At 54.4% G+C, this 69,741-nt stretch overlaps 1 protein-coding gene and 1 long non-coding RNA gene across 6 annotated transcripts; one reads left to right on the forward strand and one right to left on the reverse strand.

Annotated features, from left to right (window-relative positions):
• The first annotated feature begins 10,836 nt into the window (after positions 1-10,836).
• Positions 10,837-58,228, forward strand: CRHR2 (corticotropin releasing hormone receptor 2). Of its 5 annotated transcripts, none has more exons than XM_072783597.1 (13): positions 10,837-10,945; positions 19,693-19,786; positions 26,813-26,938; positions 40,905-40,990; positions 42,856-42,965; positions 43,332-43,449; positions 45,234-45,387; positions 45,893-45,953; positions 47,488-47,560; positions 54,225-54,310; positions 54,492-54,627; positions 55,259-55,300; positions 56,603-58,228. In XM_072783597.1, the coding sequence occupies exons 1-13, from the start codon at positions 10,859-10,861 to the stop codon at positions 56,741-56,743; spliced, it is 1,314 nt and encodes a 437-aa protein (XP_072639698.1). In that variant the 5' UTR covers positions 10,837-10,858; the 3' UTR covers positions 56,744-58,228. The 5 variants fall into 5 exon arrangements, with proteins under 5 accessions (XP_072639698.1, XP_072639699.1, XP_072639702.1 ...); XM_072783598.1 differs by having other exon boundaries at positions 42,859-42,965; XM_072783601.1 differs by lacking the exon at positions 54,492-54,627.
• Positions 28,581-34,743, reverse strand: LOC140608738 (uncharacterized). Its single transcript, XR_012010714.1, has 3 exons — positions 34,019-34,743; positions 32,881-32,973; positions 28,581-30,426 (listed from the first exon to the last, which is right to left on the reverse strand). It is a non-coding gene; the product is annotated as an uncharacterized lncRNA (long non-coding RNA).
• Positions 58,229-69,741: the final 11,513 nt, after the last annotated feature.

A 69,741-nucleotide genomic window follows, 5' to 3' on the forward strand; every position in this document is an offset into this window, starting at 1 on the left:
CTAAAAGGGCTGGCCTCCTCTCTGATGCCTGCCAAGATTCTGCAAAAGCCTGGCTGGAGTTTGATTTCTGTGCTTTGTCCCAATCTGATCCAGAAGCAGATCTCCCAACACACCCTGCTGGCTTGTATGTGGGGGATCCCCAGGTCCCCAGGCTCCAGGCCTTGAATTAATCCAGAGGCCTCACTCTCTCTGCAGTCTTCAGCCTCCAAGTCTCCAACTGAAACTGCGGACTGTGAGGCTGTGAAGTGAGGTGGGGGCAGCTCAGGCCCGGGGGTCAGGATGTCTGTGGTCTCCTCCATGGTACCCTTGCTCCAAGGCCCACACTAACCCACCCAGATAGAGGGCTGAAGGAAACCCCTTCCCATCCCCCGGAGTAATCCATAACCTACCTCCCCCTGCTAAAGGCCAATTCCTACATTTTCAATTTTTTTTCTTACTATTAATAGTAGTATATATCCTTGCAAAATTTTGGAAAATACTATAGTACAAAGAAAAAGGTAAGAAATCATTGATATTTCCATTATCCTGAGTTATCTATGTCTGTCAACATAGTTCTATCCTCTCGTAATAGACATATCAGATGCATGAGTTTCAGGAATACCCAAGAAACAGAGGCAGACACCCCATCTCTTCACCCAACTGGTAGCACTGAGTGTTTGCAAGTGGTCTAGGGGACTCTTAGGAAAACTCAAAGCCAAGCCTACCAAATTCTGGGTTCAGACACCCAGGCCTGTGACATAAACAGGTACTGGGTTGCATCACGGTTAATGTTAGGTGTCAGCCTGGCTAGGCTCTGGTGCCCAGTTGCTTGGTCAAATACCATCGAGATGTTGCTGTGAAGGTATGTTTCAGATGTGACTAACATTTATTTATTTATTTTAAGATTTTATGTATTTATTCATGTGAGACACACAAAGAGAGGCAGGGACATAGGCAGAAGGAGAAGCAGGCTCCCTGTAGGGAGCCCGATGCAGGACTCGATCCCAGGACCCAAGGATCATGACCTGAGCCAAAGGCAAATGCTCAACCACTAAGCCACCCAGGCGCCCCAATTGTGACTAACATTTAAATCAGTAGATCTTAGGGCAGCCCGGGTGGCTTAGTGGTTTAGTGCCGCCTTCAGCCCAGGGCCTGATCCTGGAGACCTGGGATCGAGTCCCATGTCAGGCTCCCTGCATGGAGCCTGCTTCTCCCTCTGCCCGTGTCTCTGCCTCTCTCTCTCTGTCTATCATGAATAAATGAATGAAATCTTAAAAAAAAAATAAAATAAATAAAAAATAATAAAAAAAAGAAAGAAAGAAAGAAAGAAAGAAAGAAAGAAAGAAAGAAAGAAAGAAAGAAAGAAAGAAAGAAAGAAAGAAAGAAAGAAAGAAAGAAACTGCCGGAGGTGCCTGGATGGCTCAGTTGGTTAACCACCCAACTCATGATCTCAGCTCAGGTCTTGATATCAGGGTCATGAGTTCTGTGTCAGGGCTCCATGCTCAGCATGTTGCCAACTTAAAAAAATAATAATAATAATAACTGCCATATGGAAACCCTGCCCGAGTTTCCAGCCTCCCCGGCCTGCCCTGCAGGTTACAGACTCCAGATTACAGCGTCAACGCTTACGTGAATGCCCATCCCACCAGTTTACCTCTGCATTTCAGACTTGCCAGCCTCCACAATTGTGTGAGCCAATTCCTTAAAACAAATCTCCCTATATGCATACGTATCCTCCTGGTTTTGTTCTTCTGGAGAACCCTGACTAACACACGCAAAAGGGAAATGGCAGAGCAGCTCTGAGACCCTTGAGGAAGTCATGGCAGGCCAGAGGCCAGAGAAGAGTGGCCTCAATGTGCCCCAGTGACTGTCACAGGGAGCACCTCCACCCCGCCTCTCTGGTGGCCTGTGGGCACATTTATCCATTACACCAGCTGTCCCAGGAGCACCCTGCTGGGGGATCCCAAACAGAAGAAAACCAGGGAGAGGAGACTGTTCTCCCTCCCTACTGGCCAGCCGATTGCAGAGACTTTCGTGGCCGGCACAGTCAGCAGTGTGCTGTCCCCAGCAGGGCCTCGGTCCCCAGGCAAGGGCGAGTGGGGCCAAGGCAGGGCAGCCCCCAAGTTAGAGGTGCAGATCCCAGTGCCGCCAGCACAGATCAGGGGCTCGGTGGAAGAGTCTCGAGGGAGCGTTTCCGTGCAGCAGGAGTGGCTGCACCCTGCCCCGTGGTGGGGGGCTCGGGGCAAATCCCTGCATGAGTCTGTACAAACCAGAGAGAAGACACAAGAGCCAGATCAAGAAGGCAGCAGAAACCGGGACTCTGACCAGAGGTGACCATGAGAACATGAGCTCCCCAGGATACACAACCGCCCGGGAGGTCACAGCACCTCCCCTGGGATGCAGGATAGCGTGCTTGCACCAACTTAAGTTAAATCTCAAAGGACAGCTGTCATCACACAGAAAGAGATCTGCATGAGGACAGCAGAGGAGAAAGCAGCCCTCACGCAGTGCGGACCCGGCTTCCCTCCTCTCCACGGGCCAAGGCATGTTGGCCGGAAGGCGGCAGGGCACAGAGGGGGCCCGGTGTCCCCAGTCACGCCTTTTTTGGAGTTTCGATGAATTAAATGGTCTCCCTGTTTCAGGCTCATTTCTGGTCTTCAACACTGTTGACGATTTCTGTCTATCTTGGGAAGGTGGGAGAGAGGGTGACTCAGGAGGCTCTAGTTTGGGCTGTCACAACCCCCCGATCTGTACCTTGCAGGGCCTTGTCTTGTTTCGGGAACAGCTGAGGACCGTGGACAAGGGATTGGGGTGGAAGGAAGTGGATTCTCTCCCGTGTTACTGACGGGCTGGCTGGGCTGAGGGAGCCAAGCAGGGCTGCCACCCGCCACCAGGCCGGGGAAGTTATCACAGCGTCTGCCCGAGAGGCCAGCATGGAGAGGGGCCAAGCAGAGACCAGGGACCCCGACAAGGAGGCCACACCCTTGGGAATCTGAACTCCTCTGGCTTCCTCCATGACCTGGGGGTAATGTAAGGCAGCCCAGCCACACAGAAGATCCTTATCCCCACTCGACAGATGAGAAGCCTGAGACCCAGAAGAGGAAGCTTTTCTCCAAGGGTGACAGCTGGCAAGTCGTGCAGCAGGACTGGAACCTTCACCCCCAGTCCAGGCGTGGGGCCAAATGCACAAGGCAGAGGGCGAGTTTTCCAGACCACGTCTTGCTACCACACTCCCATAACCCGTCCCACTGGCTACCAGGAGAAGAGTCTCGTTCTCTGGTTTCCTCTGGTTTGCTCCTTGGCCCTCCTGTGGCCCCAGGGAACTCCATTAGCTAAGGCCACCTCCTTGCCTTGCCAGTCTGGCACCACCAGCCTTGGCCTTGTCCCCACATCCGGTCATATTCCCAGGTTCAGTCGGATGCTCCCGAGCCACCCAGCCACTGGCCCTGATCTTTGACCAGCAAAAAGCTGACTCCAGGCCCTGCCTGCCTCACCAACCACTCACCTTTGCTATCTTATCTCTTGGGCTCCTGCCCTCTGGGAAACCCACAGTTCGCCTCAAAACACAGGCAGCCTGATCCAGAAGAGAAAGGGACATGTGTCATTGCCTCATGTCCCTCTACAGGCAGAGTGGCACAGGGGAGTGGGCCAGCGTAGCAGCGGCTGAGGAGAAGCCTTCCAAGAGGTGGCCCTCCTGAAAGCGCAGGGCACCAGGCCTCACTGGGCCTTGGTCTCTCGTCTGTAAAGTAGGAATATGAACCATGTGAGGGACTGTGAAGGTCCCTGCCAGCTCCCACGCTGTCTGGGGAGCAGAATCAGAACCAGAACTCAGGCCACCAACACTTCATATCTGCAGAGCCTCCTGGCTGGCCTCCTGCCCCTCTCCTGTCTCAGCCAAGCCATTCCCCACCCAGTTCTTTCCACGATGTCAATGTGACCATGTCCCCTCCACGATGGACTCCTCCAGCGGCTGCCTTACCCGGCCTGCATGCCTCCCGCGGGGGCTCTGTCCACGGCTCAGTGTCATGTGGGGGTAGTCCTCGCTGCCACCTGTGATGGACTCCACCCCCACAAGCTTCTGCACGCCCCTGAGCCCCTCTCATTCTCTGGGAGGCCCTCCCTCCACCTTGACCACCCCTTCCACTGGCCTCCAAAGCTTCACCCTCCCCCCGAGCTGAGCTCTGCTCATCTCCACGCCCCTGGTGGCTGAACTGGCCCTGATGATCCTTGCCTGTTCACTGGTCTGTGGTTCCCCCATGCTGTGACACCCACTGTGTCTTCTCTCCATGCACCCCACACTTGATAGGTGCTCACTAAATGTCTGTTGACCTCATACCGAGGACAATCTTCTGTCTTCCAGCCTAACAGCAGTCTCATAGGAGTCCAGGAAATGCAGACCTGGGTAGAAACATCCAGATTCTCCCCGCTGTGTCAGGGGCTTCTCAAGTCCCTCTGTCCCTGACACTCTAAGGCTCCTGCCCTGAGACCCCCACGGTCATCCCCATTTACCTGTCCACTTTACAAACATTTGTTCAGGATCGACTGCATTTTGGGCACCTGTCGTAATGCCTTGCACAGAGCCTTGCCCACAGTGGGCCCACACTGTCTGCTGACTTTGAACCAGGAGAAACAATGACAATAATGAGCTCTCCCATTTCTAGGGAGTGGTAGTTCCCACCCAGTCCTCACAATGGTACAGCTCTCCATGGCAGGTGTTATGATTTCAGTTTGCAGTGGACGAATTGAGGGGCAATGGTGAAGGGAGCAAGAGATGCATCACAGGACCCCCAGCAAACACTGGCGCGGAGGTGGGACCCAGGGGACAGCAGCAGCCCATCCTGCACTGCCCTCAGGATCCTCACTGTCCAAGCGTTTCTGCCCAGCCCAGCCATGGTGCCCGCTCCTGGGAGGAGCCTGCCCAGGGGACAGGGGACTGTGAAACCACAGACATGACAAGCAGGAGCCAGGCCCCTGGTGCCACTCGATACGGGAACCCGAACTATTCCGGAAAACGCTAGCCCTACAGCTGTTCTCCAGGCGCAGAGTTCAAGGCTCCTTCATGGGTAGGTAGAAACTGCCAGAGCCGACTTAATCCCTACTAATCAACATGATGACTTGTTTTTCTTTAGAGTCGAGTGACAACATAGCTGATTGTAGCTCATGCTTGGACCTGGCCTTCCCGAAGCAGGATTCAGGATTCAGGAGGAAAACAAGAGAGAGAGAGAGAGAGAGAGAGAGAGAGAGAGAGAAACCAAACTGATATCCCACAGAACCCACAGAAAAGAATAAAAATAAAAAATGAGCAAAATCGATGCCTGTTCTTTCACTGATGCTATAAAATTATATTCTGAAATTGCATTGCAAAAGCATACTCTGCAGTCTGAGGTTAAATTGGGGTGACCACAGCTCAAATAAAGAGCATGATAAGCCTGAGGGATAAGATGTCATCTGGCCCTAAGGTAGGGGTGAGGGGAGCACCCTGTCATCTGCTATGGCGCCTGGTCTGAGCAGACTCAGTCCCAGGCAAGAGAGGGTTCAGTGTAGGCAGGACAGAAGTCCAGCTAATGCCCGCTCCGAGGCACAGGCCCTGCCTTCCCCACAGGCCCCACTCTGGCCTGAGGTCCCATCTTGCCTCTTGCCTGGACTCCTGAACCCCTTGCTCTGCTCTCTCCTTAGCTCCAGGCTTGCTGTCCCCAAACCAAGACCACCTAGCTTCTCAAGCAAGCCTTCTAGAACACAGACCCAACCCTGTCCCTCCCCTGCTCAACCCAAGTCCCTCTAAGAAATGCCAGTCCTGGGTGACTCGACACTTTGGTGCCTGCCTTTGACCCAGAGCATGATCCTGGAGTCCCAGGATCGAGTCCCGCGTCAGGCTCCCTGCATGGAGCCTGCTTCTGCCTATGTCTCTGCCATTCTCTGTGTCTCTCATGAATAAATAAATAAGATCTTTAAAATAAAATAAAATAAAATAAAATAAAATAAAATAAAATAAAATAAAATAAAACGCCAATCCTCCAAAGTCACCCTTTCTTTTCATAGCTGCACACAATGACTTGACTGCCCCCAGCCCGTCAGGCTTACAGAAAGTCTGGACTCCCTTCAACAGCTGTGGTTCCCATATATTTCCCTGGTTACATTTTACTCTGAATTCTACTCCTGTTCAATGTCTGACCCTTTCTGTGTTGGTTGGAATTCCTACGGTAGTAAGTGACAGAGAGACCCCTGGAGCTAGCTCAAGCATCAGGGGAGAGCTGTCACAGAGTTCCCTCACTGGGGGCAGCAGCGAAGCAGGCTTCAGGCTGCACTAGCACCAGAGCCTGGAAGGCACCAGGACCTCTTCTCCCTCTCTCTTCCCTGCTCCCTGTGTCTGGAAGCTCATCCTCTCACTTGGCATCTCTTGGCGTCTCTCGCAGTTTCCAAGAGGAACAGCCTCTCTTTGATGCAAACTTTTAAAGTCCCAGGGAAGGACAGTGATTGAGTCTGTTCAGATCATCTGTCCATTCCTGTACTAACCAACTGGGGTCAACTGGGAGGCCGCTCATTTAACTAGCCTGGTCAACGGCACTGGGCCAATCCACAGGGGCCCACTGCTGGTCAAATCACGCTTTTGGAGTAGAGCATGCACTCTCAGGGCAGACAAGAGTGCCCCCCCAAATTGCAAAGGCAATTTTTGGAGGACAGAACAACCCTGGATGTTATAATGCTTGGTGGCCCTCTAAAGAACCACAGTACATAACCAGACATCTAGCATGGCCAGAATATTAAAATTTCATAGTGGGGAAGGAAATTAAGGAAAAAGCCTAAAAAGGCTCCTTTCAGGGGGGGAGGGGGGCTGATGATGAAAAAAAATTGAGCAAGACTGTAGTAGAGGATGACACACATCTGAGAAGGATGAGACCATTCTGGGCAAAACAAAGAAATGTCCAGTCGCGCATCCAACTTCCTGCGGCTGCTGACCTCTCTCCAACCCTTTACCCTCACACAGCGCAGCATCCCCTCCTCATGCCCAAGCCACATGACACACACTGGTGTGCACAGTGCCCTTCTTCTGAAGATGGGGAATCGGGGGGCTCATCACAGCCCCGGTTACTAATGTTTGCTGACCATTCACACCTCGGGGAGGCCCTTCCTGCCCATCGCCCTTGGACAGACGTGGTCAGCCCCACAGTCTTTGTCCCCTCTTTTCTCTCTGAGTCCCTAGGAGAATCCCTAGCCCAGATCCTTCTCCGTCTTGGATGCCAAGCTAAATCGAAGAATTTCCACTGTTTGACTTTACAGAGCAAACCACCCACCTTCCTTCCAGACTACCTGCATTCATCTTTCATAATCAAAAAGAGCCTTGAAGGCATTTCAAAAATAAAAAGGCTCCTCTACCCTGGAGCCTGCCCCGAAGAATACAAAGCTCCCAAAAGACCGTCTTGTATTAGCTTGCCCAGATCTCCATTGTGGGCAGGCTTTCTTCCACCAGCACAGCCTCCGGAAGCTTCTGGACAGCCCAGAGGCTCAAGGGTTTTGTTTGTTTTTAACCCATTACATTTAGAGAGGTCAAGTTCAGACGTCCATGACCTTCCAGGCTCCCTTCAGTACCCAGGGGTGTGATGACGATTCCTACGCAGGGAGGACTCATGGGAAGAACTCCCAGGAGAGACTGGGAAGAGATGGGACAAAGCAGGACAGAGAAGACAAGTCAGTCCCACAGCAGTGAGATGCCAGGTCGTGTCCCAGGCTCCCCAGCCCCCACAGAAGCTTCTAGGGTTATTTACACCTAGAGTTCATCTGCCTCCAGCCAAAGGAGCACCAGCCAGTCAATGACTAAGCATGCCTTTGAGGGTTGGTGGGTATAAACTCCTGGGTACCTGGGGATCCCCACTCCATACAAAACACGGTTCTAGTTTTCCCAAGAGCACTCCAAGTCGGAGCAGGGGATTGGTCTGGAAGCACAAGGAATGTCCTGCCAGGGAGGAATGCGGCTGAGCGCCTATGTGTCTGCTCTGCAGACCCTCCCGGAACCAGAGTGGATCTGGCTTCCTCGCAGCCTGTCCCCCATGCCCTGGCCCTGCACTGTGCCTACCCCACCAGGCCCCCAGCCCAGCCCGCCTGCACTGGGCCAGCTCCTTGCTTTTGCTCACCTCGACTCCTGCATCTGGAGTAAAGGTCTGCCCTTCTCTTTTGGTTTAAATCACTCAAAGAGCTTCCACAGCACTTTCCCCTAAAGATCCCTTTGTCACTCCCTGAGCTGCCCCACACCTTGTACCATCCTTCAGCTCCCATCACAGTTACTTCTGCCCAGACCTCACGGACTCCACATCCTTTCCCTCTCCTGGCACACTCCCCACACTCCCCAGGCTGCGAAGTTGGCCTTGAGGTCAGAGCCTCTGCTCTGCATTGACGGGACCGTTGTGAGGCTGGCCATGGAGATGCCCAGTGACGGGTGCTGAAGAGCACTGGTGGGCCCCATGCCAATCCATCAGCAATCTTTCTGAGTCTGCGCACCTTTCCAAGTCCCGCCAAGCAATCATCTGCCAAGAGCCCTCTCTAACCAAACCCATCCGACTATATCCAGCAAAGCTACATCCTATCGCAAGACTTGGAATGGGATTTCCACCCTGTCTCACCTTCAAGTGAATGGGGAGATCTGGTCAACTCTTCCTCAGTTTCTCCCAAAAAGATGCCCCACCACCCCTGGGGCTAGGCTCTGTTCAACAGAGGAGGGAGGAAGGAAGAAATAAACAGAGGAGGGGAGATGGGGGGATCCACAGGAAGGGATCCCTGCCTCCTCCCCAAGCTGGTGGAAGCCAGCCTCAACTGCCCCAGGAGCACTTAGAGACCAGTCCACATTGAAGAAGAGCCTAGGGCTGACTCTGGCCTGTGAGATTTCAGGGGAAAGTCAGACTCCAGGGCTGGCAGTCAGGTCAGGTTGCCCCAGGAAGTGGGTAGAGGGAAGGAGGGTCAGAAGTACTGAAAAGTACTGAAAAGGGTCCCAGGCAAACAGACCAGAGTGAACACAGAGTACCTAAGTTTCATGAACTCAGGCTGCGTTCTCCAGGGCCTGTTACTACCTTGTCTGCAACCTCCAGGAAAAGCTAAATGCCCCACTAATTACATTCCTCAAATGCTTTCCCCTCACATTCTAAGATGCTGGAATGGCTGCTTAAAGCTTTTAAATTCCCTACAGCAGGCCCACATTTAGAACAGTTCCAAGGACTGCTGCGGAAGCTTCCAGGCTTCACCTCTTAAGACCTGACCCAGCTCCAGGCAGGACCTGTTCCCACCCAAGGCCAATGCCCCTCAGCCCTGCCTGACATCAGGATCCTTGAGCAATTTGCCGAATCATACCAATGTCTGAGGTGTCCACTCCCACCCCTCAACCTATAATCAAAATCCCTGGGGGTGAGGGGACTGGCCACCATGCATTTGTTGTCATCGTTGTTTTTTTGTTTTTTGTTTTTTTTTTTTAATTTAGCATTTTATTTCACATTTACAGAAAAGGCAAAAGAATGATCACATATAGGGGCCCCTGGGTGGTTCAGTGGTTTAGCGCCGCCTTCAGCCCAGGGTGTGATCCTGGAGACCCGGGATCGAGTCCCACTCAGGTTCCCTGCATGGAACCTCCTTCTCCCTCTGCCTGTGTCTCTGCCTGTGTGTGTGTGTGTGTGTGTGTGTGTGTGTGTGTGTGTGTGTGTGTCTCATGAATAAATAAATAAAATCTTAAAAAAAAAAACGATCAGAAGTATACCACAGACCCATTGCCTACATTTACCAATAATTTACACATTGCTTTAATGCTCTGTGTGTATTTCTGAACTATTTGAACATAAGTCAGAAACAATTTGCCATTTATCCCTAGATGCTTACTTGCAGAAAGCAAGGATATTCTTTTACCCACCGTGGGGTTACCAAAATCAGGAAGTTCAACACTGATACAGCCCTATGATTTAATCCAGACTCCAGGCTCGAATTTCAATCATCCCACTAGTCCCTGGAGCCTGGCACAACTCCACAGATAATCAGAAGATGCCTTCAGGCCCCGACAGACCCACCTAAGCCACCCTGCGCTGTGGGCCCGCGCGCCAGCCCCGGGGGCCCCCTCCTCCCTTTCTCCATTCCTCACTTTCCAAGTTGGGGAGCTACAGACCGAGAAGAAGGAGAAGGAGAAGAAGGAGAAGGGGAAGGGGAAGGGGAAGGGGAAGGGGAAGGGGAAGGGGAAGGGGAAGGAGAATAAGAAGGAGTAGAAGGAGAAGGAGAAGGAGGAGAAGAAAGAGGAGGAGGAGAAGGGAAAGAAGAAGAAGAAGAAGAAGAAGAAGAAGAAGAAGAAGAAGAAGAAGAAGAAGAAGGAGAAGAAGAAGAAGGAGGAGGAGGAGGAGGAGGAGGAGGAGGAGGAGGAGGAGGAGGAGGAGGAGGAGGAGGAGGAGGAGAAGGAGGAGAAGGAGGAGAAGGAGAAGGAGAAGGAGAAGAAGGAGGAGGAGAAGGAGAAGAAGATGGAAAAGAAGGAGAAGAAGGAGGAGGAGAAGGAGGAGAAGGAGGAGGAGAAGAAGGAGGAGGAGAAGAAGGAGGAGGAGAAGAAAAGAAAGAAGAAAGAAGAAAGAAGGAAGAAGAAGGGGGGGGGCTGATAAAAGGCATTGACCCCAGGTGGGCAGGTGGACCCAGAGGCCGCCCCGCCGCCCCGCCGCCCCGCCGCCCCGCCGCCCGCGGCCCAGCACCTGCTATAAATAACCTGGAGGGGCGGGCTCGGGGCGGGGTCAGCCGCGGGCCGGGGCGCGGGGACAAGGGCCGGCGCGCCTCACCTGGGCTGCGGGGTGCGCACCGAGGGCCCCTGCGCGCCGTGGGGGGGAGGGGGGCGCCGGGGGCGCGGGGGGGGGCGCCTTCCCGGCCGCCGGGCATGGGGGGTCCCGGGGGTCCCGCGCGCCTCCTCCACGCCGCGCACCCGGTCCTCGGCTTGCTCTGCCTCCTTCCGCCGCTGCTCAGGGTAAGTGCGGGCGGTGGGGGTCGGTGTGGGGCGCCCCCCCCCAGCCGGGAGCTCGGGGAGGCGGGTCCCAGGGCTGGGTTAGGAGCTGGGTGAGCGACGTCTCGGGACTTGGTGGCCGTGTTGAGGTCGGGGATCCGCGTGTGGGATGGAGCTCCTGTCGGGATGAGGGAGGCAGGAGAGGGGACAGGAACCTGACACCAGCTAGGATGGGACCTGGAGCCCCTTAGGGCTGAGCGCAGCCTTGTGACCGAATCCCCAGCGAGCGTCTAGGACCTGCCCCTCCTCAGCTCCAGAAATTCCCTATCCCATGTCCGCTTGGTCCCCTCCCCCGTGGACCCCTCTCCATCTCCCCATCACGCCCTCCCTCGTCCCACCCCCAAAAGGGAACACCAGAGACAGACGTGCCCATCCCCATCATCTACCACCCTGCCGCTACCTTCCTCTCAGTGCCTTAAACCAGGCAATCCCAGTTCCAATCGAGCAATGGGACGGAGGAGGCCCAGGGAGGATCAGCCTAGCTCAGGGGTTCCAGAGACTGTGGGCAGGCCCCCACCCCCGCCCTATGGCTAGAGTCAAGATGTGCAGGTGGATACCTGGGTGGAGGATGGATGGAAACTATATAGAAAGAGTGAGGGTGAGGGTGGGAGGGAATGGTTCCCAGAAACAGGTGCAGGAGGAACCCACCTCTAACCCTCTCCCCATCTTCCAGAAGCTCAGAGAAGGAGGGACATCTGTTCCAGGTCACACTTCTCATGAAGTGTGACAATGTTAAAAGGGTTCAGAGAGGCAAGAGGGGCCAGAGGCTGCACAATTCAGGGGAGAAGAACCAGGCTAGAAGCCAGGCAACTTGGTCTTGTCCCGACGCTACCACACACCAGCCTCTGGGACCCTTTCCTGGGCCTCGACGTGCTCGTGTCAACGCAGACGGCTCATTTAACACTCATTCAACAGATAGACAGTGAGCATCCACTGAGTGTGGCAAAGTGGCTTTGCCGGCACACCTGACTCAAATCCCTGCTTTGCGGCTTGTCATGTGACCTCGGATATATTTTACTCACATTTTCTGATCCTCAGTTTTCTTGTCAGTAAAAGGCAGGTGACATCAGTGCTTGTTACCGGATAGAGCTGTCATGAGCAATGGCTGAGATGATGTAAGGAAAGCTCTCAGCACTGTGCCTGGCGCAGTCAACAGTCGTACCTTCAGCTATGCTTTCGTGCCAGGCACTATAGACAGAGCATGACGGCAGTGGGGGCGCTGCCCTCCCCAGGGTCCAGTCAGGTCGAAGAGGGGGCAGTCACTGCCCCCTATAGGCCCTGACACCTGCCACGACCCTTTAATGACATTGAAGGCTGTACTTGGGATGAGTAGAGGTTGTGGAGTGGGTTCACTACCACCTGCGGTCCCAAAAGCCCTGAGCTTTGAGCTTTCTTTGCTTCCTGTCACTCATTCTCAAGACACATGCCATCCAAGGGAGCCAGATGTTAGGCCGGGTTGCCCCCAACCGTCCCTTCGGGGGCCATGATGCCAACTGTATAAGCTGGTGAGCCAGCGAGGGCTTCTGGCGGCTGCCCCAGAGCCAGGCCGAGTTAGGGATGGGGTTGGCCTGAGAGAGGGTCCCTTGGCTTCCGGGGGTGTCAGAACCGGGAACCTCAGAGGCAGCAGTCTGCATCCCCTTAGAGCCCACCAGACCCTACCCCAGGAGAGCCCAGCCTGAGACTGAAGACTGATTGTAAGTAACCACCCGGAGAGGATCTGAACTGTGATCTCTCTGGCCCTGAAGTGCAGGCTTCCTTGTGGTAATGGCATTTATTTCTGGGTCCTCATCCAACTACTCGAGATTTCTGCTCCCCGTGAAAAGAGAACATGGGACCGGAGCAGGCGGTGGGGAGGGCAGGCACCGCAGGAAGGGCCTGGCTTCCAGCCCTCTTGCTGATTGAACTGGCATTTAAGGAGGACCGTTAAGCAGTAGGGACCTAAGGGGGAAAACACTGGCCCATGGCTCCTGCCCTATAGAGTTGATGGCCTAGGAGGAGGCCCTGCAGGAAGAAAATAATGGTGAAGCATTGAACATGCATTTACAAACTCTGGTCTCTGGAACTGAGAAAAGTATGTGCAGGTTCTGAAAAATTCTGCTGGGAGGTGGATAGGACAGGGGTAGGGACAGGGTGGCCCTGGAGGAGAGCCGCGGGGAGAGCAAACAGTGGGGGAAGGCCCAGGACAAGCCCCAACCCTGAGAAGAGATGGTGCCAAGCTTTGGGGGGTCTGGTGGACCCCAGGGGGATCAGATTTCTGTCCCGAAAGCACGGGGAGCTCTGGGAGCTTCCTGGATAGGGGAGAGGCCTGCCCTGATTTGCCATTATGGGATTCCAGCTAGTGATTTATGGGGAGGACACCCTGACCCGGCCTGCACTGCAAGAGCCCAGGGGAGCTGAGCTTTGACCTTGGTGCTCCCCATTGTCCTCCGAGGCCTTTGGGAAGTGGTTTTCAGGAGGCAGCATGGAATCATGAAGCCTGTCTCGTGCACTAGGCGCTGGGCTCAGGGTGGGAGATGAGCAGCTCTTCGCAAGAGGAAACACGTTGGGTGAGGCTAAGTAACATGGCCCCTGGATTCTACACCTCCCCAGTCTAACCCTGTGAGCTACTTACCTTCCCCTCTGTGAGGACCCCACAACTCTATCAGCCCCTCTTGGTGGAGTCCAGCCTCTGGGACCTTTAGGCAACAAAATACTGTCACCCCGCCTCCAGGGTCTCAGCACAGCCCCTCTGTGGCCTCTTGCTCCAGGTCCCGCCCTCCGGTGGGGCCATCTGTGGGAGAAGGCCCAGCAGCAGAGAAGTCCCCGGTTCCAGAAGCCTCCCTGCAGCAGGTCCCTCCCTGCTGCACAGCCCTCCCCAGACCAAGGCCAAGGTCCTGCACCCCTTCCCCACACACCCAGGGTCTGCAGCTCGTGGGCAGGGGGCTCCAGGGCCATGTGCCAGAAGCTAATACATCTAATGACTTTTCCTAAAAATTCAACTACTTTCTGAGTAGTTGGCTAAGCCAATCATCTAATTTAGTCTGTTTTTTGCCACTTTGTTGATGTTTATGTACTTTTTAGAAAACCATTTTGTCTGAGAACATTGCTAACTTGCTTTTGTATTCATGATAAGTCTTAAATTTACAGCACTTTACGAATTATAAAACTATTCTCTACCCTCTTAGCTGTTACTTTCTACTTTATTTGATTTTAGCCATTATTAGGAGTCCTCAGCCAGTTTGTCAAAAATCACTTTATTCAAAATTCTAATTTTTTTAGGATGTCATTTCAGATCCACCAGAGGGAAGGATAATTATTCAATAAGCTTATTTTCTTTATTCTATTTAGCATCTACGTGGGGTTTACCGCATGCTCAGCACTGTTGTACGCACTGATACGCATTGTGTATTTTAAGCTTCAGAATACCTCCAGAGGATAAGACCATCATTACACCCATTTTATGGATTGGGAAGCTGAGGCGAGGTCATTTGCCCAAGGTCACTCATCTGGTAGTGGCAGGGTCAGGATTTAAACCAAGCAGCCTGACTCCAGATTTTCTTCCCTTTATAAAAATTTGCTTGGGATACGCAGACAAATACCACGACAAATCAGAATGCAGTGACTTTTAGGTCAACTGGACATTAGATGAATCGATAATTAAGGAGGTAATTTTAGACCTAGTGACCTGTTCTAGGGCCTCTTGCTGGCAAGTCCCTCCCCGCTTTCCTGGGCCTCTCCCCTCCAGTGCTTCCCCCATCCTCAGACATCTGTGAGAGGGCCCAGGGCTTGGCACAGGCAAGGGGGAGGCACGGAGAAGAGAGAGCCACAGGCTGCCAAAGATGAGAAAGAGCACACGATAAGGAGGGGCCTAGAAGTTTCTCCAGGTGAGTTGTTGGCTGTTAGAAGTGGTTGGGAGAGTGGGTATCTTCGGAAGAGGCACCTGCTGGAGCCCTCAAGGATGGGAGGACCCAGGGGAAGCTGCTAGGGCCCTTGGGGTCCTCACTTGAAGTCCAGCACCTGAAAAGTTAGAATTGAGTATCTAGTCTAGAAACCAGTGGGGAGGAATCCTCCCCCTCCCAGAGGAGTCCTCTCTGACCTTGGGTAGAGAGGGAGGAGGCAGGAAGGGAGCTCACCCCATCCCCCTCTGGTGACCAGCGGCCTGGCCACAGGACCCGTGGTCCCGTAAATCCCCTAGGCTTAGACCAGGGGCTAAATTTAGACGGAGCTTTGCAGCCAGACCAAGAGGGAGCACTAGGGCTGGGCCGACACCCTGGCTCCAGGGAGGTGGCACCTTTGAGGCCTGCCTGGTCCTTGGGGCACAGTTTCTGCCTGGACAGGGCCCAAGGTGGAAGGGCAGCTGGCATCCTGCCCCTGGCCTGCAGCCTCCTCCTCCCACCAGGGCCTCTCCCCTGCCCTTTCTAACGTGAAGGCTTCCAATTCCCGGCACGCGGAAGCTGGAACCAGGAACCGGGCTGGCCTCACGGTGAAAATTGAGAAAGAAGGAATCTGACAAGCAGGAAGAGCCCAGAACCTGGGGATAGGGGTGCAGGACTGTGGCCTCATCCATCCATCCAGTCAGCCAACAAGCACTTATTGAGCACCTGCTGTGTGCCAGGCTCTGGACCAGGAACGGGGGACCCAGATGTGAACCAGACAGATGTGGATGGCCTAGAGTCTCCCTGGGTAGAGGTGAGGGGTGACGGGTGGCTCTCTGCCCCTAGGACATCCAAGAGTTGGGTGCGGAAGCATAAGGGGTCCCCTGCAGAAGAGAGATTAATGGGGAGAGGAGCCTCAGAATCAGTTGTAGAGCCCTGCCCAGCTGGCTGGGTCTGCCTCCCCTCCTGTGGCCCAGCTCTCTGCCTGCGGGCCCCACTGTCCTGGGGAGAGCAGCCTCTTACTACAGTGGCCTCCCGAGCCCCACAAACGCCCTGTTTGGGACTGACTGAGACGCGCAGCATCTGTGGACCACAGCCTTCACTTCCTCCCCCAGGACCAAGTCATCTGAGTCTCTGACCAAGCCACAACCTACCAGACTGTCTGTGCAGTCCTGCCTCCGCCCCTTAGCTGCTATGCAGCCTTGGCAGGTGACTTTGCCTCTCTGGGCCTCGGTTACCTCTTCTATAAAATGAGGTTATTTGCAGCCCCCCCAGAGGCTGTTGTGAGGCTTGAATGGAGCACTTAGAGCTGTGTCTAGCACATTGTAAGCGCTGACTGTGCATTAAAGGAGCCTCTCCCGGCCCCCCGCCCTCTGCCCTGTTAATGCCTCAGACCAGAGGCTGGCTGCCCCCTGAACAGGCCCTGAGTTTTCCTGCCTCCCAGCCTTTGTTTGCTCAGCTCCTGCCCCAGGAACCTCTTTCTGCTCTTCTTATCCTTCCCCCTACCTTGAACACAGCTTCCGTCCTTTTAGACTGAGCTCCAGCACCCAGCCCTCCATGGAGCACTCAGTCTCCTCACCCAGCATGCATCGGGCACTGCTGACCCGTGTGCCCCATAAGGGGGCTTCAGGCTGCATCCTAAGGTGCCCAGTGCTGGGAGGGGTGCCGAGGGCTAAGGGGGATCCGTGCTGGCTAGAGAGTTGGGGAAGGGGGAACATGGGGTTCTAGGAAGCTTTTCTGGAGGAGAAGGATTTGAGTTGGACCTTGGGGCTCCCCACAATGAGGCTTGAACCCCACCTCCATCTCTGAGTTCCCTATGGGACCCCTCCAAAAGTCCTTGACGGAGGTCACCATTTGACACATGCCTTCTACTTGCCAGGCTCCTGACCTACAGTAACTTGTTTCAGGTGCTCCAAGACCTTATGGGGTTTGTACTATCTGCATCTTAAACATGAGGGGAGCGAGGCTCAGAGAAGTTAAGTCACTTGGCCAAGGCCACAGAGCTAGTAAGCAGCATGCTATGGCCCCAAACATGGGGACGTTTACAGTCTACTGGCTCTGGGAGCTCGTGGTCTAGGCCTCGGGGTGTGACTGTTCAGGGCCCTGTCTCTGCTTTCCTTTGGCCCACTGTGTGCTTTCAGAGAGCCCAGCCTCTTCTTCCTCCTCCCTGCCCACCCAGCACCAGCAGCAGCAGCGGCAGCTCTGCCCCAGATAGGCACCTCCAGGCTGTGTTGTGGGTTTGAACAGAGTCAAGTCCACCCAACCAGCCCCTTGAAGAGAACGAACATCTTTACTGTGCCAGCTTCTTGGGCCAGTGGAGAAGTTACAGAAGATGGAGCCCAGATCTGGGCAAACCTCCTCTGATGGGCGCGCCCGAGCCGCCCAGGGCTGGCCAGGACACATCAAGGCTGAGCACAGCGATCCGCGCCCCAGTGCTCTGTTCAGCAAGGAGCCTCGGCCACAGCCTCAGCCCGGGGCGTCTGATGCAGGGACAGCCCCGGGATGCCTGAGTCCTGGCGGAGAATGACCCCCCTCCCTCTGTGGGTTCTCATCCTTGGACTGCCTGCCCAAGGATGAACTTGAGCCATGGGGCTGCCATGTGGCGGCTGGAGGCTTTGAGAGAGGGAGCTTGCATCTACCAGGCCAAGGGCCACCTGAACGGAAGGGGCCCGCCGGCCACACCATGTGCCTCTGGGTTGAGCATTGCCTCTGCTGTGCCCCCCTGATGATGCTGACTTGCTGGAACTTTTGTCCCCCTGGGGAGGGCAGTATTAGCTGCCTCTCAAACAAGAAGGGGCAAGAAGAGGGAAGGGAAGTGTGCGATGGGTCAGGCCTAGGGCCCACACTCCTCACACCCAGCTGAGGGTGGGCCTCGGAATTCTTCTTGGAAGTCCCTAAAGAGTGTCCTCTCCTCTTCCTAATGCCCAAGAAGCTGAAGCTGAGGAGCTCCCAGGAGCCCCCAGATAGGTGAACAGCAAGACCACGGCCCATAGTGTCTGTCTGTCATGCTGGCCAAGAGCCCAGAGCTCATGGGAGCCCTTTATTCACACACACACACACACACACACACACACACACACACACACACTATTCACACAGTCACACATGCCACACCTGCATAATACATATCCCCCTACACCTTACACACACACACAGGGCACACTATACCTATACTACTCAACCACACGTGCTACACAAGCACACACCTCACATACAACTTACACACACACCAAGCACCCACACGACACACGCCTCTCTCCCCAGCACCTCTCTCTGTACCCAGCCTCGTGGGAGGGAGAGCCAGCTGGTCCTAGGAACGGTGCCCCTGCTGCCCTAAGCCCTCCCAGGAGCCACAGGCAGCGTCTGCCCATCTGGCCAGGTGGGGTCAGTTACTAGGAGCTCCCGGCCAGCATGTGGAGGCTGAATGAGCAGCCTCCAGCCCCAGCACAGGAAATGGACCGAGCCAGATGCGGGGAAGGTGATGTTGGAGGCCTGTGGGGCTCTAGCCCTGGGGATCTTCTGGGGCAAACATTGACCCAGCTACCCTGGAGGGAACCTGTGATGGACAAGGGAGAGGGGAGGGGCTGCCCACTAGTGGGTGGTGCCTTCTAGAATCCTGGAATCAGGAATGTCAGGGTTGGGAGAGGCACAAGAGTCATTTGCATACGCACTTATACATGCACAAGCACACAAGTGCACTCAGACATGCGTACTGGCCACAGAGCAGGAAACATGGTGGCCTTGGGAGGAATGGGGGACAAGAGTTAGAATTCTGGAGTGCCGTGCCCTCATTCCATCTCACACCATGCATTCCCCAGCCTCTCTGCCTTTGCATACGCTATGCTCTCTACTTAGGATGTTCTTCCTGGCACCAGCCTCATCAGCTAGGCAAACTCCTACTCAATCTTCAAAGCCCACATCAGCATGTCCTCCTTCAAGATGCTACTCCTTTCCGCAGCAGCAAATTGTTGATGCTGTAACAACGTGGTCACCCATCCATCTTTCCCACTAGAAGATGATCCCTCAGGAACAAAACCACATTTGTTTTATTCCTCTATATCCAGCACCTGTTTTCATGGTTTTTCCAGGTTATGGCATCCTGGATGGTCTTTAATTTTTTAGATGGAATTGCCATGGCTGCCACAACCATGTCTGTTCCCCCGTGAGTGCCCACATTGGCACAATGATCCCTTCCTTTTTCCCTACTGATTCTTCTGCTTGGCCCCAAAGTGCCACCTCTTCCAGGAAGCCTACCCTGTCTTTCCAAGTCCAGGTGAGGTATCTCTCCCATGTGGAGACATCCTCTGTTGCAACTGCCCATTTACCTGTGTAACGGGGAAACAGAGTTACATTGTCTGTGCTCCTCCCCTCCCTTCCTTGCCTTCTGAGTTTAGGAGATCCCTCCCTTGCTGGGACCACCCCAAGGACACCCAATGGGTCTCCCAACCAGGGCCAGACACATAGTAGGCATTCTACAAATATCTGTTAGGGAAACAAACAGCTAGTGGACACCCACCTGACTTTGCCGACAGAAGGACAACCGAGCACATCTCATCCTGAGGAGGAGAGCTTTGGGGACCAGGGGATGGGCAGCACAGATTCCTGTCTTGGAGGTCAGACTGCACTGGACCACTCCTAAGGCCTGGTCAGGGTTCCAGGCTTGGCCAGGCTGCCATCCTGCTGCGTGGCCAGGCATTTCCCTCCTCAGTTTCTCCTTTCTATACAATAGAGGTAAGGGAGGTAAGGGAGGTAAGGGAGGTAAGGGATGAGTGATGGAACAGGGTTGGGGGAGCAGACAGGTGCTGTCAGTGGCTGGCCAGGGCCTGACCTCTGACCCTCATCCTTCCTATCTTCTAGGCTGCTGGGCCGAGCCAGGCGCAGATACATCAGCCCCAGTGGGCACTGCTGGAGCAGTACTGCCGTGTGGTCACCACCGTCACCAACCTCTCAGGTATGCAAGTCCACCGCCACCACCTGGTGGCTGGCCCTAGGAGATGAGGGTGGACCTCAGGGCCAGGAGGAAGGAGACAGCTCTCCTGGACCAGCCCAAGCTCTGGGGTTGTGGATAGTGACTGGCCTCCCATCCTGGCTCTCCTCTCTGTCGTTGGGCTGGCCCCTTCTCCATTTGGGGCACAGGCCCTTCACCAACGATGAAGTTCTTGCCTGGAAGTCCTCCTCCAGCCCTCAGCTCCCAGCTCCCTGCATCTAAAGGCAGCTGGCTGGGCTGGTGTTTTAGAGCCCAAGGAGGGGGTGCCCGGCCTGCTTAGAAACTTGAGCAAGCCAGAAGGTGTAGACAGCACTCTCTGGTTGCCGTGACTACAGGTGTCGCCTCCTGGTAAGGACCTGCAAGGCAGGGCGGGGGGGGGGGGGGGGGGGGGGGCGCGGGGGGGGTGCTGAATCCTGACCCTCGAGTCTTCCAGCAGCTGGCTCAGAGTCAGGGTCAGCCCCGCAGAGCTCAGAACAGCTGTAGGCGGTCCTGGGATCCCAAGAGGCCCCCAGGCCCCACCCAGGGTCCTGGCATTCTCGGTCGCACCCACAGGAGCAGCAGGGAAGGAGGAGGGACGGGTGGGGAGGGGAGCCCGGGGATCTGAGCTGCTGCCAAGGCCACAAGGAGGTAAGGGTGCTTCCAGCGGTGGGAACCAGCACCAAATGCAGCCTGACCCCGGCAAGTTGCCTGCCTTCCTGACAGTGGAGTGGTCTAGAGTTCAGGTGCTGGGGTCAGACAGACTCAAGCCCGGGTCTTACCTCCTCCACCTCGAAGCAGCATGGCCCTGATGGGTCACCTAGGCCTCCTGAGTTAGCTGGGGGGCTGCTGCAATGCACCACAGACTGGGTGGCTTACACCACAGAAATGTATTTTCTCACAGTCCTGGAGGCTACAAATACAAGATCAAGGAGTCAGCAGAGTTGGTTTCTTCTGAGGCCTCTCTCCTTGGCTTGTGGATGGCCGCCTGCCTTCTCCCCGTGTCTTCCCTCTGTGTCCTAGGCTCCTTTCTCTTTTCTTTTTTTAAGATTTTTATTTATTTATTCATGAGATAGAGAGAGAGAGAGAGGCAGAGACACAGGCAGAGGGAGAAGCAGGCTCCCTGCAGGGAGCCCGACGCGGGACTCGATCCTGGGTCTCCAGGATCAGGCCCTGGGCTGAAGACGGCACTAAACTGCTGAGCCCCCCGGGCTGCCCCCTAGGCTCCTTTCTTACATGGGCTGTGGTCACACTGGATGAGGGCTGGCACTCATGTCCTCATTTTAATTTCATTACCTATCTCAGGTAATTAGGTATAAGGTCACAGCCTGAGGTATTGAGGGTTAGGACAGATGGATTTAGGGGGACACAATTCAGGCCCAGGAGACCACCCAAGCCTCAGTTTCCTCCTCTGTCAGAAACTGGTCTCAGAGGCTTACTGTGGAGTTCAAATGAGAGATCATGGAAACACCCAGCATGGGCCATGTCACCCATGAGCCAGGAAATGGGAGCCCTCCCATTTCAAGAGGGTCCCAGCCTTTCCTTCACCAGAGTCCTCTGCTCTCAGAGGCAACACTGGTTTATCAGCAGACCCACCACCTTCTTCCTGCCTTGCCCTCCAGCGCATGGCACAGACCCTCGCCTTCCCCGTGACCCCTGGCAGGATGGCACCCCACCCTCCCCTCCTCAACTTCCCCAAATATAAGGCCTCCCCTGCTTAACTTATAATATCATTCATCTGTTTGCAAATGGGACACATTACATTGATATACTTTGGAAAAAAAATTTTTTTTAAATCGAAGAAGACAGTAAGTGTTCGCTATTCCACAACCTGGGAATTTTTATAATGTTTATATCCCCCAGGAGTTTACCGATCTATAGAGCCTCATGTTTTTGTTGTTGTTGTTGTTTTTTCACAAAACTGGGATGATCCTGTGTCCACAATTTTTTAACCTGCTTTTACCTCTTATAACTCAGGGTGAACACTTCTCCATGTCATTAAATATGCATCTGCCATATCACAGATGATGCTGCCTAGCAGTGGTCATGGGGACACATCATCCCTCATTCACCATGCCCTTAAATTGGGGTGCATAGGCAATTAGGATGCCCTTGGACCTGAGGAATAGTTTCTCAGATCCCCACACGAAACTGATCTCATTTTAGGTGTCCACTGATTAAGAAAATGCATAATGATTAATGTAAAAGTTCAGAAACAAGTAAAACCAAACAATCTGTTGTTTAGACATACATACATATGATAAAACTGAAAAACTCAGAGCACGGAATGATAAATATTTAAGAGAATGTTCCCCCTGGGGAAGGAGTATTTAGATAAATATGTAAGTGATTGGCAAGGATCTGGGTTTCGATGTGGTGATAGATTCCTTATATTTAGTACTACATCCGAACTTCTATAAATAAAAAACTAAAATAAAATGAAGTTAGGCCATGTTTGGGCTAATGATGACAGGTGGTCATAAATCAAAGGCTATGACCAGTTAAACTGTATGCCTCTGAGGTCCAGATAAAGGAGAATCACACATAATCACAGGGGACTTCAGGCAGGCTTTAAATGGATTATTTCTGTTTTTTTCATCACAGAGGCACCTAATGGGGCAGAGATGGTAATGCACATTATTTATTCAGTCCATAGGCAATATAAGGACCCAAATGGATTCCAGGATCCCTTGAAACAAAATAATTCCCCAATCCAACATGTGCATGCATGCATGCATGCACACATCTATACACACACACACACACACACACACACACACACACACACACACACACCAGGGCTGGTCAAATGGGAAGAGAGCCTTGGCCAGGAAGACAGAGCTGCTGCCAAGGCCTGGAGCCTTCTGATGGGTGCCGGGAACTAGCTAGTGAACATGACCAGCCCCGCCCTCAGAGAGCCATGGGCTGGTAGAGGAGACAGTAGAAAACCCAACAACCTTGGTGTGACATAGACCAGCCCCAAAAGATGGAGACCCCTAGGAGGGCCACCCAACTCAGACCAGACAAAGGAGGGGAAGGCCACGCTGAACGTTTGAAGGGCAAGAGGGAGTCAGCTAGGCTAACTGGAGTGAAGAGTGGCTAAGGGCTTTCCTAGCAGAGGGAACAGCACATGCAGAGCTGCAGAGGTATAGAATGGTTCCGGGGAATGATGAGTTGGTCCAAAGAGCATCTGAAGTTGGCAAGAGGGAGAGCATGAAGGACGGAGAATCTGGGAGAGTGTTCTTCGCAGTGCATAAGAGCTGAGCTCCATCCTGAGGGCAATGGGGAGTCACTCGTAGAGGAAGAATACAGTAATCTTAATTGCAGAAAAATCACTTCATCTGCCTAGTGGAACAGACAGGGAGCCGAGTGTGACTGGTGCAGAGGGGAAGGTGGCCCAGGGGGGTGGGAGGCGGAAGTTCCCTTTGTCCATCTGTAAATGAGAATGTGGGCTTGGAAGGTTGCTGAGGACCCTGCCTGGTTCCACGGTTGAACTTGAAAGTATCATCTTCCCTTGGTCATCCTCCACTGTGCCAAGGTAGAGGGGGATGCGTAGGGGAGGACTGTCGGGCTCGGGGGCACTGTCTCCAGCGCCACCAGGCAAACGTGGGGCACCCTCTGTCCTCTCCCAAGACTCCACACCCTCCGCAACCCCATTATAATTCCCAGTAAACCCCACAACCTTGACCCATAACTGCCTGTTCCTCGTGTCTTCAATCTGACCGAGCACAGCCCTGTAGAGAGGCAGAGACAGACTCTGTCCCCTTAAACCCTATTTTCCAGCTGACATGTGATGGACGGTGGGATGACTGAGAGAATGTGTGTGATGCTGCAAAGACACGTGACAGCAAGACTCAGTGTGTGTTTCCAGCACGCTCGGCGTGCCTATTCAGCTCTGCACGAAGGACCACCGTGTGTGTCCAAGCTCGCCTGAAACCATCCACTGCCACGGCAGCTGACGTGAGAGGTGGGCCAGGGGCACCTGCCTCACCCCATGCTGCTCCTGACCCATGGCTATCTTCCTCAGCACCTGTCACGCTTCCCCAGACCTACTTGCAGCCTGTCTCACTGGCCTGGGGGTACACAACTATCCCAATACCTTCCCCCCAGTGCCTGGCCTGCAAGCCTATCTCCGTCCCAGACACCTGCCATTCTCCACTGCTTCCTCAGTTAGCGTTCTTGCTGGCCCAGACTTTGTTTATTTGTAGTGGGATTTAATCTAATTGAGGACATTTTTAGCTCTCTACAATCTCATCCTCGGTTACCTATCTACGAACACTCAAGTGAGCTATAAAGTCAACTTGTTCCAAAGCTGCTCCTTCAGTCCCCTCTGTGTCACATCTAGAACAACAGACAGTTACGCTCATCATAATAGGATCCATGTAGAAATGGCCCTGCGTCCCAGAAACCCGGGCACCTTGGGTCTGTGGGTCTGTGTGCAGGCCCAGCCTTTGGTTCTGCCACTGGAATAGTCACTTCCCAGAGGAATCTTTTGGACATGCGCTCTCCCCGTTAGGAGCAATCCAAGTCTCCCAGGCCATCCTACTCTGCAGAAAGCTGCATGTGAGGCGAGAAGTCATCGGCCTCCGGTCATTGGGCCCTCGCCACCCCTGTGCAGTGGCTCTGATGATAAGCACATTAATAACTTAGCTTGGTTTCTCTCTTTTCCCCTGTACTGTGATCGGTGTGTGGAGGGCCCTCCTTTGAGCATGAATGAGACTATTTCCCAGTGAAGACATAGGCTGACCCTGCCAGTCACACTCTAGCCTATATGGGACCCTGCGGGGTAGGGCTCAGCCTGGACCGGGGGACAGGACTATGCAGAGGTCGGAAGCTGAGGCTGGGGCTCGACTTGTCCTCCCCTGCTCCTGGCACAGGCTATTATGAACACCAAGGGATCTTTGCCTCTGCTGCTGCCCAGAGCTGAGCCAAGGGCTCTAACTGTCCATTCAAGAGGCAGAGGACAGACCTGGCTGGGTGATCTGCACCTGGTACCTGCCAGTCAGCTAGCCCTGGAGAGAATCCAGGGCTCAACCCTAGGCTCAGTGCTCTCTGGCTCTCTGGCTCTGCCTTGGCAATGACAAAAGCATTCCTATGGAGGCTGGGGACACGGGAGCACACAAAGGCAGCCCAGCCCACCTCTTCCCCGCTGTCTGTTAGGGCATAGTGCTAGTACAGGGTGCTATCGGCCTTCTCTGGCAGCTTTGTTTCCGGTGGAGGCCAGCACAGGGGAGGACAAGACTAATTCCCCTGGGACCTCCAGCCCAGCTGGGTCCGGGCCCCAGCTCCCCCTGCCCTCTGAAGATAGGGACAGGCAGCACACACTCACACACACTCGTACATCTTCCTCAGTCTCTGCATCTCATAACTCAGAGCCAGAGACTCTCAAGGCTGGCAGGAGCCTCAGAGAACATTTCACCCTTGGCCCCCCAAAGAGGGCAAGAATTGGGGTAACATGCAGGGAGAGTAGCCATAGAGGCAAGAGCAGAACCCAGCCTGAGTTTGAGGTGAACCACACATACCCAGGCCCTGTCTCCTGAGCCGGGACCTCTCCCCCACCCTCCCTGACCCTCCCCCAACTCAGCTGGCGTGAGCAGCTGGCCCACCTTGGGCAATCCCACTGGAGCCAGTACAAATTATGGAGCCAGCAGTCCTGAGTGGGCCTGGGCAGATTCCTTCTGATGATGTGTAGGTCCGGGATCCCTGGGTGGCTCAGTGGTTTAGCGACTGCCTTTGGCCCAGGGCATGATCCTGGGGTCTCCGAATCGAGTCCCACATCGGGCTCCCTGCATGGAGCCTGCTTCTCCCTCTGCCTGTGTCTCTGCCTCTCTCTCTCTCTCTCTCTGTGTGTGTCTCTCTCATGAATAAATAAAAATCTTAAAGAAAAAAAAAAGATGTGTAGGTCCTACACACACACACACACACACACACACACACACACAGGCATGGAAAGCAGTTCAGGCGCCCAGGCCAAATCAAAAGGAACAGAAACAGGTTTTCACTTTACTCCCGCTCGAGCTCAGGGCAGTAAGACCAGGGTATTTGAAGTCCTCCAGATAATTCCAGCCAATTTCTCCCCTAGATCCCCCCCCCCTTATTAAATGACAGCCCTGTCCGCTCCCCAGTCACCCGAGAGGGAGACCTGGTGCTCTGCCTGCCTCGGGCTTCCACTCGGCCTCTCCAGCCCCTCACCGGGGCAGGTTGTGCTCGGGCCTCTCTCCCCCAGCCCCGCGGCCTGGTCCGCGCTCCCCGTCCAGGCCACGGGCTCTCACTAGACGCTCCACGGCCTCCCGCCGCCTCCAAGCCCCTCGGCTCCGATGCATTTCCGTCCCACAGGGCCACAGGGGCCTTTCTGGAGCAGGATCGGCACGCGGCCCCTCGGCCCCCAGCGCCCGGGCTCAGAGTGGAAGCTCGGCCCCGAGCCGCGGGCTGGGGCTCCGGGGTGGGGGGCGCTGCAGGGGCTCGTCGGCGCGCGCGGGGCGGGAGCGCAGTCGCGGCCCCTGGCGGCCCCGGGGACCTGCGAGCCTCGATCCTCGATCCTCCCTCGATCCTCGGACGAGCGGGCGCAGCGGACTGCGGGCGGGGCCGGGGTGGGGCCGGGGGGCCCCGGGGGCGCGGCGCGGGGGGGCGCGGGGGCGCGGGAGGCCGGGCCCCGCCCCCTGGCGCCGCCATTGGCCGCGGCCGAGAGCGGACCCGCGCTCCGCAGCTGCTCTCGGCGGGGTCCGCTGGGGCGCCCGGCGGTCGAGGCTGCGGGGCGGGCGGGCCGGGCGCGCACCCACGCTGGCTCCGGGTCGGCGCGCGGCTCCGGGGCGCGATGGACGCGGCGCTGCTGCACAGCCTGCTGGAGGCCAACTGCAGCCTGGCGCTGGCCGAGGAGCTGCTCCTGGACGGCTGGGGGCCGCCCGCAGAGCCCCAGGGTAGGCGCCCCGGCCCCGCCCGGCCCCGCCCGGCCCCGGCCCCGGCCCCGGCCCCGCCCGGCCCCGCTGAGCGCCTCTCCTCTGCGCCCCGCTCCAGGTCCCTACTCCTACTGCAACACGACCCTGGACCAGATCGGGACGTGCTGGCCCCGGAGCGCGGCGGGCGCGCTGGTGGAGAGGCCGTGTCCCGAGTACTTCAACGGCGTCAAGTACAACACGACCCGTGAGTGCCCCCCACCCCCACCCGCACCCCCACCCGCACCCCCGATCCTCGCGGCCCGACGCCCCCGGAAGAGCGGCTCAGCGAGCGGGACGGCTCGGGCCGGCGTCGGAGACCCCAGGGCGACCCCGGGGCGCAGGCGTCAAGGGCCGCTTCTCCGCGCGGGGCGCCCCCCGTGTCCCCGACCCCACTGCCGCTCCAGACCTCAGCCGGACGGGGACCGCCCCGAAGGGCAGAAGGGAGGGTTGCCTTCCCTTGAGGGCAAAGCGCTCTGCTCTACTCGGGGTGCCTGAAGTTCCACACCCCTTTGTTTAACCAATGCTACTCACGCCACGGTTGGGGGCGCATATGCTCCGTTCCCACCCCCCCACCCCCCCACCCCCCACCGTGAGTGCCGCCATCAGACTCTACCAGAGAGGAAGGAGGGCAGGAGCCAGGAAAGATGGGGTGAGCCCTTGTGTTGGGTGGGCGCATGCAGAGCGTGGAGGGTTCTGGGCCAGAGCGTGTGGGTGTCACCGCATCCCTACCTGGATGTCCCAGACTGGCCCTCGGGGCTGTGAGTCAGGGCTCCTGGGCAGCGTTACTCCCACTGTCCAGGTAATGCGTGGTGTCTGAATCAGGACCACCCCCCATCTCCCAGAGAGCTGCGCCCTCCTTCCTCCTGGCACATCACTGGCTGCCTTGACATTCTGGGGAAGGCGGTAGCAGGAGCTGCCGGAGTCACAGAGCATCCAGGTGGGGTAATTCAGTGGGGGTGGGGGTGGGGGAGAGTCTATGCCCCGTGGAAGGTCTGATGGGTGCTTATAAGTCTACAGGAGGCAGTATGCACTGGCCCACCTTGACCGGCCACTCACATCTCTAGCCCCACCCCACCAGCAGAGAGAGGTCCTCCCGAGACCCTCAGGCCGGTGGGGGCTGCTTATCTGAGGCCCCTCTTCCTGGAATCATCATAGCAACCTCTCTCGGCAGGTCTGTGTCTGAAGAGCAGCACAGCTCTCCCATCACGCGCGCGCGCGCACACACACACACACACACCTGTCCAAACTCTCAGAGCTGAGGCTTTCATTAAAAGTGATGGTTAGAGAGCAAAATAGCTGTGCCTGCATCTGATGCTAAGCAGCACTCCCTTGTCTGCATCAGTGGAGGACTCCTGTGAGCCCGGGGAAGAGCCCTGCTCTGAGGAGTCCAGCAGCAGAGGTGCTCCTATTGAAGTGGGTGGTAGAGGTAGGAGAGCGGCTGAGGAAGATTTCTGCATTATCTGAGGATGTGCTTAGATTAAAACAGATCTCTCTGGGAGGAAGTGAGGTCCCTGATCCAGGACGTGGAAAAGCAGAAGGAATGGTTTCCATGCTCCTTTCCAGGCCTGAGATTACAAAACTTCACTTTTAGGGTCCCGTGAGCTGGATCACAAGATTATAGGATCTCTGGTTCAGACTGGGCCTGGGGACAAAGGGCCAAGTGAGGTGATGAGGCATCTCAACCCCATAGCCGTGGACCTAAGGGAACTCTGCTCTGGTTCCTACCTCAGCCTCCTGTTCTCCCCACCAACCTGGAGCTCCCCGAAGGCAGGGCCTGGGTCTCTTCTTCAGAGCAGAGCACAGTGTTTCTTTAATCAGTTTATTAATCAGCTACTATGTGCCAGCCACCCCACTGTCATTGAGGCCCTCTGGCTCATGATTGCAAGAGACAAGAGAAGTACAGAGTGATGAATGCCCCGATGCAGGAGAGCAAGGGGGTTGTAGGCTGGGGGAAGGGGTCAGGCGAGACAGGGAAGACTTCCCAAAGGCGGTGCTGGAGCACATACCAAATCATGTCATATCAAGCGAGAGGCTGAGGTCAGGGCGCCACTGAGGTTGGCAAATATAGTGCCAATTAACTCCTGGTATCTAATGAGCAATTTTCTTCATTTAGACCAAAGTGCTGCCCACACTATAGCTGCTGGGGAACAGGAGCATGGGGTGCTGGGAGCACTGCCATTAGCCAGTGCGGCCAACTCAGGTGGGAAGAGCAGAGAAGCTAATGGCAGCGGAAATGTGGTGATTGTTCCCCCTGCCCTGCCTCCTCCTGGCCACTGCTTCCTCTCGCCCTGTTTGTCTTTTTGGTGGGAGCACGCAGAGAGGAAGACAGCTCCTCTGAGAAGCCTTGGGGAAAAGGAGCAAGGGTCTGGCTCCTCTTCCAGTTTTGCTCTGCTACAGCCAAACCCCCACTGAAGCCTCATTCTTTAGAGGGCCGCATTCCCGGGGCTAGATAGCCCAAGTCGTTAGGCCCGTGAACTTTCTTCCACTCAGCTGAGCACAGAGAATCTGCCACAAAGCTACCAAGCGTGGATCATAGTCCGGGTGCCAGCTGCCACGGAGAGAGCCTTGCACACGTGGTCCCACTCATCCCCACCTCCTGAGATATATACTGCTTTTATGCCCATATCACGGACAGGAAAACTGAGGCTCGGGAATCCACAGCCCTCACTCTTAATCACAGGGCAATACTGTCTCCAGAAGAGACTCTGCTTAGGGATAGTTTTTTTTAAAAAGATATTTTATATATTCATGAGAGACACACACACACTGAGGCAGAGACACAGGCAGAGGGAGAAGCAGGCTCCACGCAGGGAGCCCGACATAGGACTCCATCCCTGGTCCCCAGGATCACACCCTGGGCTGAAGGTGGCGCTAAACCGCTGAGCCACCGGGCTGCCCTTGGGGATAGTTTAAAGGGACAGAAGAAGGACTCGTGCCTCCACCCTGCAGGATGGAGGGCGGGGCTGAGCCCCCTGAGCTGGACTTCTGGGGACAGGTGGGATTTTAGGTGGGGACAGGTGAAAGTGTTAACAGGCATATGGGAGAAGATGGAATCGTGCTTTGTGGCTCGGGACTGGTGAATGTTGCAGGGCACGTAGGAGGAGAAAGAAACAGATGAGAGCACACGGGTGGATGTTGGTCAGATGGAGCAGGGCATTGCCGAGGACCTCGCCTCCGTGCGGGAGGGAGCCTGGGGCAGAGGGGTTCAGCTTTGGGGCGCAGGGCCTCTACAGACAGGAGGAGGGGTTAGGAGGCTACTGCTCCTGACCCAAGGCAAATGGAGATGGGGGGCGGGGGAGAGGGGGGGGGCCAAGGAGGGGACAGATGCAGGAGACCTTGGGTACATGGAATGCACAGGACTGGGATGGGATGGGGACACGGGAGGAGTCCGGGATGACACCTGGAAAATGCTGAGCATAGGTGGGGATATGTCGTCCCTAGGGAAATGAAAGGGACGTCTGAGGGCAGATGTCCATCCAGCACGCAGTTGGCTGCAAGGGGAAAGCCCCGGAGCGCCTCCTGCTAGGGGCAAGGCATTCTTCGGTGCCGTGCGTGGTCAGCTAGCTGCCGCAGGGGGCAGGTTTGGAGGCCTTCAGAGCCTTGATAAGTTCCATCCACCAATAGAGACTATTTCCAGATGCAGGACAGGCAAGGGAAGGGTTGGGACTTGTCCATGACCACACACGCTCGTCCCTGCAAAACCACGATCAATGTCAGTGTGTCCAAGTTCCCTCCAGGCTCTCCCCACCACCCACGCTTCTCTGGCCCAGGCTCCCTGTGTCTGTGCTGTCCTTTGACCTGCATTAACGCATTGATCAGCGCGCTGACCGTTTAATGGAGACGTGGTATTTGTCCTCCTATTGCACGTGGGGAAATGGAGGCACAGAGAAAAATTGACTTTCTGAAAGTCACACAGCTTGTGACAGAGTAGGGATTCTGACTCTCAGAAAGCAAGTGTGCTGGCTTCAACAGAGAAGGGGTTAGCTGCAAGGATATCAAGGAGTTGTGGAATCACTAAGAGGGCTGGAGAACTGGGTCTGGGGCCCCCAGCCAAGGGCTCAGGGCAGAGCTGGCCCAGTGAGGGGACCTCAGTCCCCCTGAGTCAGACCTGGCTAATGGATGGGCCACAGTCCTGCTGCCCACACCGCCCAGGGTGCCGGAGCTTTCTTGCAGTGGCTGCCAGGAGGCTTTCTGCCTGTCTCCACTTTAGGGACCGCCCCCCCCCCAGCTCACTCAGGCCCCTAGTGGGGGCAAGTGCATCTGACAGGGTGGGAAAATGTGGGGGGCTCTAGGTCACACACTCTGGGTGGGGACCTGGAAGCTGAGGACTTGGCAGTTCCGGGACAGGAGGGGGCATCTGCCTCCCCCCAGGTTTCTCTGAGCCCATAGAGGATGCAGGTGCAAATTCTGGGCCACTCCAAAACTATCATAATGAAAAAAAAAAAAAAAACTATCATAATGTCTGGAGCAAGTCTGATCCCCTTCCTGAGCCTCAGTCTCCCCGTCTGCAAGGAGAAGGGAAATGGATGAATCCAGAGTAGGCAATATACTCCATTTCCTCCCGCCTCCCACTCCCCTGTGCAGGCTCTGAGCCCATGTCTGCGTGTGCCTGTCTGTGCGTCCCCGTGTCTGTCTCTGTCTGTCTCTCTGTATGGCTCCCTCCTTGTCTTTGGATGTATTTTCTGTTTCCTTCTACGTGTCTGTCTCTGTCCAGCTTCTCTCTTGTTTTCTATCTGCGGCTCTCTCCCTCCTGCCCTCCCTCATTCCTCTTCTCCAGCTGTCTTCCTCCCTCCATTTCTCCCTTCCCCCTCTCCCTCCCCTCCCCTCCCTCCTCCCTCAATCCTTCCGTCTCTCCCTCCTCCCATCCCTCATTTGATCCCGCCTGCCCCAGCACCTCCTCCTGCCAGGCACCTCCTCCCACCCACTCCTGCAGCCCTCCTGGCTGCAAGGGGAAGTCCTGCTCCCTCCTGGACATGGCTCATTTTCCTCCTGCGGAATTACTAAGCCCAGCGCAGTTCAGCCTCAGTCTCTGGCTCTCAGGCTCCCCCCTCCCCATATCCTGTTGGCAACTACTGGGCTCATGTGTACTGAGGCATCTGCCGGGACCAGGGGAAAAAAAGACACCCCACCTGACCTAACCCCTTGGAGAGGTCTGGGGGTGCCTACTTCTCAGAACCCCACTTTAGAAACATGCTGAAGCACTGTCTGTGTTGGAAACACAAACTGAGGGGTCCCCAGCCAGAGGTATCTTCCCATGGGGTCTGTCTGTGCAGAAATCCCCTCTTCAGCACTGAGGGGACCTGGTAATAGGAAGGGCTGAGCCCTCCCTTCAGAGAACCCCAGGCTACTTCAAGACCAGACTCACCCAAACCAACAGTCAGGGATTGGAAAGAGGGGCTTGGTGGGCACTGGGACATTCCTGGAAAGCTTCCTGGGGGGAGGTGGGAGTGATTCTTGAAGGTCTTGAAGCGGTAGAGTCATATTTGTGTGGTATGAGGGCATGAGCCTCAGGGAGGGTTCCAAATAGAGCCTCCCCTCTGGGCTGAGGAAGTAGAAGCTGGGAATGTAGAAACTCAGGTCTACATTCTCAGTCCCCAGTGAGACCCGTTGGTATTCTGAGACCTTGCCCTGAGGCCCAGGGGCAAGGAGTTAATAACCCTGTGTCAGGGTGGTTTTGGTGCTGGGAGAGAGAGAAAGTGGGCCGTGCCTGGCCGTCACTCAGGGTTTGGCTACGAGGAGGAGGAGGGAAGAGAGAGTAGAGTGGATACTCCTCTGGCCATCTGCATGCTCCAGAGCTCCCCAGCTGCAGGGCTTTCTGTTGGAGTCCAGCCCTCCCCTCCCCTCTGCTCCCCTGCTGCTTAGGGGTGGAGGATGACTGGCCCAGAAAGGAAAAAATACTTGCCCAGGGTCCCTCAGAAAGCCAGAGCACAGAATGGCCTCTGCTGGCTGAGAGCTCTTGGCCCTTGCTCTAGGATTTCTCCGCCTCTGCAGGGATAGGCCTAGGCGGCCGAGAGGCATGATGGTCCACCTGCCTGAGGAGGACCCTTCATCTCAGAGAGGACCAGAGGTGCAACCACTCCTGATCCCCCTCCCTCTCTTACAGGAAACCTCCAGCTGCTTACTGGTCTGTTTCCTGCCCAGGCTTACCTCTTATTGGGTTGGTGAGAGGATTGCCCTCTTCTTACTGGAAACAAGCTCTTCAAACATGCGGAACACCTGAGCCGTCCCAGGGCTTCTGTTCTAGAGGGAAAGAGAGAAAGACACTTTTTTTTTTAAGATTTTATTTACTTAGTGCACTAATGGGCAGAAGGCAGAGGGAGAGAGAGAATCCCAAGCAAGCTCACGCCCAGAGTAGAGCCCAACGCAGGGCTCGATCTCACAACCCTGAGATCAATCATGACCTGAGCTGAAATCAAGAGTCGAATGCTTAACCACCTGAGCCACCCAGGTGCCGAGAGAGAGAGAGAGAGAGAGAGAGAGAGAGAGACAGAGACAGAGACAGAGAGACAAAGAGACTCTTGAAAAGAGCTCTCTGATAATTGCTCTTAAGTGAAATAGCACAGTCAAGATTATAAGACACATGGGAGTAGGTTGATTCCAAGAGGAGGGAAAGTAAGCTGGGAAGACTTCCCAGAGGAAGTGTTGTTGTATAGGGCCTTATAAAATTGGACCAGTGAGCGATCGCTGGGTGGCGCAGCGGTTTAGTGCCTGCCTTTGGCCCAGGGCGCGATCCTGGAGATCCGGGATCGAATCCCACGTCGGGCTCTCGGAGCGTGGAGCCTGCTTCTCCCTCTGCCTGTGTCTCTGCCTCTCTCTCTCTCTCGCTCTCTCACTGTGTGCCTATCATAAATAAATTTTTAAAAAAATTGGACCAGTGATGTGCCCACTGGAGGGTAGAGGGAGTGGAGGCATGAAGGCTTTGAATGCCAGTCCAGGGCATGGGCCGCAATTCTGCTGGTGTTAGCGCTCCCAGCCGCTTATCCATAGCCCCGTGGTGCAGGAACAGATATTCTGGTGCAACGCTGCTTGATTTTCAGGATGGGCCTTTGAAATCTAAATCCAGGCTGGCTGAGAACTCTAACCTTCCCCTCCCCCTCTTCTCCCTCCTAGCTCAGTATAGTTAGAGCTGCAGCACTCTTTCCTGCCCTCCCCACCCCCAAGCAACCACCTGCGGAGTCTGGAACCCCACAGCAAAGCCCCACCCCCAGTGACTCTCAGGGACCATCCCCAAAGGCCCATCGAAACCAGGTGCTCCAGAGTCTGGTGGGGAGCTCCTGTCACACACCTGCAGGGGTGCAGGTTGGGGTGAGGGAGAGCAAGAGGAGCCCTGGTCCCTGGATCTAAGTCCTGGCTGTGCCCTGAGTCACTGAGTGATGGGAGAGGTCCCCCTCATCCAAGTCCCAGTGCTCTCATCTGTGTGAGGGGGACAGAAAATATGGTGTCCCCATGAGGTGCTGTGAGGCCTCGTGAGGTTCCTGTGGACAGCTGGAGTGTTGTCAGCAGGGGGAGTAAAGAATAAGGCCCAGAATAAGGATGATGATGATGATGAGATGATGATGATGATGTCTTTGAGGGTCCTGGTCATGCCAAGGATGGTTGGCCTCTTTCTGGGCGGTGTGCCCTCTGTCATCTCTGAGCCACTGCAAGTCTGTGGCCCTTGGATGGTAGTGTGGGAGGGAGCAGTCTGTCTACACCCGGAGGGTCTGATCCCCAAAGGCCTCTGGAGCGAGGTAAAGAGAACATCTGCCAGCCAAAGATGTCTTCACCCCACATTACTTCACAGCAACTATGGTTGAAAGCCTGTTCTAATTCTGGCCAGGCCACTGACTGCTTATGTCACTGTTGGGCAGGCCTTTCTCTTCTTTGGGGCAGGTGGGGGGTGAGCTTGATGAGTCTCGTGGTCTCCCAACCCTGACGTTCCTCCACTCCACAGCAGTCTATGGCTCAGGGGTCCCCCATTTGTTCGCCTTCTCCTGTTTCCCTGTGCTGGCCACAGACCGGCGTCATGGCGACAAGCCCATTGAGCGTTGCTAGGGATGACTGGAAGGAGGAAGCCCCGCACAATAGAAGCTGGAGGTGGGGGGTGGTAGGCACCTCCTCCCACTTGCGCCAACCCTGGGGAGGGCCGTGATCTCACACTGTGAGTGGATTCCAGTCACACCTCTTCCTTGTTTCCTGGGCCCAGTATGGGCTAAATTAAACTGCTCTGTACCTCCTTGACTCAGTTTCCCCAGTGTCTACTGTAAGTATAGACATTTACCCCTGCCATGCCTCCTTGAGGATGATGGGAAGGCATCATGAGTGAAAAGTCCTTTGGAAATCAAGAACTGAGGGTTTTTGGAGGCCCCAGTGGACAGTTGGGGCCCCAAGAGCAGTGTCCACACAGCACTGAAGAAATGGTTAGGAGTTCCCTGTCTCTCATCCCAGATGTCATAAGCAGCTGGCTCTGGGAGGCCCTTCCCAACCTGATGTTTGTGTTGATGCTGGCAGATTTCCCATCTCTCAGCCCAGCATTCCTTCTAGGTCAAGGTGGTTCGAAGCTTGGAGGAGCATCACCAGCTGCCACCCCCACCACCAATGGGCTGGGATGGGACGAAGACAGGAAATGTTCCAGCTGGGCCCCGGAGCAGGCCAGCCCTAGTTAGCTGCAGCAGCATCTGAGCAATGCAGGAGTTTTAGCTCAGGGACAAGCACCTTGTTTGGGAAGCTCAGGGGAATGATGCTATTGGCACCATGACTGTGCCACGCTTCCCCAAGTGGTATCTTCACTGGAGGCAAAAAGCAATTCATCAGGCCCTACAGCATTCATGGCCTTGTCCAGGCAGGCGAGATTTTTTTTCCATAAAAGATAAGAAAGATGACCCAAGACGAAGGGCAAAGGTTTCCCAGCAAGGCCTCAAGCCAGACAGGAAGGACATGGCTGTATCTGGAGTAGCCCAGCTCCCAGGACAGGTTGGTGAGGGGACGGAGAGTGGGAGACCTGGCCCCTCAGGCATTTTCTGTCCTGGGGATCTGGACGTGAAGTGGCCAAGACACTGCGGAAGTGGCACAAGGTGTTGGGTCTTCTGGAACAGACTGTGGCCGGGTGACCCCCGACATGTCACAGTCCTTTTTGGGCCCCTGTGGACCAAATGAGGGAGAAGCTGCCTCGCCCTCTTAAATTCCCAAGAGGATGCCTGCTGATTCAGTTTCCAGCTTGCTTTCCTGGGAACAGTCAAGGCTTTCTTGCCTGGAATCTGTAGGATGCTTGCCCGCAGGTTTACTGTTTCATACTGACACCCCTACTTCATGTGGGGTTGTACTTACCGTGGCAGCCTCCCCGTGGCCTTTGTAGGAGACCCTGGGTGCCTCCTGCCTGTGTGACTGTTGTGCATTTGCTGTGCAGCTTGGCAGAGCCTGGGTGCCCCAGGTGGCAGACTGCCTTCTTGGCCCACTCTGTGCCTCTCTCCTCACTCAGAGTTCCCTAGTCGCGCAGCCAACAGCACCACCTTAGTCCGTCCTGAGCCCCTTGTCTGCTCCCCTCTGTGTAGCTCTCAGGGAAGGGCCAGAGGATAAGGCGACCTAAGCCTCCCACCCTCCCAAGGGTGGACTAGGAGCAGTGAGCAGTGGAACCCTCAGGGAACTGGAGCAGCCTTGGAAACATCCAGAGGAGCTGGGCCTTGAAAGAGGGTCACAAATTAGTGTGATCTTCTTGGGCTGGGTGCAGGGCCCTGGGCTGAATGCAGGGTGGGAAGGCGGTGTTTCAGGAGCTCTCCAAGGTGCCGGCAGGTGCACGCCCCGTGGGGAGCAGGGAGCCCTATCCTTCTGTCCGCAGTGCTGAAAGGTCCTGTCCCCCGCAGTGACCTCATTCCTTCAGTAAATATTGCTTCTGGTACCTTCCCACCTCCCTGCCAGCCAGCACCTCTTGCCCTAACTTCATGTCATTCCCCCCACCCCACCCCAGATATCCAGTGACCATTCTGCTGCCCCTCCACCAGTCCCACTCACTCCCCATGCCCGACCTGGGTCTTACACTCTCCCCCGTAACGTCCATCCAAAAATGGTCCCTCCTGGTCCCTGTCTCCCAAGCCTTGTCAGTTCGACTATCAGAGAAAGAAGTGCCAACCCAGGGAGCACTTGGAAGTGATATAGGGATGTTTGGAGTTGTCACATGGAAGATTGAAAAGTCCTACACAGCAGCTACTTGACCTACGTGAGATGCCGATCACATCTTTGCAAAAGGATGTACATTACTCTTACTGAGAGGAGAAACTGAGGCCAAGAGAGAAGAGACTTCGCTAAGGTCACTTAGCCAGCCAGCCAGCCAGAGACAAGATTACAGCCAGAATATCAGTCCCCATCTTCTCCCAACCAGGCTTCTGAACCACTTAGGTGACTGCCTGAACCAGGAACTCCTATCAAGAAGGGGCATCCGAAAGAGGGAAAGACCATTGTAATGCGGACTTTGGACAGGACAGGGCCACTTTGGGGGAAGAGACCTGGCATGCTGCTGGGAAGAGGGACCAGGATTCCTAGGCCACAGAGCCCTGGAAGAAAGGATCCTGCTTGCATCATCCTGCCATCGTCATCCAGACCCTAATGCCCCCAGCAGGCCACACCGCACACCGTAGGCATCGATCTTCGGCAGGGGCACTTGTGTTGCTGTGGTAACAGGCACTCCCTTCACTGCATCCAGCCCTGCGATTCTGGTCTAGCCACCTGCCCTCAGACTTTCCCAGATGGGGGGGACTCCTCTGTCTTACTCTCTCCTGTCCAAAGCTGTGCTTGAGGGCACAGTGTCCTCATTAGCCAGCTCCCCCGAAGAGCTGGGCACATCTGTCTTCCAGTCCTCTGGTACCTACAGTTCTATAGCCAGAAACTCATCTCCAGGCACGACTGGGCCCCCAGAGGGAAGCCCCTTCCACCACCCATCCCACATCTCAGACCCTGCTTTCCAAGGTTTTGGCACATCTGAGTTGGTTTGATGCAGCCCATGAGTACCTGATGGCTAATTCCTAGGGAGGATTCAGAGACTCCCATATGGTCTCTGCCTATCTGTCTGTCCCCAGGAAGCTTAAATTCAGTAGCAAAGGGAAAAAAAAGAAAAAAAAAAAAAAAGATCAGGCCCCAAAAGATGGAACCCATAGTGAGTTAAGGCAAATGCTCTAAAATTGATTTTTGGTTTTCAGACTATGGGTCATAGCACAATAGTGGATTGCGAGGTCGGTTTAGTGAGTCATGACCAGCATTTATATATAAAATAAATAGAATTCATTAGAATAGAATAGGAAGAAAAATAACATAGCTGTGGTCAAGATAAGATTTGCTTTGTGACACTGGCCTCATTAATGTAGGGCGTGTGTGGGGTGGAGGTAGGGGGGGTTTGGGGGGGGTGTACTGGATTGTGACACCAAATGGATGTGTTGGTGTGGTTCAAGGACAGTAGAATGTGAAGGCCCATGTTTCAAGAGATGGCAAGACCTAGAGGAGGCATTTAGAGGAAAAAAAGAAGAGATTGCTTAAATGCCTAGGGTGCTGGGGAAGCCTTCCGGAGATGGCACTTGAGTTATGAGCTGTGGTTTAGAAGATAGGTAAGAGTTTGTCAGGAGCCATGGGTGAGAGCGAGGAGGGTGCTTCAAGGGGTGGTTCAGCACAGAGCCAGCTCTGAGCCAGGCCTGCTAGGGTCAATATCAAGTGCCGTGTGGAGTGATGGCAGGAGGCGGCTGGATTCCAGAAAAAGAAAGCCAGGAGACAGAATTCATATAATTTGGCACCCCCGAGGGCATTGACCTGAGGGACTAGAAAGGTCTCAGATTTGCAGCTTCTCTGTCCTGACTCCCTCCCATCCCCAAGCCCACTCCATGGTTGGTAGCATCACGGGAGATCATGCTTGGGAAAGTATTCGTGTCCTTGGGTAGCCCCGCACTGATCAGTGAGACCAGACTCATACACCTGAACAACTTAGGTCAGGTTATGAGCAAGGGATGAAGTGTGAGGCTTAGGCTAGCAGGGCTCCGGGGTGGGCTGAGGGAGTCATGAGAGAGAAATCTGTGAGATGGGAGCAATCAAAGAGGCCTTCCTGAAGGAAGGGGCTTAGCAATGAACTTCAGGAAAGCTGGATAACATCTATGAACACGTCCCTAGAAGGTAAATGTCCTGCCCTTTGAACCAGTCGGGATCAGGGGTCCAACTGGACCCTAAACCCCTATCAGTGATCCATTGTTCATTTTATAAAAGGTCCAGCCCTCCCAAAGTCCCTTTACGTGGGTCCTTTCGACTCACCCTGCACTCTGTCGTTTATCTCAGTAAATCACTAACCCTAAGCATCAAATTCTCCTAGCACATAATCTTTCTGTAGTGACACTGAAATGCACTTAGGTGACCTTCTCCTTCTGAGGAAGGAGAACACCTGAGCGGATGTGGGTGCCGTGGTGAAGGGCAGGGAGCCGGTGTGCTCACGTCGGGGTCTGAATCGCTAGGGCTCCCACCAACCAGGGCCAGGGCGGCAGCAACACGCCGGTTGACAACCCGGGATTTGAAAAATCGAGGAGCTCGGAGCACCAAATTAAAAAACAATTAAGCTAATAGAATCTCCCCCCCTTGTTTCTGCTCCTCAGCAAGTGCTCCCTTAATCCCATTGCTTTGAACTCACTGTCAGCGCAACAGAAGTGGGTTGTTTTTTTTTTTTTTTTTTTTTTAAGTAACTTAATTATTTCAGAACACAACTGTTTCCAAAAGCAATCTAAGGCTCCCCCTCCAGCTCTGTGACTTTGTGCTCCGGGAGCTCTTTATTTTTATTAGCTTTGTATTATTATACATCTAACATCAACCAGAAGGAAAACCCACCAACAACCGCCCATTAGCCCAAAAGCCCAGTACCAATCACCCCCAAATCACGGATCTTTCAGAATTTGTAGTGAACTGGGGCAGGTCACCTAATGCGCTAATGGCACAAATCAGAGGCTGGCAAAGGCTCTGGAATTCTCAGGTGAGAAGGGTTCCTCCTGGCGAGAGCCTTGAGGGTGGGCCACCTGGAGGTGGTGGCCTAGGACCCTGGACTGACAGACAAGCTGGGATTTCAGGAAAGGTAAGCATGAGCCTTCTGTGACCCTCCTGCCTGCCCTGCCCAGGGGACCTGCGCTCCTGCATGTCCCACGTGGGTGCTCTGAAGCGTCTCGGCGCATACCCTGCTCCCATCAGACACCGAGAGACACCACACAGGCCCTCCCGGGCCGCCACAGCTCGAGGTTGGCACACACCCCGTTTCCCCGAGTGTCCCTCCTTCCTGTGTGCCACTGCTCAGGGGCCAGGGCTTACAACGCGCAGCCAGAAGCCAGACCTTCGGGATTTGCATCCTGCCTCTACTTCTTCTCACCTGTGTATCTTTTGACCAGTAGGTTAATCTCTTTGTGCCTCAGTTTCCCCTTCTGGAAAATGGGTGACTGTTAATCATGAGGTTGCTGGAGGGATGGAATGGACGAGCGTACCTAAAGGGTTTGAAAGTCTGGTCTGGTAAACACCCACTCTGAATGGTATAGCTGTTGTTAAAACAGAAGTGTTAATGCTGGTGGGGAAAAGTATGGATCGCATCGGTATAAAATGAGAGAAGAATGGAAATTATTCAGAGCGCCGAAGGCAGCAGATCTTCAGCCACAACCCAGGGCTCCAAGGCAGGTTCAGTTTCGAACAAAATTAAAGAAAGTACACAAATTGCTCATCAAAGATTGTATCCAAAATGGGTTTTATCATGCCTTTGAGCTACCATGTGCGGTAAGCCTTTTGCACTATTTTTTTTCTTTAAATATTTTATTTATTTATTCATGAGAGACAGAGAGAGAGAGAGAGAGAGGCAGAGGGAGAAGCAGGCTCCATGCAGGGAACCTGATGTGGGACTTGATCCCTGGTCTCCAGGATCACACCTTGGGCTGAAGGTGGCGTAAACCGCTGAGCCACCCCCAGGCTGCCCCATAATTTTCAAGTAAATGTCTTTCACATGAACTTTTATTTTTTTTTTTTTTGTTTTTTTTCTTTCTTTTTTTTTTTTTTTTTCACATGAACTTTTAAATGTGTGTTGTGTTTCCTGGCCCAGAGAGGCTGAGAAGTATGAACCTTGTCCTGTGGGCACCAGGGAGCCAGAGAGTGATCTGGAGGAGGGGAGTGACCTGCCTCATGGTGCTTGGCCTCTTTTGTAGGGAATGCCTACCGGGAGTGCTTGGAGAATGGGACGTGGGCTTCACGGATCAACTACTCACAGTGTGAGCCCATTTTGGACGATAAGGTGAGTGGCCCCACCTGCCCCAGCTGTGGTCCTTGTACAGGTATCAGGCCTCAGGTCGAGCACAGAGGATCCCAAGAGTGACAGAACCAGGCCTCGTGCAACCCAACCACACCTTTTTGCACTGCTTCCCCTGCCTCCGTGTCCTGTCCTCTGCTCAGTGACACCACAGTAGAGAAGGGGGACTCACCTTTGGGAGAGCTCTGGCTAACAGAGGACACAGCCAAGATGGCATGTGACACAAGAAGGGGAAGACGGTATGACCGGTGTCCCAACATCGAACGGGCAGTGTGACTTCCTTCCTCCCCTGGGCCTCAGCTGCTCCATTGAGCTTTCTGATTCTATGAGTCCACATGGAAACAAGCACAGCCTCCAGAAGGGTGGGCCCCGTGGGCATCTGGGTCCTGCTCGGACCTCAGCAGCACCCTTGCTCTGGAACTGGGCCCCACGCTGCCTGCAGTGCCAGCCTCCTCCCCGCTTTTAAAAATTTATTAAAGATTTTATTTATTCATGAGAGATGCAGAGAGAGAGGCAGAGACCCAAGCAGAGGGAGAAGCAGGCTCCTCACAGGTCTCCCGATGTGGGACTCGATCCCGGGACTCCAGGATCACTCCCTGAGCTGAAGGCAGGCGCTCAACCACTGAGCCACCCAGGCATCCCCAGCCTCCTGCCCCTTGAAGCTACACTTCATTCCTGACCCAAACTGCCATAGCCCACCTCTACCCTCCTCCCCATTCACCCATTACAGCCCCCAGTGAGGCTGCGACTTTCCCCCAGAAAGTCCAAGTTCAGAGGAAAAACGTGTAGCTACCCTGAGAAGGCGATGCTACAAAATGTGAGCCAGAGGGGGTCTGCAGTGGGGCCACAGCAGTGGCCAGTGGGATGGGCCATAAAGAAGGAGGCTCCCGCCAGACCGCTGCCCTCCCGTCTCCACCGACAGCCTCTCTGAGCAGTGGCAATCCGCAGTGGGCATGGGGTCGGGGGCAGCGTCGCGGAGATCACGAAAAGGAGACCAGCTTTTGTGTGGCGTTAATCTTGTTCTTAACTTCTCTACAGACATTGTGCCCCCTCGTTGCTCCCCGGGCACCCAGGGACCTCCCAGAGCTTGCTGCGTCTGCAGCAGGAGGGCAGGTTGGCTCCGTAATACAGATGTCAAAACTGAGGCCCAGAGATCTAAATCCACTTACCCTCAGTCACTCAGCCAGCGAGGGTCTGAGCGGAGATTAAACACAGGTGTGACAACTCCCCGTCCAGAATTAAAATGACAGTAGAATCTAGATAGCCACACCTCTGGCATATCCCAGAATGCGGTGTGTCCAAACCTGCCCCCAAATGGCATGTCAGGAGGCCTGAGTGCAGCCATTTAAATCTATCAAGAGAGATGGGGTGAGCACTGGGTATTATGCTATATGTTGGCAAATTGAACTCCAATTTAAAAAATGTAAAAAACAATAATAAAATATTTAACAATTAAAAAAAAGCAATATATCAAGAGGGATCTCTGGCTGGCTCAGGGGTTGAGCGTCTGATTTTGGCTCAGGGTGTGATCCCAGGGTCCCGGGATCGAGTCCCACAACGGGCTCCCTGCATGGAGCCTGCTTCTCCCTCTGCCTGTGTCTCTGCGCCTCTCTCTCTCTCTCTCTCTCTCTCTCTCTCTGTCTCTCATGAATAAATAAATAAAATCTTAAAAAAAAATCTATTAAGAGCTACCCATGGCCAACAGGAGTGAGCTCTAGGAGCCAGAACTGGTAATGACACTTGAAGCCACTTCTGCCTCCAGGGTCAGGCCGCTTAGGGTGGCCACAGCCCCACCCTCCATGTGCCTCATGCCTCCATCTACTTGTCTGCCTGCTTGTCTGTCTGTCCAGCAGAGGAAGTATGACCTGCACTACCGCATCGCCCTCGTTGTCAACTACCTGGGTCACTGCGTTTCAGTGGCTGCCCTTGTGGCCGCCTTCCTGCTTTTCCTGACCCTGCGGTGAGTCCACCCCACCCCCTGCTGCTCTTCCCTGGCCCTCTCCCCACAGCACCCCCTTCACCCCTCCCACACGTTCTTGCCTCCACTTGGGGGGGCCCTGAAGCCAACGGACAGAGGGGTCTGAGGAGGTGCCAGGGCACTGACCACTGGCAAGCATGCAGGATGCAAAGGGGGAGCTGGCTCTGAGAGAGCGCCCCAATGGCCACCCTAGGGGGAATGTGGCTCCTGCTGCAGCCCTGCCTTCACCGGAGGCTGAGTCTGTACCTGGCCTCAGGGGACTGGGTCCCAGCTGTTTCCTGACCCCAGGCAGGGCCCGTCTCAGCTAACTCCCGATCCTGGCTGACCCCTGACCTGGGCCTCCCACAGGAGTATCCGCTGTCTGCGGAACGTGATTCACTGGAATCTGATCACCACCTTTATCCTGCGAAATGTCATGTGGTTCCTGCTGCAGCTCATCGACCATGAAGTGCATGAGAGCAATGAGGTCACTGGGCCGAGGCTTGGGGCTGGGGGGCTCCGGGCTCTGGGGGCACCCACCTCTCTTGCCCAGTCCTCAGGTGTGGACCCGTGCCTGAGCTCACCTTTACCCCAATCATTGTCCGTCTGGGAAGGGCTGGGGGGCAGGGTACTGCTGGGCCTGGGTCTTGGGAGCTGCACAAACCTCAAACCAGATTGGTTTAGCCTGTCCCTCTCTCCTGGATCTTCTGAATCCAGGACTTCCCAAAGACCCCTTAGAGAAGAAGAGGCTGGAATTAAGCTCTGGTGAGCTTTATCTCGATTCCAAGGAGAGACTTATAAGGATTATTTTCCCCATTATATAGACGTGGAAACTGAGGCTCGGGGAGGTTATGTGACACTATAATGATCCCTCCACATCTAAGCCAGCAAGACCTTGAGCAGACCATCCCGCGTGTTAGCTACCCACCCTGGATTTGTGTCAGCTGCTGTTGTAGTGTGTCCAGTCACTATAAACCCCGAGACTAATGAGGCCAAGCACAGAGTCCTGTGGCACACCACTAGAGACCTCTCAATACATTTTTCTTTGATGGACCTGAGCAGAGACCCAGCCTGGTTTGACCCTTAACCTGGCCCCACATTGAGCCCCGCTACAACATTAACTGAGTTCAATCCCATTTGGGGTGGGTGCCCTGCAGCCCAGTATTAGCTTGAACTGATAAAATTGTCGCTTAACTTGGAGAAAAGGCAGGGTTGGGAGGAGGGGATCTTTAGCTTTCCACCTCAGTAGGACTTTCTGAGAAGAGGAGACAGACAATCAGGTGGGGCCCAAGACCAGGGATGGGACCACAGGGGAAGCCCCAGAGGCAGAGACCAGCACAGCGCAGGAGCATCTGACAGCCAGGGCTGGATGGAGGGGAGCTGCGCTGCCCACGGGGCAGAGAACTCCCATCATAGGGCTCCCTTGACCATGTTCCCATATCCCAACTTCAGCTCTGAGGGTACCCTGGGGACGAAGCCTGGGGAGAGATGGGCAGGTCGGATCTGTTGCACAGAGTTCTGGCTTTAATGCAGCCCTGGCCAGGCTTTGCACTGCCCGCACCCCCATCTCCCCTCTGCAGGGTACTTGGGACGGCAGCCCTGCTCCAAGGACAGGGACAAAGACAACTGGCAACAACGCTGATTCTCTTGGTGCCTGCCTCAGCCAGCCTTCATCTCCCATAACCGCCCATAAGACGGCATTACTAGTTTCTCCGTGTCCCATTGAAGCTCAGAAGGGTATAGTGACTTGGCCCAGGGTTGGTGAGGCTCCATCCAGAGCCAGCAGTGATCATCCTAAGCCCAGAATCTTCCAAAACTAGAGAATTTGGAGAATCACCTCTCTGGCTGCAGCTCACCTTCGTAAACCCTGTGCTATTATTTATATAACACTTTTTTTTTAATGACCTGCTACTCTTTTTCTACATGAAATGTCATATTTCATCCCTAAATGGAAACCTGGCTATGGGTTGAAGGTGACTCAAAAAGTGGACAACGAAAACACAACAGTGTTTTTCGGTTCTAGCCTCTGCCTGCAGAAAGCTCAGAGCCAGATTCCCTCTTTATTAAAAAAGGAGATTAGAAAGGGCTGGGACGAAGCCAAAGGAGGGACCAGTGCAGGCTGGCGCCTTACGTTCACCCCAGACAGTGAGAGAATTGGTGGTGGACGAGGCTTCCCGGAGGGAAGCGGGAGGGTATGTAACGCGTGTCCATGAAGCGACTCCTGGCCGTTGCCCGTGCCAGGCAGCCCCTGACCCCCACTGCCCCATGCAGGTCTGGTGCCGCTGCGTCACGGCCATCTTCAACTACTTCGTGGTGACCAACTTCTTCTGGATGTTCGTAGAGGGCTGCTACCTGCACACGGCCATTGTCATGACGTACTCCACTGAGCGCCTGCGCAAGTGGCTCTTCCTCTTCATCGGATGGTGTGAGGGTCCCTGGGGGCCGCGGGGCCTAGTGGGGAGGGGGCACTGCTGACAAGGTCACCTCCCTCCCATCTTGGATCCAAGGATAGGTGCACAGCCCTGCTTACCATCCCCAGGACAGTCTGAGGATGCAGCCGCTCCTTTCCATTGCTGGTGAGGAAGAAGCAAGTAGTCCCTGCAAAAGAACTTTTACAAGTAGCCCTCCTGTCCTTGCCTGGAAAGACCAATCCAAAGACCTTTGTCTCTGGCTTTGAAAGAGAAGCTGGCCAGCTCCGCTTCTCTATCAAACAATCTCAGGAAATCATGCTGTCCCCTCATCTGACCTACTCAGAGGGTATTTCCTAGGTCGCGGGGTGGAGGGGGGCGGGTAGGATCAGGTTGGGGCCATGGAGAGCCTGCAGTTGGGTGATTGGTCCCAGGCTCCTTGTGGTCCCCTCACCTATGTTCTATAAGAGGGCTCTCATCCGTCTGTCTGTCCACGAAAGCCTGTGTCTGTCCTCCTTTCAGGCATCCCCTGCCCCATCATCATTGCCTGGGCCATTGGCAAACTGTACTATGAAAATGAACAGTAAGTAGGACCGGCCGGCTATGGGGGTCAGAGGGATGTTGGGAAAGGTCAGCCAAGGGCTCCAGCCAAGCCATGGACCAGGAATTGAAGCCCTACCTGGACAGATTTACTTTCCCGTTGTCCCTATACTGGAAAAATATCCCTGGAACTCAGAGATCCTCGTGTGGTAGGTGTCAACTTTGTTGACCTGAGTTAGGAATCATGGTTCTTTTAAGTCCCTTTAAGTGCCTTTGGCCTTCTGTAAGGCCTTCTCCTAGGTTGGAGTGGCAGGTCAGGCAGCCCAAAATGGCTGGAGGCTTTCAGCCTAGAGCACCTCCAGGGCTGTGTCAACGAGCCTTTCATAGACCCCTGGGCCAGGGCAGCGGGCCCGTGTTTTATTCTGGCATCCCAGTCTCTGTCCCATCCTGGGACCCTCCCTGCACCAGAGATGTTGACATTAAGGCACACCCAGATGATAGCAATTCTGGCCATGGGGGCGAACCAAAGAGTAGCTGGGCAGTTGGGTGCCACTAGCTGAAGAAAGAGGGGACGAGAATATCAGTCTCTGGATACAAATCTCCAAGGGATCTCCAAGGCTGGAGAGAGAGTGGATGAGATTTGGGAGCAGGGACAGAACTGGGGTGGACTCTAAGAGTTTGGCATTGGGAAGACCTCCTAATGATAAAGACTACCCAAGAATAAGAAGGCTACTGTGAAAGGTAGTGAGCTTCCTGTCAAAGGGGGTGTTCAAGCAAAGACCAGAAACCCTAGCGCTGGGAGGTGCCAGGAGAGATTCCTGTCTAAGGCAGTGTGCACTGGATGACCTCTAAAGTTCTGGAGGACTCGGTCAGAATTTCGCAAAGTCTACGTGGCCCTTCCTGAGTTGTTGACAGAGCCAGACTGTCCTGGCCCCCACCCTTCCCCTGGTCTCTGAAGCTTCTATACCCACCAGCATCCCCAAGAGAATAACCAGCCTCTGGCAGCCTCAGGCTCCCTTCACTAGGTGAATGAGGCTCAGCTCAGAGAAAGGGTTCAGGGCTGGAGAAGGCTCCTGCTTCTACACCTGCTGCTTTGTGCAGCTGAGTGCCTGACAATGCAGGAACAGGTGGTACAGGGTGGTTGGGCCCTGGGCCAGCAAGGGGGGAGCCTGGCTCTCCCTTGATTCATGAGCCTCCTGCATGCCCAGTACCTGGGTGCAATAGTCTGGAATGGGGTAGGGGAGTGAGGAGGAAGGGGGAGGAGACCCAGGGCCTGCCGTGAGTCCATCTGGGGAGACCAGACCTCCATGTAGGGCAAAAGGCAGCCCACGGGGGAGTCAGGATGGAGTGGCAGGTCAGGCAGCCCAAAATGGCTGGAGGCTGCATTTCTGTGGGGACTCTGTGGGGGAGTCAGGATGGTCAGAGGGGCCTGGGCTGTCCACCCAGGCATTTGGGGAAGGCACAGCCCTAGAGATCAGGTCTGAGGGAGGGTCAAGCCGGAGAACCCTGGACCCAAGTCTCCTGGGGTGCCCAGACTGTGGCTCAGCAGGCCACTTACAGCCACCCCATCTTTGCAGGTGCTGGTTTGGCAAGGAGCCTGGCGACCTGGTGGACTACATTTACCAAGGCCCCATCATCCTCGTGCTCCTGGTAGGTCCTCAGTGGGGACTGGGATAGGACTAGGCAGCAGGAGGACAGAACAGGACCCACCCGGCAGAGATGCTGGGAAGAATGTGGCCCAGAGTGGTCCCCTTGCAACATTCTGGACACACCTTCCCCACTTCCTGGCACTACTGCCACCCGTCCCACTGTCCCTACTCTGCACCCCATGCCCTGGAGCAGCCCCCTCACCTCTGGCCTTTGGACCTTTCTCTGAGCAGAGAATGGGTCCGACAAGCAAATTTCTAGTGCCTCCCACATCTGATGTCCCCTTGCCAGGTGCTGAGACAGCCAGGCGAGGGCGCAGCTGATGGCAAGAGAAGGGTGTGTGGACTTCTGTCCGGCCCAGACCTACATCCCGCTTTGCCCCCAGTGACCCCCTCTGGGGCCTGGCCCACCGCCCCCAGCCTAGAGCAGGTGGTACCAGAATGAAGCGTAATGAGCAATTGTTCCTTGTCCAGCTCCCCGCCCTTTGCCAAATGTATTTGCGTTTAAGGTATAATTGCCATGGCGTCTTTAATCCACAACGAGCTTTAATTAAGGTAGAGTTTAAGTAGAGGCTGCATTCTGCAAAAATGAACCCATTATATATCATACATTTTAAAAAAGAGACATGCAAAAAAGCCCTGTAAGAAATTGGCATTTACGTAAGACTTATTTCAGGCTTGGTAATTTCAGGCTCCTGTATGCACCCGCTTCCTTAAAGGGCCACCCGCTCCTTGTGGTATACACAGGAGAGAGAGGGAGAGAGAGAGAGAGAGAGAGTGAGAGTGAGCGAGCACGCCATTCTCCTCTTGCACACAGCAGGTGCCTAATGGGGGTTCTGTGGTCTACCTTGGACACAATTACTGTTTATCTCTTTCATTTCCTGACTCCCCCTTTTAGTGCCTTTTTCTGGGATTCACTTGGTGTATATGGACTGGAGATGACCAGGGCGGGCTTTCTACCCACTGCCTGAAATTCCACATCAGAAACTCCCCCTCATTTCAGAGGCAGAAGCCTGTCCTTGTCAGCAGTCGGTGAAGGGCTGGGGGGTTCTGGGGTAGGGGGAGGTAGTGATCGTCCTTGGAATCCCAGCTGCAGTGAGTCACTCATCCCCACCCCCAGTGTGAACGGAAACCCCTTAAGACCCATCCCCTCCCAGCCAGCTGCTGAGAGCCCATCCTGCAGGGATAGGGCTTTTCATGAATCTGGGACCCGGCCAAGAAGGCCGGCCTGGGCGGGGCGGGGCGGGGCGCCCACCACCCCACAGTAGAAGGGAGGGAGCCGCTGGCTGCAAGGAAGTTGGGCAAAGTGAGGAAGTGAACAAGGGAGGCAGGAGCACTGGGTGTTATGCTATATGTTGGCAAATTGAACTCCAATAAAAAATAAATAAAAATAAATAAATTTAAAAATAAATTTAAAAAAAAAGAAAGGGAGGCAGGCATGGAGGGAGGGCTCCATGGGAGCCCCCACTCCCTGCCTGCTCCTCCCTGCCCCTTTCTCTGCTGCCACCCGTACCTCTCAGCCCAAGCGCCCTTTGCAGTCCCCTTTGGGCCCACACCCGGCTCTCCTACCTACCAGGCTTCCAGGTCCCCACCTGAGCCTGCCCAGAAGCTCCATCTTCAAAACTTCCAAATCTCACAGCATCAATGCCTCAAAATAGGAATTATGATCCCCATTTTACGGCTGAAGAAACTGAGAGAGATGAAACTACCTGCCCACGGTCACCGCTAATAGCTCGCTAGCGGAGCTGAGACGCAGGGGCAGGTCACCCACCACCGGCCTGTCCTCTCGGTCGGGCACCTACTCAGTACCCGCCACCCGGCCCCTCCCCGATGGTTCACAGCTGCATTTCTGCTGCTGGAAGACACGAACGAGCTTATTTCTGGGTTCCAGGAAGTGAATTGGCTGGCTCAGTTTGCAGGAGGCTGTTGTCACTGTGTTGTCATGGGAAAGGCATGTGGCACTTACTGGGTCCCGCTCTGGACCAGGCGTGGGGCTCTGTGCTCTCCACGAGTATTTAACCTGTGCTCACCTTCTGAGTCGGGCCCTTTGGTGTCCCTCGTGGACCAGCGAGGGAGCAGCTCAGGGAGGTTAATGAAGCGGCTTGCCCAAGGCCACACGAGTGCCAGTGGCCCAGCCGGAATTAGAGCCGTGTGACAAGAACTTGGTGCCAGGCGTTCATTGGCAAGGTGGTCCCCAGAAGCAGGGTGAGGGATGGGAGTGGAAGCCAGGGCCCCCGGGGAGGAAACCAAGGTGAGGTGATGAGCTGACTTCTGTGGGGACAACCCGGGAGAAGAGTCTCAGGGTGGCTCCCTGCTGGAGGCCTGGGAGCTGGGTGACTCATCCACACACTTGATGCCTCATCAGTGGAGGTGGCCCTGGGGACACGAAACCCGCAGAGTTCCAGGTCCCCGTGTTGTGAGGCTGAGCTAGCTCTCTGGCACCAGAGGAAGCCTGAGGCTGAAAAGTGTCCCTGGCGGCTGCGGAGGACCATCAGGGGCCCCTCGGCCCTGGCTGGGCTCCTGCAGGTCTGCTTGACTGAAGTCTGCTCTGCTCCGAGCTTTCTCCCAGCAATGTTCCAGCAGCTCCTGCTCCACATGCAGATTCCAGGGTCCCCACCTGCAACTGGGAATGTCTAGGGTGCGCCCACAATCTGCATTTGGACCAAGGGCCCCAAGTGCCTGGGTTGTGCACACTCCATTGGAAGAACCGTGATGTCAGGGCCCTGCCAGACAGGGATGTGTGTTGTCTGGGCTTTCTCTGTGGCCCCCCACCCCCGCCCCAGGGCCCTGCGCACAATAGGATTCGGGACCTGGGTGTGTGAGGCTTCACCTATCTAGAGCATGCCAACAGGAGGAGGAGGCCCAGGCACCCAGTGAGGACCAGCCCCCGGGGACCATGAACTGGTCTGGCTCCCAGGCTTCTGGAGTCACCCCCAAGTCCATCTGGTCAAGCCACTGGACTCCACAGAAGCCCGTGGGACAGACAGGCTGGCCATGTTTCCCTGAACTAGTGAATGTGCAGGACGGGAAGGTGCAGGAGGTGGGGAGCACTGAAAGGAGGGACCTGGGCTGGGTTGGCAGCACCCCAATAAACCTGTCCAGTACCCTGAACTGGAGGCAGCAGAGGGTGTTTCTGAGGCTGGGAACCATGTCTGAAGCCCAGGAGGCAGAAATAGCAGTCCCCTTTCCTTCTCCCTGCCTGCCTGCCTCTGCACAAGCCACAGTGAAGTTTGACGAGGGTCTCCCATGAGCACCATGACTTAGCAGGTTCCCTCACCCTCGCAAGGGTGAGGAGGACCCAGGGTGCTCGGGCGCTTGTGAGCTTGGTCTGTTTATTTTCTCTGCCTTCGTGGGAAGCGATGTGCCATGTGGCATCCTAGAATAAGCACTGGTTGCAGCCACCTGGGATTTATCCTGTGACCCTGGGGGACCTCCCTGCTTGGAGCCTTGGTTTCTCACCTATAACCCGAGGATGCCAGTCCCTGCCTCATGGGGTCACCTGGAGGACCGGTGGGCCCAGGACGTGTGCTGATAGCCCTGGAGCTCTGCCTCCGGCAGTTCCTCCTGGCACCTAGAGCCACAGGTTTGGATCCTGTGCTGATGGCCTTGCAATGCTCTCCTGAGCTCTGGTCACCCATCCCTGGCAGTATGGCCAATGCCTTCCCTCTGCTTCTTCCATCTGGCCCGGATTTCATGAAGTCCTGCAGGAGCAGCACAATGCCGGGGTTAGGAGAAGGACACTGAGGCCAGCTACCTCAGTTCAAATCCTGACACCAGTGCCTCCTACCTCTGTCGCATGGGCAAGTGACACAGCCCTGAACCCTAGTGTGGGAATCTGTAAAATGGGAATAATGGTCATTCCAACCGCATAAGGCTGCTGCTTGAGGAGTAGCCATGAGGTGGTTGGAACAAAACCTGGAGTGATGTGAGTCCAGGGCTGAGTTAGGCACCACAAAGCCTCTCATGTCTGTCCTGGTAGCAACCATAATGTCCAGATCCCCAGTCTGAGCTTGACACACACTGCCACCTGCCAGGCCAGGGCTCTGACCAAGCTGGGGTGCTCCTCCTCCACAGCCTTATTAGGAAAAAACGAGCTAGTGGGAACCCGAGCTGCCAGCATCAGAGCTCCAGGAAACATGGGGCAGGAGCATGGCTGGACTTCTCGGGAGAAGTTTGTCCAGGGGGTCTGGCCTTACCCTTTCACCCTGCACCCTCTCTCCTTGGCATTGCCAGAGCTCATGCTACTCGGGCTGCCCTGGGAACATTGCGGGCTGGGAGGGCCTGGAACTGCTATTCTAGAAGGAGGTAGATAGATATCACTGCTTGGGCTCATCTCAGCTCAAGGGCCATTTCTCTAGGCCTTTCTGGCTCTTCCCCCCAGACTACAAAATATCTGGGAGCAGGGACCTGACACATGGCAGGTCAGTTCACTGAATGGATGAACGGATGGCTGGCTGGCTGAAAGAACTAGGCTGGACAAGGCTAGGGTACAATAGCCAGTGCTTCCTGCAGAGCTGGGATTTGGGGTGGAGGATAGAGAGAGGTCCAAGAGCGGGGAGCTCAGTGTGGGCTGTGTGGCCCGAGGGTGCCCTCCCAGAAGGAGAGGGGAAGGCACCTATGGTAGGGTGAGGTGGAGAAGATGCTGTGAGGGGGCGGCTGAGGACCATGCTCATGAGGAAAGAGTGACTTCCAGGTGGCACAGACCCAGGCAGAGTCGGAGGGCGGGCAGCAATAGTGACTGCCTGCCTCACACGGGTAGAGGGGATAAGGCCTTGTCTCCCAGGTCCTCCGCACCAGCCCCTGTCCCTGCTCTTGCCTCAGCACATGGAACAGGACCCAGCAGCCAGGAGGTGCTCTGCAACTTATTGACAGAGTGGATGCCTGGGTGGTGGGTGGATGGGTGAGTAAATAAATCGATGAATGGATTGGGTTGTTTTTTTAAAATATTTTTAAAAAAAGGTTTTACTTATTTATTGATGAGAGACACAGAGAGAGAGAGAGGCAGAGGCACAGGCAGAGGGAGAAGCAGGCTCCACGCAGGGAGCCCGATGTGGGACTCGATCCCAGGACTCCAGGATCACGCCCTGGGCTGAAGACAGATGCTCAACCGTTGAGCCACCCAGGCGTCCCTGGATTGTTGAATAGATGTTTAGATGGATGGATGGTTGGTTGGATGGATGGATGGATGGATGGATGGATGGATGGATGATTGAATGAATTGGTTAGTGGCTTGATGGATGATGAATAAATAGATTTAGTGCAGGGAACGTGGCAGAAATGAGAATACATTTTGATTCCAACTGATTCTACTCTCACAGAAGTCAGAAAGAATCAGAAAAGGTCAAGTATTTTGTACCACTGGCACAAGAAAATTAGGATTGACCTATGTGTTATGGTGACCTTGTGATCCACGGGAATGTACCAGAAACCCAGGAACTAGAAATTGGATGAGCCTTAAGAAGAAGCAGGGTGCAGCAGGCCGCCCGCCGCCCGAAGGCTTCCCGCCCACCCCTTACCCCGGGTTGCCCAGGCTGTGGTTGAGGAGAAGTCTGGGCCCTCCAGGCCCCCAGAGCATCCTCCCGCAGAGGCCACAGGGCCATCTGCCCCATGATTAATGTCTGCCAGTGCCTGACCCCCCTTAGCGTGGGGTCCAGAACCTAGGAGGGCTTAAGAAGTGATGGATTCTTGGGACAGAGCCTCAGGAGGAATTTCTGTGTGTGTGTGTGTGTGTGTGTGTGTGTGTGTGCACATGTACTCGCATGTGTTCATATGCATGAGCCAGCAGACGCCCTCTGACCCACGGGCACTTCCTCGGCAGAGATTCCCAAGAAAGGAAATCTCACTTTCCTGTCCACTCACATTTGGTGATGGATGTAGAGAAACGCTGACGTGCCCGCCTCCCCAGATTCACGCTCACACACACACAAGCACAGGGAGCACCCCCCCCCCCGCCCCGAAGCATTTGGAGGGCAGCACACAGTCACACAGACAAGCCGACGCCGGCAGGCAGGACACTGGCAGGCCCTCCGTGACCGTACAGCAGGGAGCGACTCGGGGGGCCCCATGGGCGGGTCCCGGGAAGACACTGGGTGCATCGGCTCTGATACTGAGGAAAGGCTCAAAATGAAGATAAATGAGGCCCTTCCAGGAGCCTTGGAAGCAGCCCAGTGGCTCATCCATCTTCATTGGCTCAGACATGTCTACAAAGCATTTTCCTGGGTGCAAGGGAGGGATGGTGGGAGATTAGTCACTCCCTCTGGCCAGGCTCACTCCACCAGGGTGGAAGGGCCTCAGGCGACAGTGGGGACGGTGCAGCAGACAGGGCGAGGGGTGGTGTGGAGCCCCGGCCAGCTCCTGACGCAAGCCTGAGGGGGGCAGGGGGCGAAGTGGCCTTGGTGCCCTCGTTCACTGCCTCCTCGGAGGCTGCTATTCCCCACTTGGGTCTGGAGGTGGAGAAGCAGGCCCTGGAGCCCTCAGGTGACCGGGAAGCCAGCAGTGTCTGCCCTCCTGGTGAGGCAGAAGCAGAGGCCTTGGGACCCCAGGCAGGGGTGGAGGGGACAGGTAGGACAGATGTCTCATGGGACATGGGGTTACAGGGGGAAGTGGCCGATTTTCAGCCCATTGCCCACCTCATGGTCCTTCCTTTTCCGCTGCCTCCCTCCCTCCAGATCAATTTTGTATTTCTCTTCAACATCGTCAGGATCCTAATGACAAAATTGCGAGCATCCACCACCTCAGAGACAATCCAGTACAGGTGAGTGATGGGGCCTTAACCCCCAGAGGACAGAAATGAGAGAGGGTATGGGGCGGGCCCTCTACATCCTCCCAGTCCTCATCCAGGGAGCTCGCTCGGGGTCCCAGAAGAAACGTCCCCCCGAGTGAGGCCCTGCCTGCAGGTGGACTCAGACCAGTCTTGTCACCCTCTCACCCCCCAGGAAGGCGGTAAAGGCCACCCTGGTCCTCCTGCCGCTCCTGGGCATCACCTACATGCTCTTCTTCGTCAACCCTGGGGAGGATGACCTGTCGCAGATCGTGTTCATCTATTTCAACTCCTTCCTACAGTCCTTCCAGGTGGGGCGTGCGACCAGAGGGGGCTCCTTCCTGACCTGGAATGCTCAGGCGCCAGTGTCTCAGGCACAGAGACCTCACACGGGACCATGTACACATGGTTCACCCTGAGATACAAGCGCGTGCTCACACTGAACCTGAGCCCTGGGCCCTGGTACCCGCACCCCAAGGTTCAGGTGGGATCGCCCCCTGACTGAGTCTCCGTCACCCTAGCCCATGCCTGCTGGTGGCCAGCATCTGTTCTGAGAATTCCTCTTTTTTTTTTTTTTTTTTTTTTTGAGGATTTTATTTGAGAGAGAGGGAGAGAGAGAGTGAGCATAAGCAGGGGTAGGAGGAGAGGGAGAAGCAGACTCCCCACTGAGCAGGGAGCTTGACAAGGGGCTCTATCCCAGGATCCCGGCATCATGACCTGAGCCGAAGGCAGACGCTTCACTGACTGAGCCACCCAGGCGCCCCTATCCTGAGGATTTCTGACAGCCTGTCCCTCGAAGTGGGCCCTGGTACCCCCGCACCATGAGGGGTGGCCTCTCCCTCCCCAGCTCTGAGCCTCTGGGGTCCTGGTCCCACTTTCGCAGCAGTCCCTGCAGAGTGACTCCCCAAGCAGGTCACTGACTCCTCCCTCCTTCCTTTCTAGGGTTTCTTTGTGTCTGTCTTCTACTGCTTCTTCAATGGAGAGGTATGAGACCAGGCCCCAGGGCGGCCCTCGGTTTCCACTCCAGGGGAGCCGCCCAGCCTTTTGGGAGTACCTGGGTCCCTGGCCCTGCTCAGCTCTGCCCTGGACAGGGGAGGGGCAGGCCTGAGAAACCACCCACCCTCGGGAAACAGGAATCCTGCCTGTGGGTCTCACTCCAGTTTAGGTCACCTGTGCAGGCCGGGAACAATGTGCCAGCACTTCACAAATGCACTTGGAGAGCTGAGTGAGCAGGGGAGCCCGGGCTGCAGGGGCTCACAGGAGAGAGAAGCCAGAGCACAGGTGGTCACAGGGGAGAGCATTCCAGGAGCAAGTCAGGGATGAGCCGTGCGTCCAGGTCCTCGTGGACCTAGGGAGCAGGAAGGACACCAGCACATTCCCCCACCACAGAGAAGACCGCACACCTTGGGGCAGGTCCAGGGCACGAGGCACTGCCTGGTTAGCTCACCGAGCCCAGAATCTTAGTGTAACCAGCTTGGGAGAGACGCTCACACAGGCCGATGGTGGGTGAGGACACACAGTGGGTTATGGGGCAGAGAGTAGACACAGCCCCAGGTCCTGAAAGCTTCCAAACCCTCGAGAGGACCATCATCCTGAGGCGCTTCCTCCGCCTGTGCAGAGGGTGGCAGTGGGATGGATGTCTGCACACCTAGGTCTCTGTCAGTGAAAGCAGACCCCAGTGGGAAAGTCCAGCAGCGGAGACTGGCATGGGCTGGAGGGCAGGGAAAGGAAGAGCTGCTAAAGCAAACAGTGCCCTGGGGCATTTATTCTGCTCAGCCACGTGCCAGGCTAGCATGTGGGGAGGGCGATCCGTTTGCAGATGTCTTCAGTTGCGATACAGAGAGAATAGTATGGCACCAGCGACCAGCAGCGGTCAGGCTCTGACGGGAACGGAACTGTGCGCTCTCCGTCTAGCAGCGCGGACTGCGGCCAGGGAGGCAGGGCCTGGCAGCCGGGGCGGGGGGCTGGAGGAAGGGCTTTCGGGAGGGAGAGAGATGCCAAGTGTGCAGGAGGAGCACACAGTTCAGCACGTGCCCGGGAGAGCGAGAGGCAGATCTGCGAAGCTGGTGCTTCCGTCCCACCATAAAGAGGAGGTGCTGGAGGGATGAGGACGGAGGGCATGAGCTTCTGGGGAAGGACCTGCCTTGGGAACCAGCCAGTCCCTCTCTGGGCGGGAGGTGGAGGGCGGGAGGGCACCCCAGCCTCCCTTTGAGGGAGCAGGGGAGAAGGCTCCCAGTTCCCAGGACCGGCCCAGCAGGCCCAGCAGAGCCTCTGCCTCCCCTGCAGGTCCGCTCGGCCGTGAGGAAGAGGTGGCACCGCTGGCAGGACCATCACTCCCTCCGAGTGCCCGTGGCCCGGGCCATGTCCATCCCCACGTCGCCCACACGGATCAGCTTCCACAGCATCAAGCAGACGGCCGTCATGTGACCCCTCCGTCACCCTGCTCGCTCATCGCTCCACCATCAGGACAGCTTCCCGATCGTCATGGGGTGGGGGCACCTTTCCCTGGGTTCACCTTGCCACCTAGCGGCTCAGGCCCTGGTGGGGGCGGAAGGGAGGGGAGCGATCAGCTGGCCAGTCCTGCGGCTGGAAAGACGTGCGTGGCCGGCAGTGCAAGGGTCCCTCAGGAGCCAGGGACGGCTGGGCCCAGAGTGTCAGTGCAGAGGGAGCAGAGGGATGTCACAGGGACCGCCCCCAACAGAAGAGCAGGTCACAGGTCTTCAGTCATTTGCCCCACTGTAGGCCCATCCGCCGATGAGGAAACTGAGGCCCAGAGCCAGGAAGCACCTGCCCAAGTCACATAGCTGATTCGAGGCAGAGCTGGGGCTCCCCTGCCCGACAATTTGTGGGGACCTTCCCACCAACAGGGGTGACGATTGGCCCTGCTCCCTGCTCAGGGCTGCCTTCTGCAGTTGTTGGGGCGCGGGTCACAGCAGCTGGAAGTAAAGGAGGAGTTTGGCTTCATCCCAGGGGCTCTCATCTACACCCCACCCTGGACCAGGCCATCTCTCTGCCCCTCCCCAGCCATCCACCTGTCCCTGGGGTCCTGGGAAGGATGCTGCTTCCCATCCCGGGAGACCTCGGCCTCCTCCACAGACTCGGGGCCTCGGGGAGGGGCACGTGTGGAGGAAGACACGGCTAGGCCAACCGTACGCTCTCAAACCAAGCAGCTACATAAGTGCAAGGTGAGGTGAGGAGGAGAAGCATGGTGGTTGGGGGCAAGGAGGAGGAAACCAGTTAGGTCTTTGGGGACTCCCAACTCCCACCCCAGACTGGGCTTCATTTCGGCCTCCCCTTCAGAAACATCTCTGCTCTCTGTGAAATAAACCATGCCTCTGTGGAAACGGCCTCCCCTCAGGTCAAGGCGACCAGGCATTCGAGGGGCTGCGGTGGCCAAGGGTGGGCTGGATCCGTTCTCCTTTGCAGAGCCCATGGCCCTGGCCTAGGTCTGGTTCTCCTCTCTGACCCGTGTGTCTGCAGGCCCGTCCCTGATTCCCCCAAGACAGTATCTGCCCCTCCACCCCAGCCTAGAGGGCTCTAATTCAGCATAGAGGAGAGGAGAAGTGCAGCTCACCCAGCACGCCACAGCCCACCCCAAAGGCCAATGCTCCGAAATCCAGAGGCCGGTGTAGACAAGGCCCCAAGGTGTCTAGGACCGACAAGCAAGACATTTCCAGGAGAGGGTGGGAGTAGAGGAGAGGCAGACTGCATCAAGTCAGGGTTCAAAGGGCTTTTGCTGCAAGGAATACCCTCAAAATACTCCTTTTTATAATCATGTATCCCATGTTGCATATTTTTCAGTTGACACCTAATTTTTTTTTCTTTACATTTTAAAATTGGCGAGAGAGGTGATTCCCGGCTCTTGGTAAATATTTACGTTTTAAAATAAAACTGCCACAACACTTTAAAATACATCATTCAGAAACCAAACACATCAGTGATTTAATAGCCACCTTCTTTGGTTTGAAAAAACGAGCTAACCAGCTCTTCCTCAACGGCTGGAAATCTTACATTGTTCCTTTTCTCTTTGAACCTGTATCTTCATTCCATTTCCCCCATCGAATTTTTATCCTAGTACAGTTTTACTATGGCTGGAAGTCTGTCCCTGCTCACCTGATCATACATCTCTGCCACAAAATATGTTTAGAAATTGAAATGGAAATATTTAATTTTCTGTGACCAAAATTTATAAGTTTTTTTTAAATCTTCTGGATTGAATCATCACGATTATTTTTGATATAAAACATAGGGTACAATTAATTAATACAACACAGACATGAAAAGTTTTTGTAAGGCAAACGTTAAACCTAAAAAGGGAAATTTATTGAAAACACATCTTAATGGGTTGGATAGGTATTTGTTCACGAATCTGTGGGTGAATATTGCTGGAATGAGTCAGGACTCGGCATCTGGTGGTTTTGTTTTTTTCTCTTTTGTTTCCATTTTGATAGCTCCACTTGGTGACAAACGTTTTCATGTAAGTAAGTAGATGTCACTCAGGTCTCTGACCTCCTCCTGAGATATATGCCAAAAACTGCGTGGCGATCTGTCATCAAAATTTGTGGGTTAGCCCACCACTTGACTAAGTCCTCTGTAAATTTGCCTGAAAAAAAAAATTGAAAATGTAAAAAGAAATTGAAAACGTCAGAGGCTTGGCTGCCCCAGGCAGGCGCTCGTGCCGTCTTTCACTGCGGGCAGCTGGGTGCCACTGGCAGGGCTGAGCGGTGCACCTGAGGGTCACACTGCCCGGCCCCCCACTTTTCTTCTGTGGGCAGGAAGGCAGTGGGGCTCCCTGACTTTGTGCTTTCTTGAGACACGGAACTGACTCTCGTGTGTCTTGTAAAGCCTCCCTGTGCACTCAGAGGCGGCATTCTGGCTGCTTCCATTGGCATCATGGGGGATCTTGCAGAGCAAGGAGCTCAGGGCTCACCAGAGCAGGTCTGGGGCTTCGGCACCAGTCTCCCCCCTCCCCCCCCCCGTCACTGCTCCTCGCATGCGGCTCCTCACCCCACGGCCCTGTTTCCCGGCCTGCAGAGCATCAGAGTCCCTAACCTTTGCTCAGCAGGCACTTTGGCCCCGTCCCTCTCTAGTGCAGAGAAGGCCCCCTTGGTCCTGTGCAGACTGACCATGCACACCCACCCCCCAATCCTGGGGCCCTCGGTCATGGGCTCGGGCTCTGAAATGCCACCAGAGCCATTAGGCCCTCTCGGGGGGCCGCACTGGTTAACCTCATTAGGCACCTGCTCCTCCCGGCCGTGCCAGCCCTGGCGAGCATCTGCTTCAGCGTGGCAGTCCCTCGCTGAGCTGTCTGTCCTGGAAGGTGGCCTCATTGGCAGACTCTCCTCCTTAGTAGGCAAGCTCTGGCACCCAGACCCCTTGGGGGGGTGAGGGGAGCCCTGGACCCTCCTGTTTAACCCTTTCACGGCCCAGATTTACAAAGCTGAGGAAGGCCTGACACCACAAGAGGATTCCTCGCCCCAGCCTTTTTTCTTTTTTTTAAAGATCTTATTTATTTACTCATGAGAGACAGAGAAGCAGAGACACAGGCAGAGGAAGAAGCAGGTTCCTTGCAGGGAGCCCGATGCGGGACCTTCGGCACTGGGCCGAAGGCAGGCGCTAAACCCCTGAGCCACCCGGGGATCCCCTCGCCCCAGCCTTCTGGCCCCACTCCCAGCGGGGCCCCGACCCCCTGGCCTGTCAGCCCAGCGCGCGGGGGATGAGCCGCGGCAGGTGCCGAGCATCTGTGGGGTGGGAAGTGGAAGGTGAGAAGGACGCGGCCCTGCTGGAGGGTCTGTGGTGCAGGCGCCACCCGAGGCCCGACGCCACGGGACCCCCGGTTTCCCGAGGAGGAGGCGGGCTAGCAGCGGAGAGGAACGTGGACGGAGAGAGGAATCCGGGGCTCCCGGACCCCGAGCACCGCGTGAGGACGGAGGTGGCAGAGACCCGCTCGGAGGCTCACAGACACGCAGGCAAGGGCTCCAGGGGCCGCAGCGGAGGCCCAGGGGACCGAGAGCCTGCTGGGCCCTGCCGAGGTGCACCCGGGCCCCACGATGGGCCACGCATGGAAATCGCAGCACAAATAACCATGACGGCCCTGTCCCGAGAAACGCAGGATCTACTTGAGAAGAAATAGCTCCCAAACGGTACCAGGTAAAAGCAGGAGAAAGGCTGGGTCTTCCAGCGTCCGCTTCCACCTGCTGTGGGGAGGAGGAGAGGGCCAGAAAGGACTAGAAACCCCTCAGCGGGGATCCCTGGGTGGTGCAGCGGTTTGGCGCCTGCCTTTGGCCCAGGGCGCGATCCTGGAGACCCTGGATCGAGTCCCACATCGGGCTCCTGGTGCATGGAGCCTGCTTCTCCCTCTGCCTGTGTCTCTGCCTCTCTCTCTCTCTGTGTGACTATCATAAATAAATAAAAATTAAAAAAAAAAAAAAACCCTCAGCGTCTGCGCTGGGCCCCTTCCTCAGCTCCTGCGTCTTCCACATGGCCGAGACCACGCCCGTGGGGGCCTCCAGCCACACAAGTTTCGGGGCACCCAAGCACCCCTTGCCCGTTTGCCATAGTCCAGGGCATCTACACCGCCCTATGAGACAGGCAGACTGGAAAGGGGGCCCAGGGCCTGCTGCTCTTCCTTCCTGAGCATCTCCAGGGCCCTGTGGGTGGAGGGGGCGCACAGGCAGGGAGGCAACTGGATGGGAAGGGGGGCTGTCCCACACCAGGTTGGCCCCTTCACAGGCCTAGGGCTGACGCGGGGCGTCCCGGAGCGGGGGGGCTGTGAGGCACACGGTGGGGGGGCCTTTCCTAGAGGGACACTTCCGCCAGGGTCAGGGAGACGTCTGTGGAAAGGATGGTGTCTGCAGCCAGGGAGCCTGGCCAGGGGCCTGCTGCTCTGAGAACACGCCTGCGGGGCTGCTCTGCGAGAGCGGATTTGGGGACCTTCATCTCCAGACTGGGTGGGATCTAGGGATCTGCACGTTAACAAGCCCCTCAGTTGCTTCCGTTGCTGTCTGGTGTGGGAGCCACTGAACAAGGGGACATCTCGTCTCTTCTTTCCAACACACACGTACTACTCTAGGAAGGGAAGGGGAGTGACCTGACCTGCTTTTCTGGAAACCTGTAATGGAAGGCCTCAAGGCGGTGGCCTCGGGTTTGAGTTTCCCCCAGATTTGTTAGTAGGGATCTCTTCTTCCTCCTCCTCCTCCTCCTCCTCCTCTTCTTCTCTTCTTCTTCTTCTTCTTCTTCTTCTTCTTCTTCTTCTTCTTCTTCTTCTTCTTCTTCTTCTTCTTCTTCTTCTTCTTCTTTCTTCTTTCCTCTTCCTCCTCCTCCTCCTCCTCCTCCTCCTCCTTCTTCTTCTTCCTCCTCCTCCTCCTCCTCCTCTTCTCCTCCTCCTCCTCCTCTTCCTTCCTTCCTTCCTTCTTCCTTCCTTCTTCCTTTCTTCTTCGATTTTATATATTTATTTGAGAGAGAGAGAGAGCAAGAGAGATGGAGTACGCAAGCAGGGGAAGGGCAGAGGCCCAGCCTGAGGGCATCTCTCCACATGTAAGCAGAAAATTGGAAGGTGAGGGCCTTTACATCCTTCTAAGGCTCCCCTGCAGGTGTCCACCTGTTAATATCACACCGCCATGGGGCCCATGCCTTGATGGGCCCTGACTTCCTACCGGGTGGAGCTAAGGAACCAGACCCGTGGCCTGGCTGTCCAGGGTTGTGCCCACGGTCCTGTCCCCAGGGGAGTGGAAGCACTCTCCCAACCGCATGTCCTGGCTTAGACAATTGACTTTAGGATCACCCTACTTAAACCTCACATTTGCCTAAGGACGAAGCAGGAGCCAAAAATGTTGCTTGGATAAATGACTGATGAAAGCCAGGGCCACAGGAACTCCAGAATGTTAACTACTGCACTTTGCAAAGAGAGCCCAAGCAGGGGGACCTTCCGAGGCAAAGTCTCTCATCCAGTCTTGATAACTGCTGCTTGGACAAATGAGTGAGCAGGAAGGGGCATCCATCCCTCTGCTTCTGCTGTGAAAACAAGAAAGTAATTAATTGTGCTTCCTAATTAGTTCTGCGGGGCACCAAGCGAAGCCTTCTCTGGCTCCCGAAGCCCAACCGCACTCACTAAACAATCCAGCATCACAGATCCCCATGGAGGCACCTCTGCCCAAGAAGATAGAGAAATTCAAAGACTCTTGTCCTTTCTTCTTTCCTCCCCCAGTTCTGGTCTCCAGGTCCTCTGGAAAAGGCTGGTGGTGGACCCATGAGCAACCCCGCAGCTGCCCCCTCTCTTTATTCTTCCAGCTTGGCCCAAATACCTTGTCCTTCTGGGGCTTTCCAAAGTGTGCATGATGGAGTCGGTGCCTCTAGTCCTTGTGCTGATGAACCCCCTCAGCCCTGTGTCTCCAAATCCATGTCAGTTCTCGGTTTGAACCAGATTTCAGGCTAACCTACACCCCACACCCTCAATGCGCCACACCTAAATGTTAAGGTCTTTATGACATGGGATCATTGCGCGTGAAGGTCAAGAAAGAATTCTTGAGATGTTTCCAAAAGGTGCTTTTATTAAAGCATGGGGACAGGGTGGTGGGCAGGAAGAGCTACATTTGTGAGTATGAGGAGTGATGGATTCTGTTCTCTGTAGTTAGTGGGGGTTAGGGATAAGTCTCTAAGGAATTTGTGCACATTAAAAGTGAGGTTTAGGGCATCTTGGAGATCCTGCTCTTGTCAAGAGAAGGTTACCCTGTCTCTTCTAGTAAAACACCTGTCACAAGAGCCTTTAAGAATGTCATGTTCTGGGATCCCTGGGTGGCGCAGCGGTTTGGCGCCTGCCTTTGGCCCGGGGCGCGATCCTGGAGACCCGGGATCGAATCCCACATCGGGCTCCCGGTGCATGGAGCCTGCTTCTCTCTCTGCCTGTGTCTCTGCCTCTCTCTCTTTCTGTAACTATCATAAATAAATAAAAATTAAAAAAAAAAGAATTATAAGAATGTCATGTTCTACATGTCTCAGTTGTGCATCCGTGGGCCGCATGCTGTATATGATTTATTCTTAGTTGTACTTCTCCTCCCTTTGTTTCCCTCAACGTTTACCATTGAAGGAATGAGGGGAAAAAAAGGGTCCTTCCTTGGAAATGTGATGCATTCTTTCCCCTACCTAGAAAAATACAAATATATAAAACATACTATGCATTAAATAGTGCAGAAGATTTCTTTGGAAATGCTCAAAAGAACCACAGACCCAAATTTAAAAGCCCATGACCTCAAGATAAAATAAAAGTGCTCTGAGGTAGCTGATGAGTTTCCTCCATTGGTGGTGCTCAGGCCTGCTTGTGTGTTAGAGGCGCTGGGGCATTGTGCGTCACACGGGTTTGTGAGCCCTCTCCAGACCTCCTGAAACACAATCCCAGGGGGTGTGAGTTCGCACTTTTAACAAGCACTCCAGGAGTGCTTCTCACATAGGAGGGCCCCAGGAGCCACCAGCACCCTCCTTCCTTCCCTGGCACACAAGGCCCTTGGCTCCCCGTGTCTCCTGCAGTGTGCATCCCTCCCCCGCAGGGCACAGCTCTCTACCATTCCCCGCACCACCTATTGTCCATAGGCTGGGTCTCCAGCCAGAGCCTTGTCAGCCCCAGCCCTGAATTGCCAGTACCCAGGAAATGTCAGGGTGCCCAGAGAGGTTTCATGTGAACAAAGGGTTCCAAAAACATGAATCTGAAAATCACTGAATTTACACAATCTTAGTCTCTTGGGCTCTCTCCTCTTGGCAGTACCCAGGATAGGAAGGAGCTTTCTAAGTGAGATTGCTAGAGGCAGCTTCTACCCAAGCACGATGGAATGAAACAAAGACAGTACACAAATGAGTGCAAACAGTAGGGCCAGATGTGCCAGGGCACTGGATTTGGAATTAGGGGGTAGACATTCCAGAATAAGCCAGCTTTTACACCAAAATACTAAAGGAGAAAGGAAAGAAGTGAACACTACCATGTGCCTCTGCATGGCAGACAGGACTAAATGTTTTTTCATGTACTTTCTCATTTAATCCTCTTAAAAATCCTGCAGTGTAGGGACGCCTGGGTGGCTCAGTGGTTGAGCATCTGCCTTCGGCCCAGGGCATGATCCTGGAGTCCTGGAATCAAGTCCTGCATGGGGCTCCCTGCGAGGAGCCTGCTTCTCCCTCTGCCTGTGTCTCTGCCTCTCTCTCTGTGTCTCTCATGAATAAATAAATAAAATCTTAAAAACAAAAATATTGCAATATAGAAAAACTCATCTTATAAAGAAAAAAAATACTAGCTACTCTAAGCTACCAGTTCTTTTCAGGACGTCTAACCCAGACCCAGGAACTCTTGTCTCTAAAGGGCCTTGAAGTCTCAGAGTTTCTCTGCCTCGAACCTCTTCTCAGAGTCTACGCATTTTATAAGAAATTTAAAATTTACTGCTTTCATTTTAGTTATAAAATGCTAGTGATACTCTTAAAAATTTAGTAATTGTCTTAAAAATATTTCACCTTAAAACACCCTTTTCATCACGTCAATGGAAAGATAGTTTGATAATACAAAGCATTAGCTGAAGTTCCTCTAACATATCCCACGGGGTTTTGAGATTGGAGTTTTGAGATTTTGTGTCCACTACCGGTTAATACTACATTTGTTAACCTGCCTTCGTACTATCTACTCGATGACTGTCGGGCTTTTAGACTTGGGGACCTGCATGTTGAGGCAAGAGTTGAGTTATGGATGTGCCTTAGGGTGCTTATTCCAAAATAAGCCAGCTTTTACACCAAAATACTAAATGTGGGAACTACCCTAGAGAACATTCTTTTTTTTTTTTTAACTTAAATTCAATTAGTCAACATATAGTGCATCATTAGTTACAGATGTACAGGTCAATGATCCATCAGTTGTGTGAGAATATTCATTCTTTAGTCAAATATTTATTGAACACCTACTGAGTGCTAGGCACTCCTCCGGGCATAATGGGCATATAGCCGTGAATAAAACAGATCCAAATCCCAGACCTCATGGAACCTACATTCTGACGGGGAGGGTGAAAATTAGACAAGATAAAGAAGGAAAACATACTATAAAACGTTAACCATGGGTGCCTGGGTGGTTTAGTTGGTTAAGTGTCTGCCTTCATCTCAGGCCCAGGGTCCTAGGATCGAGCCCCGTTTGGGGATCCCTGCTCAGTGGGAAATCTGTTTCTCCTTCTCCCCTGCCCCTCCCTCCCTGCTTGTGCTCTCTTGCTATGTCTGTCAAATAAATAAATAAAATCTTTTTAAAAAAAGTGTTAACCTTTAAAGAGGACAAAATAAACGAGGAATGGGATATAAAGTGCGTATGTGTCTGAATGCGAGGGGAGGAGGGCTTGGCTGGGGAGGCCCCATTAGGGTGACTGTTGGATCACCCCAGTGAGAGCGGAGGGAGTACCTGTGAGCATCTGGGGCCTGGCAGGAAGTGTTACAGATGGAAAAGCCAGTGCCAAGGTCCTGCTTCTGTGTGTGCATGCATGAGTGTGTATGTGTGTGTAGGAGGTTGGGGGGGGGGACCACTGAATCTGGATTTGAAGGAGGAATGTGATCACTTCAGCCCCTATGTCAAAAATAGACTATGAGACAGAGTTCAGATAAGAGTCTTGCAATAAACCAGCAGGGAGATGATGGCCAGACCAGGGTGATGGCCCGATCTGAATACCCAGTGAGGATGGATTTGATGGCCTGGATGTGGCATATAAGAGAAAGAGCAGTCATGATGGGCATCGAGGAGCTGTTACTAACTGACAGGTCAGGTTTGCAAGCTTGTTTCAGAATTTCTTTCAGAAAAATGAAAGGTCTAGTCTCAATTTTTAAAAGAATGTTAATAATTTTTTTTTTAAAGCTTGTGGGTTTCTTTTTCCTTTCCCACAATTTCACTGTGCTTAATCTCACTATCAATTAACTTGCACTCAGATGCAGAACAGTGGGTTTTGATGAACTAAAAAAGGTTTTAATTAGCCTAAGTTGTTTTAGTTAGCATAATCGCTTTTGCGTTGATTGTTGATGATTGAGTTTTAAGACTTAAAAAATGCAGACATTGTCTGGAAAAATTCTACACAGGCTCACTTCTGTACCAAGTCCAGAACATTACATGAGGGGGCAGAGAGCTTTGGCTCCCAAAGAGAGAAGGGCTCTCTCTTTTCAGCCTCATGTTCATGAAACTTCCATTAGGTTCAGGCTCAGGCTCTGGCTTGGGACAGAGGCATGGAGGGTTACAGCAGGGCCATCACAGCTAGATTCTGGAAGATTCAGTTGGGACTGGAATGCACATTATATCTAGTACGGCCCTACCCACCCATATCCTGAAAGCTCATGGCTCCATGAGATCACCCATGGACACTGAAATCCCACTGCATACTTACTTGCCCCTCTTCCCCGCCCCACTTATCTAATTGTCTCACCAGTATGGGTTCTTTTTTTTTTTTTTTTTTTTAAGATTTTATTTATTTACTCATGAGAGACACAGAGAGAAAGAAAGGCAGAGACACAGGCAGAGGGAGAAGCAGGCTCCATGCAGGGAGCTCGACATGGCACTCGATCCCTGGTCTCCAGGATCATACCTCAGGCTGCAGGCAGTGCTAAGCTGCTGCGCCACCGGGGCCGCCCCGGTATGGGTTCTTAATAAATTCGTATTTTCAAGGGAAAGTGTTTTTGGGGGAGTAATGGATCCAGCATTTCACATAGTAAGAAAGTTCACAACAGTAGGATAGTAGTGAAAACACCAAAAGGAACCACAATCTCTGCTGAGGGATCCCCCCCCCCGCAGCTCATCTTGACTACATTGCCCTGCCCCAATACATACATTACAGAGTCTGGGCTCCCACAGAGTAGATGGACATTTGCTAATTCAAACAGACTCCTTTCTCTTTGAAATCCAATTGCACATGATGAGGACTGATGCCTCTCAAGTCAGTGTCCAGGGCTATAGGTCTGCAATCTCCTCTCTGCCTAGTTTGGATTGGCCTTAGATTTAAAAATCAAGGCAGAAATGGCTCACTCGTTGGCTTTTCCTCACTTAACACAAGTGCCAGCCACCCCACTGGGCTCTGCCTAGAGCTCTGCTGACAGAGAGCTTCTTTCTTTTTGAATGAGGATGTTGAGTTTCTCTAATGGTCAAGGCTTATTGGCTTTAGGTTATACAAATTGCTGGAGGTGACACTACCTGTATGTAGTATCAGAGCTCAATTCACATGTGGACACAAGAATTCAGGCCAAGGACAGAAACTTTCCTCTCAATCAGCTCGCATGGCAAACTTCAAGGAGTGAGGGAAATAGACATATACTCAGCTATTTCATGGGCACATTTGCTAAAAATGGAACCCATTCTGTTCAACCAGCTTTCAGAAAAGGAAATAAGCCTCAAGGATGGTAGCGAAAGGACCAACTGACAACTCAGCTCTCCCCTCTCCAAGCAAAGGCCCTCCCTCATCGTTCCCCTTATCATACTTCCCTTAGCACCCATCATAGCACTGTACACCACAGAGCTGTGTACAGGTTTGTGCCCTAACTGCCTGGGCCGCTGACTTGGTTCTTGGACACAAGCCCTAACCTGGGCAAAAGAATCTGAAATGGTTTCACAAATGATACCTAAATGGTTTTGGTAAATCTAGGTATCAAGGCAAACATGCTCTGAAAGAACCTCCCCATGCTGAGTAGAAACTGTGTGTCCTTCATGGTACATACCCCCAAATGGGCTAATGTCAAACAGCAGAAGAGATAAAAGCAGGAAGATGAGCAAGTGCCGAAGTGCCAGAGCAGAGAGAACAAAGCAGGGAGTGGTAACGGGAGCGGAGAGGAATGGGGGAGGACAGAAGAGGAAGATTAGCTAGCTAGGGGACTAAGCAAAGTCAGTGGTTGAGGACAGAAACTGAGGTGCATGGAGACAGAACGTAGTTCCGTAGCACACGGGGAGTATACTAATAGTCTTCTTACCCCTTCTCTCCTCTGTCAGCAGTATCTTCCTTAGGGAGATATCTACAGTTTTTCTTAAGTCATGACTGATAAAACTAGACTTCTTAACCGGGCTGAGAATCAGCTCTTACAAACGCCAAAAGATTGGACAAGGAGGAAAGGTCTTCAGTTGTAGGGCAAAGTTATATACAAATAAGCGTTTCCAATAGCAAGAAACTATTTACACCTTGTAATATGGGGCTGAGTCCAACTCTGGTTTAGTTAGGATAATGACCAGCATGGGAAGTAAGTTAGTAGGCTTCTCCAGGAGCTCCATCCCTTACAGACCTACGAACCGATCCAGTTAGCCACAAAACCAACTTCTAGATTCCAAGACAGTGATCAAGCTGGCTCTAGGTCGAGCTCAGCCATGTTGATTCCAAGAGCTCAAGCTTTTCCGACCCTCGAGAAGGGAAGTTCCCACTGCTGTCAGAGAGCATGCAGATATCCCCATCCAGTGAGGCTGAATATCCTGAGACACTTTTCTAAAGGTAAGATTTTCTCAGACACTTCAAGACACTCTTTCTCAAGTTCTCTTCATCTCTAGTCACAAAAGGAGAAACTAGCAAAACACAGATGGCAGCATAATGTGTTTGACTTTGAACGTGGTTCAAAACTGGTCCTGCCCTCTACTACCTGAGTGAAACTGAAAACGTTTAGCTTTCTTTTACTTTTATGGAAAAGGACAATAATAATACTTAAGTTATTGGAGGGGTTAAAAGACATAACCCATAGGAACCCTCTTTGGACATGGCTTGTCACATGGTAGGCACCCTACAAACGTGCCCTTCCCTCTGTAAACACTGTTACAATTTCACTGAAGTCTCTGGACAGAACCAGAGCTGGCCGGGCAAATGGGTCAGTTGAGAGGAATTCATCCCCCGACACAAGGTAAGAGAAACAGAAATAAGCTGTAGAGATGCTCAGGGTTTGTGAGAGCACATTTAGAGACCTCTCAGTGGAGTACCACAAAATCAATGCCTGCTAAATTCACCTTTTTCTGGAAACTTTGATGTTGGCTTTACCCCTATTGTCAGAAGAAACCCTTTATTCAGGAGGCCCTTCCCCAATTTGGGTGGAAGTGGGGAGCAGTCCTCAGTCTCTTTATGGCTTGGGCTAAAGCATCCGTTACAGTGGTGGTTCTCAGCGTGCTTTCAAAATAATACCGATGCCCAGGGCCCATCTTGGAGAAACTCATTAAACTGGTTTGAAGGGTACATAGACATGGGTATTTTTTTTTTTTTAAAGCTCAAGTGATTCTAATGTGCAGCCAGGGTTAGTATCATTTACTGTGGCAACAGGTTTCCAAAGATGTGTCCTTGGGGCACCTAGGTGGCTCAGTGGTTGAGCATCTGCCTTTGGCTCAGGTTGTGATCCTGGAGTCGAGTCCCACATTGGACTCCCCGCGGGGAGCCTGCTTCTCCCTCTGCCTATGTCTCTGCCTTTCTCTCTGTGTC

Source organism: Canis lupus, chromosome 18 (assembly GCF_048164855.1).
Source record: "Canis lupus baileyi chromosome 18, mCanLup2.hap1, whole genome shotgun sequence".
Lineage (NCBI taxonomy): Eukaryota > Metazoa > Chordata > Mammalia > Carnivora > Canidae > Canis > Canis lupus.

Coding starts and splice junctions, on each gene's coding strand:
- CRHR2 (XM_072783597.1), top strand. CDS start 10,859: ATGGGGGGTCCCGGGGGTCCCGCGCGCCTCCTCCACGCCGCGCACCCG. Junction 10,946..19,692: donor TCCTTCCGCCGCTGCTCAGG/GTAAGTGCGGGC, acceptor CCTATCTTCTAG/GCTGCTGGGCCGAGCCAGGC. Junction 55,301..56,602: donor ACTGCTTCTTCAATGGAGAG/GTATGAGACCAG, acceptor CCTCCCCTGCAG/GTCCGCTCGGCCGTGAGGAA.